The following is a 72089-nucleotide window of genomic DNA, read 5'->3' on the forward strand; positions in this document are numbered from 1 at the left end:
CTGGCCAGTTTCTTCCAGTCATCATCCAACACTGTAGCCAGTACATTGCAGTATTCATTGAAACTATTAATCCTGAATATGTTGACTTAAATAAGTTAATTTATTGATTTAATATATATTTGTTCATTTAAAATATGTCTACGCCACCTTTCTCCTGAGCATCTTAGGACCCAAGGCTGGTAACAACAATGTGAAGACAATTTTATAAAACAAACAGACTTTGTCATCCTGATGGCTGATCTGCAATGGGAGATGGACAGAGGGAGTACAACTTTGTTGATTCTCATGGATGTCTCAGTGGCTTTGATTATGGTATCCTCCTGGACTGCCTATCTGGGTTGGGATTGGGAGGCACCATTTTGCACTTGTTCCAGTCCTACCTGGAGGGTGCTGAGGGATTGTTGCTCAGCACCTTGACCTTTTGCCTATGGAGTCCCAAAAGACTTCATCTCATCCTTTGTTTTTCAACATCTACATGATACTGCTGAGTGAGATTTGGTCTGAGTTATCATCAATATACAGATGACATTTGGCTCTATATCACACTTCCAGCCAGTCTCAGGGACGCTGTAGAAACCCTGAACTGGTGTCTGGAGGCAGTTTTGAAGTGGATTCAGGCTAAAAAGTTGAAGCTTAACCCTGACAAGACAGAAGTGCTACTGGTAAGTGGGAAATCTCACCTATGACTTAAGGTATCACCCATTCTGGATGAGGTTGCTCTAGTCTGGATGAGGTTGCTCTAGTCTGGGGATACTAAGGTTAATACATATCATTATATGTATTAAACTAATTCCTTAGGGGAGGCAAGAGTGTGATTGTGTAGAAATCACACCATCAATATGAGCACTGCTTGCATTTTAGGGTAACCTAGGCTACTCAGAATTCTTTTTAAAAATAGAAATCTTCAGCTTAATCACACTTAAATTCTTTAAGAGGAATAAATAATTTCATTCCTGTGTGCCATTTGTTATGATTGCTAGCCAGTTTGCCAGATCTTCTCAAGATCATAAAAGAAAATAACTGGATTGCTCTCCCAAGTCTTCAGCAATGCATTCAAGAAATACATAAAGAATGTGTTAACCCTTCACAATTCAGGGACATATACTTTCTTAAACATGACCTATATTATTTTACAGCTTTGCTTCTCTTATGTTTCATCTCAAGTTGTTGTTTCAAATCTAGATATAATGTACGGACAATTCACTCAGGTATTCATGGTCCGCTTATTTCAGTTGGGTGCTCAGGGCAGATATTCCTAGTGGACTTGTAAAAGTAGAAAAAACAAAAGACCTATATTTGCTAAAGGATATTAAAACCATCTGCTAGTTCATCATCTATGCATTTACATAGCTGAGTTTAATTGAAGTTCAGAGCCTAAAATTAGAGACAGGTTAGACTTATATGTTTAATAAAAACATTATATTGCCCTAAATCTGATGGTAAGTGGTATGCAAAGTAATACTTAACTAATTAGAGGAGAATATTGAGTCGCGGAGCTTCAGGACTGCTGATGTCCACTGAGAATTGCGGCTTTCAAGGCTGCAAAGACAAGTTGAACACCAGTCCCTAGTTTCAGCACCATGGACAGAGATTTGCATACTCCCCCCCCCCTTTAAAAACATAAGCCATATAATACATTTTGTTTTTATCTACTTTACAATAACTAAAACACTGGCGAGCCCAGCTGGCCAGATTTTGTCAGATCTCATAAGCTAAGCAGGGTCAGTCCTGGACAGCATTTGGAAGACAGATCACCAAGGAATATTTGCTAGATTTGAGTCCAGATCAACAAGAGTTTCAATGTATAAGTTTTTGGGAAATCAAAGTTCCCTTTCGTCAGACATAGTAGAAGCATACCAGGGTCATGATGTGGAGGCAGACTATTTGAAACCACCTCTAAACACAAACAAAAGAAACTCACATTATGCAGTCTTGTTTCAAGCTCTCTAAAACTCATCCTCAGATGCTAAAAGAGGTCTGTGTGAGAGAGAAACAGATCTTTTATGCATCAAAGAGAACTTATTTTGCATTTCCTCGATGTTTCTGCTATTAAAATGCAGGCCTGCAGGGTTCCAGCTGAAAATTATGTTCAGCACCCTTTCAGCTTTGGATATGAACCATGCATCATGCATTCTTAGGGATTTAGTAAGCCATCTTTCTTTGGGTACTTGTTTGAGAATGCCAAATGGGAGTGGGAAGGGTCACACATTTGCTGTGGATTGCTGCCTATGTCGTAGAGCTTGAGTAAGTAACAGTATATATAACTCTCTCTCTCTTTTTTGCTTTGAACATCTATGCTTGAAGACAGCTTCTACAGACCTGCAAAAAAAATCCAGTACTTTGAACATTCCTGATTTTTAGTTAAGGTATTGTGTCACCTGTGCCCTATTTTTTTAAAGATTCCATTTCATACTGATTTTTTTTCCAGGAAAGCAAATAAAATAAAGTTTGGAAAAAGTACTACTGCTAAAGTAATATAAATACATGATGGCTCAGAAGATACCAGTTTACTTTCATTCCCTGTAAGAGGAGACAAGCTGATACGGTCCACAAACTTGACACATCTGGCGTATAGAGGTCATTGAACAATAGGCTCAGAATAAAGCACAGGAGAACAGCTGCAGCTGAAGAAAGAAGTCAAATGACTCCCCCAAGAATGCTTACATGCTGTTTCTTCCAGGTACTGGATCTATCTCAAGGAAGCTTCAAATGCTAAATTGTAGCTGTAGGCATCATTGTGGCTGACTATTGTATGAGTGAAATGCTACAATTCATCCAACTGAGTGACTTTAGTCTGTTCTCTGTGGGGATTTCTTGCTCTCTCAAAGGACCACCCTTTGGCAAAAATGACTCATCTCCTTCACAATGAGAAAGCTCCAAGCTTGCCCACTGTTTACTGTCAGTAGGACTCAACTTGAAATCTCCAGAGAGGGACCAATATGGCACATTACTCCACTTTCCACCTTCTAAAATAGGGATGTTGTTTGTTAATAAAACAGAAACAGGGCTAAAAAAATAAGAGCACTAGATAAACAGCAGACCAACTTGTTGTAATTACCAGACAATCACCATGAAACTCCCCAGCAACACTTGCCTGAAAGAAGCAAGCTGGTAGATAAGAATTCAATTAAAGGATGAGTTCAGTGCTATGGTGTAATGAAGGGATGACAAGATGGACATTGTTGGCTCACTTTCCTGGGAATATAGATAAGAAAATACTCTTGGCCTTTTGCTAGGGCTAAAATTCAAAGGTTTTCTCTATTAACAGGAACAGCAAACAGAATCACTGTTTGCTGGGTCATTACATGGTTCAGTATGCAGACTTTAAAACACAGTCCTTATTACAGCCCCATCCCACATGAAAGAGAGCCTGTTTGGTAGCGAAAAAGGAACTCTTCCACATCAATGTAGCAGTTGGTTGGATCCAACTCATGGCTCTCCCTTCCTCCATTTTATCCTCACAACCAGATTGTGAGGTAGGTTAGGCTAAGCAGGTATGTTTGGTCCAAGGGAACCCACTAGGTTTCATGGCAAATGGGAATATGAACCTTGGTAGCCTAGATCAACACTCTAATCACTACTGCACAGTGATTTCCTGGAAGTGTTTACCATGAACAGATTTCCATGCAGAGGCAGAAGATCCTATTGAAAGATGCATACATTCCTTATTTTTAGCAGTCTGAGTTGCGCAAATGGTTTGCCTCTCAGTCCAAAGATCGCTGAATTCTCTCTTTCCTCTCCGTGAGCATGACTCACCTCCTTTCCCCTCGGTGGCTGATAATCTGCTAGGCAAATTAAGTGCTAATGCTCTTGTAGATCTCTGGATTTATCATATACTTGTCAGTATTTGAGAAGCCATAGGGACAGCTGCTTCAAAATTGTTTCACTCATTTAGCAAAAGCAAAACCTAGAATGCATTTCATTGCAAAAGTGGGGTGGGGAGGGAAAGATTTAAGTTGGGCAGATGTCTCATAATGCTATAAATTATTGCTACAAAACTGATGCAGATACCCATGGTTGACTTTTAGATGACAAGGTACTGCTTGGATGAGCAATGCTACTTTATGTCTCTGCAAGTGAACCTTGTCCATTTGGCATGTAAATTTGATCAGCTGCTGCTTCTGTCATGAAGTGTTATCTAATAGATTAATGCTCATTGTGAAATACATGGCATAATTAAAAGGACTATTTTCCTTGACACTGCCATGTTTGATTGCTGACTTCTGACCGGCACACCCCACCATGCTTGCCCTGATTTCTCTTCCCTTTGACTGCATTACCAAGTTTGACCTGCCTTCAGCTTGTGATAATGTTCAAGTCCTTCCATGACTTGGATTCAGAGCTCTGCAGAAATAGATACTCCAGTCCAGACCTCAGCAACCTTTGCCCTTTCCATTAGAAACTGGTTTCCCTAACAGTTATGTGGGTATGTCCCCACAAAAACATGACCCAGAGGGATGAGTAAAAGGATAGAAATTTCTGGTGAACAAAAGCAGTCATTTAGATGATGCAGATCTGGACTTACTTACAGGTGGATTTCCAATTTATTGATTACTTTAGGACTTTTAGGACTTTAATAGTAGCCCTTTTGGATCATGCCTGGAAATCAAGATGTAGCCCATGTAGCCTTCTGAAAGCCACATTCCTAAAAGCTTACATCTTGTACCTCTTGCATCTTTTGAATAATCTTCAAAGGCTGAAAAAAAGAGTGCATTGCAGGTGGTTTAATCTACATGAGATCAGAACTTGGATAAAAGCAGCCAAATCCTGCATATACAGGAAATGCTACACTGGTAAACATAATGAAACTGAGCAAAATCTGAGCAGTGGCATGTGGGTTAACTCTTTAATTCCTAGTTAGCAATGCTATCATCCAAAAATACCTCAATCTTGTCTGGACTATTGGACCTCATTCAGCTCTTCCCTGCCTCCGGATGGTTTAAAGTATTCTCTGTCTCAACAAAGCCAGCTGAAAAGGAGAACTGGATCCTGGTGTAATTAGTTTATTGGTAATTTTATTGCTCACATCTGATGGGAAGTGGTAGGTCCCTGCTTTGTGTGTAAAAGAACATCTTGGGACACATCCACTGTGTTTATTTGTACTGTAATTTTTTTTCTTATGATGAGTTGCCTTGGAGGACTATTGTCAGGAAGCAGGGTGTAAATACTTTACAAATCAGCATAACCCATCTAAAGGCTCAATGCCCTGAGACATTGTGCAGTATTTCTACTCTAATTATTTTCATTGACTTTTACCCCAGAGGATCGGTGTATCCCAGACCCCTTCTGTGTCAGCCTGTATAATTAAATGACTGCTCTGTCCAGATTTATCAACAAGAACTTTGCAGTGGCTTGACATTGCTGGTGGAAGAGACTATAACTGATTGGACAGCAGCCTTCAGATCCAGCCATCCACAATAGAACTAGCTCAAGCCAGTTTTGTTTTAACATTGACTGAGGTGTGCCAGGCCCATTACCTGCTTCAAGGAGTGGTGAGAATGACTAACCTTCCTGAATTCATAACTGGATATGGCAATGAAAACAGTGAAGCATATAAAGGATTCTTGCTAGTGGCTCTGTTTTCAGTACCTGCTGATCTCCATCTGCATTGACCTGGAGCCCAGAGAACAAATAGTGACGTACTCTTTTGTTGCCACTGCTGTTACCATATTTGTTTTCATAGCCTATGTGCTCATCCCAATCCATTTACATCTGGTTTTGGGGGTTTTCCTGCAGTTGCTGTTCAAGTAGCCTGAGACAACAGTTGTCCATGTTTGCCAAGCTAGTCTGGGGTTTCTGTGTTTGTAATTTTGCTGTTTTTGTTTTAAAAATGGCACATTTGGTAACAGAACTGGATGACTTTTAGCATGCTGTGCTTCTATTTCAGTGCAGAGTTTTGTGTAAAATTCTTGTGATGGAGGTGAAACTGCACATCTACTGCAAAGGCACAATACCAGGGATTGGCTGGTACAACAGCAAATCAAATGGCTGCTGGTACAGATAAGTGCAGGATCAGAATTTGATTGCCTATTCAAAATACCTCATCTGAAGCTCTCTCCAGACAGACCATTGGTCAATCTATTTTAGCACTGTGTGTAATCTTACTGGCAGCGGTTCTTCAAAGCCTTGGAGTCCTGCAGATTATATGAGTCTTTTCAAGCTTTAGCTAATTTGCTCATTGTTGACTAGTCTGGTTAGCATGGGCTCTGTGCTGTTTTCAGACAGAGAGGATCTTTTCCACTTCTGGGACTCAAATGGAGATGCTAGGGATTAAGCCTGGGACATTTTGCATACAAATTATGTATTTCACCACTGAACTGTGGCTCCTTTTCCAGCTACCCTCTACTTTTCCATAAATAGAAATGTCAATGGAAAAAGTATATACCAGGGTGAAAACAAAATGATAAGGAGGACCAGCGTGGTAATGCATTCTATTAGCACCAAAGTATTATTTTCCAGTTTAGAATACTCCAAACCCCCTTCCATCTTGAGACTTTTAAAATATATATAGCAAATCACTTGAAGTGTCTTGCCCTTGAAATCCATATTAGCATCTCTTTTCCTGCTCTGGTTGTTTATAATATAGTACAAAAGAAAGAACTGGGGGGCAAAAGCAATTTATGATGTTTTATTTGCCATTGTTATTTACCACCTGTGTCAAAATATTGGTTTGACAGCTCATTTGGGGCTGCACTTTGGAGACAAAGGCCATGTCTTACAAATTCTGCTGCTGGAATTTACCAAGGGAGCCTGCCTCCAGGATGTATAAACACTTTGCTACAAAGTGTGCTCAGCTCCACTTGATTTTAGCCAAAAGGCCAATAAGCAAAAGATGGCTATGCTCAAGTGAGCAAACCCTTCAGAAAGTGTCACCCTACAAAATGTGTAAGACTGTGTTGCTGTGTATTCTTGGTGGTGGCTCCCATGCTGTGGAACAGCCTGCCTGGGGAAGCCGGGGAAGCCCCCATGCTTCACTTATTCCACAGAAATATACAGAACAGAACCATAGTACAGTGGAATGATATTCCTTTACAAGGAATAGGTTTGTAATTTATTGCAATTTATTGTTTTTATTTCATTCCATTTACTGAACAGTCTTCTACTTTTGTTGCCCACTTTCTGTATTATGGTATGTCATGCCTTAAAACAGTTTGTTTACATTGCTGTCCAGTTCTGTAATTCTAGTTCTACTATAATGTTAATTGGAGGTCTCTGCTGTCTGACTGTTTTACATTCTGTAATTGGCCTTGTGCCTCAGCAAAATGAGAGGCCATAAATGCAGTAAATAAAATTTCAAGTGCCATTTTTCATTTAAAAAATAAGCAACAGGGTAATCCAATTCTATTAAACCTTCTGTTTATTTTCTCCAGAACTGCGCACACAGTTGGGGCTACTATGGATCCTATTTCAGGGCATGTATATATCTAAGGATCCTGCCACATGTACCTGAATCCTAGGGGGTCTTTTGTTTATTGTAGATACAGTTCCAGGCTCTGGCTTACTATTCATTGGAGAAAGGGAGTTTTCAGTGAAACATGTAAGCTCTAGCAAGGAACAGGGGGAGGTGGGGGGAAGCTAGGGAAGCCAGAGGACAGTAAAGGCAGCTGGCAGAGGACATGTGTGTCTATGGAGGAGCAATGAGGCAGGAAGAGAAGGAAGAATATGGAAGAGAAGTTTAAAAGATGGAAAGGTAAAATGGGATGCTAGAATGAGAACATACAATGCCTGTTCTCAATGAAAGGATCCTATTGTTTCAAGTCAGCAATGGAAGGTTGGGGCAGAACCAACTACAAAACAGTGGGGCTTTAGAAGCCAACTTTCCATATGCCTCCTCCCAGCCTCCAAGAAAGCAGAAGAGTCAGGGAGGTTTCAGCTTGCTCATGGGGTACCTGCAAATTAATGTTATTGGCTAAGACTACAGTCCATTTTTAAATTTTATTACCAATAACACTATTATAAAATAATGTTCATTTGACAGCCAGATGGCACAGAGTCTAGTACTGCAACTACCTTTACCTAGGGTTAAAAGCACTCCAACAAATTAGGTCTTCAAAAAAAGACAGAACAGCAGTATGGAAAATATTGGAAGCTAATGAACTGACCATTGCATCAGATTAAATGTCCACTGCAAAACCAGCCTGTGATTAGCCCAAGGTCAATGGGATTTGGAACTCACTCTCTTCCCTCTTAGTCTGACACTCTATCCACTTCATCAACAGACCATTACAAAACATGCACATAAACATTAGATTTTGAACCCACCCTTTCTCCCAGGAGCACAAAGCAGTGTGAAGGTTTGGTTAGGTAGTTCAGCATCTTGAATGTTTAATATAATCTTCCTGTTACAACCCAAACCTAAACTTTTTGTAACAGAGCTCTATAACATCTCAGCTGAGAAAAACTAGATTTTGAAAAATGCATAATTCTCTACTGAGTAGTAAATTATAAAATAAATATTTCTCCACATAACACAGGGAAAGCATGCTAACCTTATAAATATTGTAATGGCTACAAGCACCACATTTAATCCAATACAAATGAACAGGGGAAAAAAATAAAATTAAGGATGCTGAAGACAAAGAAGTCCAACATGTTCTGGCATGTTCTCTCCCTGATACAGACTTGAAAGTGGTTCACACTATTGTGGAAAACAGGGACCTGTGCAAATGAAAACACAGCAGTCTGTCTTCTCAAACGTAGGGAGGACCAAAAGGTTAGCAGAGCAAGGCCACAATGAAGCTGCTAAACATTTCATCAGTCAAAGAAAAAAAAGCTCTTATAAACACCAGTACCCAGTTTTTAAAGAGGGGATTCATATGAGGATCAAAAGTGACCAATAAAGCAGTCTGGACTCCAGAGTTTGACAAGCACACAGCTTTGAAATCTGGCTGCAAACACTGCTATGGGGCTTTTCCAGACTTTGGTTTCAGTTTGCTTACTTTCAAGCTTCTTTGCCATCTCCTTTTTTGGCCAGCTACTAATTCTCCTTGTGTGCTTGGTGCCTGGGAAATGGCAGAGATGGAGAAAGGCCATGGTTCAGCAGCATAGCACATATTTTGTTTGCAGTATGTACAAGTTCATTTCCTATCATTCCCAATTATCTAGCTCATATAGTAAAAGTTGGTAACATCCTTGCTGTGCCTGAGACCCTGGAAAGTTTCAGTCAAAGTAGCCAGCACTGAGTTAAATGAACAGATGGGATATAAGACAGTTTCATATAGGCATTTGAGATTGCTGTGATGTTACTAGGTTGGCTCTTATAACACTGTTCCACTAAGCTTTTCGTCAACAGGGAAAGACTTCCTACAATAAGAATGGCTTCCTCCAATAAAGAAAAGTATTTATTTGTTGATGAAAGACTTGGTGGAATAGTATAATTTATTTAGTTAGATTTTTATCCCACCCTTCCAACCAAGCTAACCCATTGGCTTTAAACTGGAACTTTCAGGGTTGTCCCATAATGAGAAAAAACATGCATAACTAGGAACATCACAGAGATAACCTCTTACATATCTGTGTGAATTAGAAACTCCTATTATTCATTACTAAGGGGACTGTCTGTAGATAGAGTGGAATACTCTATATAGCCCAGAGTAAAAAAAAAATTAAACATTCAACATTTCAGTTCAAGTCCCCCCCCCCCATCATTATGAGACTTGTAGTTTGTTTGTTTTTTAAATAACTTGCTAGTGAGAGGGTTGGTTATGTTCAACAGTAAACTAGTTGAACCTATATGAGCCCTTTAAAAGGTGGGAGCTCCATGTAGAGTTGGGAGGACAAAAAATAAACCAGAACTGTGCCTAAGTAGAGAATTGTTTGTGTTTTTAAAAGGGCAGGATAACCTTCTAAAAGTTGTTTGGCTACTACTGTTTCAGAGCTCTCCATCTTGTCTGCTTAAACATAGCTGAAAAAATTCAGCACCTGAATTTTTTCAAGGATTACTTTAAAAGGGGACAAAAGTGAGGGCTATGCTTTTTGGCTTGGCATAACATTTACTTTGCCCTGGTGTAGAGATAGCCAATCGGATTTAGAAATCTGATGCTATTTAGCACCAATGCACTTACTTTCAGTGCATGAGGTCTAGTTAGCTGGCAACACTGTGCTTAGAGAAACTGGTCTTTTAAAATGGTAGGCTAAGGAACTATGGCCAACAAGAGTGGGTCCTTTTGCTCCCAAGCACTACTTTCACTCACCAAAGCAAACAGACAAAAATTTAGGGCAGCCCTTCTTCAAAATCATTTAAATTGTATGTGTTATGCAAATTAATGTCATGGAATTTAGAAAAATCTTCCATAAGTAGCAAAATTGCACTTCAATTCTTAGAAATTGATTATAAAATCACTGTGAAAGACTATCCAGTCATAAAGAGCAAAAGTCTAGTAGCATCTTAAGGACTAACAAAATTTGGGGCAGTGTATGAGCTTCACAGTGAGGCTTTGGTACCTGAAAGTAGCAGTGACTCACAAAAGCTCAATCCCTGCCACAAATTGTGTTAGTCTTTAAGGTGCTACTGGACTCTTACTCTTTTGTACTACTGCACACGGACTAACACAGCTACCTTCATATCTTGATCTATCTGGTCATATTTTATCCTTGGGGAGTTTAATTTTAAGGGGGGAATTGCCCTGAATTGTTTTAGTACAAACAACATTTATATCAGGAGCCCAATAAGAGCATAGATTTGCAAACTGACAAACTTCAGCATTCCTCTATGACCTCAGTTGATCTGAAGCTTGAAATGCACAGTTCAGAAGTCCCAAAAGTCTTGATGTTTATGTACATTTCCAAGAGAAAAATTCAAAGTACAGGACTTTTAGCACTACATATACTGTGCACTATACACAGTACAGAAAATTGGTGGACTTTGTGTAACAGTCGGTATAATCTGATGGAAACTGGAACCAGAACCCCCACTGCTTCATTTATAGGCTGCCTTTCTTACAGGGAATCAAGGCTGACTGAATACTTAGATTTGTAATCTATCAGCAAGCAAATTATGAACAATGATAACATTTGGGTCTAAGAGAAAAGATTCCTAGTAAAACAGAATGATATAGTGGGACAGGAAGTGAATAACTGGAGGCAATATTCTTGAAAAGGGTTCAGTGGGCACAAACTGCACTGACAAAGATGAGGAACAAAATGCTGGCCAAAAGATGCAGCTGATGTGGTATTCCAATCACTTGCACCAACCAAGCCACCTAATTTTCTGCTCATCTGGCTTCAGTAGTTCATGGACCATCTGTACATTTTAGCTCTTCATGTGAACCATGCAAAATAAAAATGTAAGATATATATTAAGAGCCAGTTTGGTGTAGTGGTTAAGTGTGTGGACTCTTATCTGGGAGAACCGGGTTTAATTCCCCACTCCTCCACTTCACCCTGCTAGCATGGCCTTGGGTTAGCCATAGCTCTGGCAGAGGTTGTCCTTGAAAGGGCAGCTGCTGTGAGAGCCTTCTCAGCCTCATCCACTTCACAGGGTGTCTGTTGTGGGGGAGGAAGGGAGATTGTGAGCCGCTCTGAGACTCTTCGGAGTGAAGGGCGGGACATAAATCCAATATCCTCTTCTTCTTCTTAATTACTCTGAAGAGACCAGACAATTACTAACCTGAAATCCTCTTGCATTTCAGTTTATTATATGCCCCCCACAAAAAATGTTACTTGTAACAAGTCAATAATGGCACGTTTTTCATTTCTGGAAGATCACAAATACAGGCGTGAACACTGAGGTATGTCAGGTATTTTTCTACGATATTATAGGTTTGTTTAGTGAATTCAAAGGTATCAGCCAAGAAATTCTGGTCATAGAACCAATTCTCATTGGCATACTATCACTTATAAGAGAACAGGAAAGTACACAGTTGGATACTATTATCCTCAACAGAGCTACTTTTAGTTTACCAAGGCTTAGTTCTAAAACTCCTCCATGTGCATCCCCAAAAGTGGACCATAAAAATAAGTTGCCTATGAGCATGTGCAAGTACCTTTCCATATGCATTCAGGGTTAGAGAGGAAAGATAACTAAGGCAGAAAGTAATACCAGAAACATTTTTAAAGATAGTCATAATTTCTACCTGTGCTGTAGTTTTGCACAGTTTATGAATTCTTATGAATGCAACACAACTGTATCATTCCAGCAAGCAAAGGTCTGTTCAGAAATCCACAGAGGGCAAGCATACTAAGGAATCTGGATTCTTGAAGAGATTGTTTGGGGAGTAGAAGAATTAGCCAAGAGCCTCTAATTCAAATATCCCTCCAATGACACAGTAGCCTTAGGGAGCCTGAGCACCCTGACCATGATAAAGGAAATCTAAATATTATTTGCAAACTTTGCAAGCAAGCATTTCACTGATACAGTTGGTAGCTTACAGTGCATCCCTTAGGGGCAGTTAAAGCTTTCTTCCATAAGTTTTGGGCAACCCTTTGATAAGATGCCATTTAGCTGAAAACCAATGACCCTTCTGAGCTGATGCTTTGTGTGATATTAAAGTAGTCCATTCAGCTCACACGAACTAGAAAAGGAAATAATGGCTCTGAATGAGCAGACACTTTTAATTCAGTAAAACTTAAATTAGTCTGTCTATTCCTGAGTATTAATGATTAAACATGACTAGAATTTTAAAGTGAAATTCATACCAACAAAATGAGATAGTAATTAATCAAAAGTGTGCAATGTAACCATTGCTCAGCAGACTGTGCAGCTTCTAGCCGGGCTTATCTTGAGCTCCTTTATTAAGGAAAGAAACGTGTTCAGACTTCATCTTCTGGCCTCAATTACTTCCCCACCTCTGAAGGAGCCTTGCTTTCCTAGCAGTTACCCTCATTATCAGCACAAATAGCAGCCTTTCTTCCTTTATAGCAATGCCTGCAAGATCACCAAGCTAGATAGCCCCAAGAACTTTACTATGAATAGATTCATAATTAATATTTAGCACACTTTTAAGGCTTTCCACACAAATGCACCTGAAACTGCCTTATTCTGAATCAGACCACAGATCAATTAAGGGGAGGGTTTGTGGCTTAGTGGGTAGAGTATCTGCTTGAAACAGAGAAGGTACAGTTTCATTCCCTGACAGGATCAGACTGGAAGGTGATTTGAAGGACTAGCTGAGATGCTGGAGACCTGTCACTGGTCTGAGTAGACAATACTGACCTTGATGGACCAAGGGACTGATTCAGTATAAGGCAGCTTCCTGTGTCTTCAACATACACATCTATTTAAATAAGAAAGTCAATATTGTCTATGTAAAACTGCAGCAGTTCTCCAGGGTCTCAGGCTGAGGTTTTTGATCTCACCTACCACCTAATCCTTTCAGCTTACAGACACTGTGGACTGAACCTAGGATCTTTCTGCATGCCAAGCAGATGGCAGTTCTGTCCCCAGTTATAATCCTGTTGGCCCCATTGCATTCCACACTACCCCACAGAAAAGAGGGTTGCGTTTACCTGTAACTGTTGTTCATTGTTGTTCATTTAACAACTCTCCATAACCACACCTATTCTTGTATCTTTGCTCCTCCCAATTATCCCACACCCACTCCCTGCCCTGACCTACCACATGCTCTTACCAGCCTACCATGTTTAGAGTCTCCTTTTCCAACACTTGTCAGTTTAGAGCAGTGGCATATTTACTGAGCCACTGACATCCATACAAATCAACTAGCAAGACTCTGCTGTGTCTCCGCTGACTTCTGAAGTCAGATGTATGACAGCCAGTATGATGTGATGCTTAAGAGCAGCAGACTCTAACCTGGAGAAGTGGGTTTGATTTCCCACTCCTCCATATGAACGCTGTTGGATGATCTCGTGCCAGTCACAGTTCTCTCGGAACTCTCTCAGCCCCACTTACCTCATAAGGTGCCTTTTGTGGGGAAAGGAAGAGAAAGCGATTGTTAGTCACTTTGAGGCCCCATAGGGTAGAGAAAAGCAGGGTTTTAAAATAAACTCTCCTTCTAGGGACAATGGTTTTCTCATCATGGCCACTAGGCTATCTCCCACCATTCCCTTGGCCTCAAGAGTCTTAGGTACCAGATAAGGAGATTTATGTTTCCTTGTCTCACCACCACCATACTTTTTCTCCCCATTTAGATTTTGTGGACTTGTTTCAAGAGGACTTATTGCTTTTCAAAACCCTAATGCAGGTTATAACTGGACTTTTAAAATTAGGCATGTGTTGGATACCACTTCAAGAAAAAGGGATGAAACATAGGATATACTGGCACAGCCAGGATATCCAGAAAAGTTTTTCCCTCCAAGTGTCTGTGGGCATTGTGGTTTGGCTTCTGCTTGCATGGCTCTTTAGCAGTTCCAAGACAAGGAAATGCCTGTCCAGCTGAATTAAAGTCTATTAGCTAGGGATACCCTGGGAAGTGTTTTGTCTCAGGTGCCATCCATTGCTATGTCTCTGGCTAATTTAGTGTTCCAGCCATTCAGAATTTGCAGCTCACAAAGATATACAGAGCCACCAATATGTTTTAAAACGAGGAAGATGTTTATTAAAAGTGCTTTTAGTTCGGGTTAAAACTACAGTCCTGAGTCCTTGCAATGAGGTATGTCTATAGGCTAAAATGGATTCTAAAAATAGATTCCGGCAACATATCGACACATGACCTGCAGTGCCCTACAAAAACCAGATGATCAACTCTATTGATCAGAGTCAAGTGCTTCAGTTTCAGTGCAGTCCCCAATGGTATTCCACAATTCACTGCAGGGGTAAGACAGCTGGTGGCTCCAGGAGGGATACTTGCATGTACCTGCCATAAAGAGAAGTTGAGAAACTTTAGATTATAGAATTAAAGAACTTTCTTGTTGGTAAGAGCCTCAGCTACTGTGAAACTCAAGAGCTTCAGATCAGTGGACTGGACCTTGAATGCGCTGGAAAAAAATAAATCCAATAAAATAAAATAAATCCAATAAAAATAAATAAATCCAATAAAATAAAATAAATAAAAGCTTTTGAGAACTCGTGCTCATGGCTGTTATGTAACGATTCCTAGACGATACAAGAGCAAGATGCAGATTTCAGCATCCCAATGCTTCTTCATTTAAAAATGGAAATACCAGGGAGGGACCAACCTCCAGCACACAAATATGCCCCCTTCAATTGTAGGCAATCCCACATGAGATCTCCAAAACTCTGGAAGGGGGGAGTCAGGCTCTGAACAGGGTTTTTTATTGTCACATATAAAATCCTGTTCTATAGCCTTATCCTTCAACATGAAAAGAGGAACTTCAGCAAAACAGTTTTTCACATACTGCATTATTCAGGTTCCCTTGATGTACAGACTGCTACAAAAACAACCTTAAAAAGGTACATACAATCTGGTCCATACTCAGCTAGGGCTGCCAACAGCCTGCCCTCTAAAAAGAGGAGTGATCAGTGGAAACGGGCACCTACTTTTTTCATGACATAGAGGTAAATATCACCTGGTATACAACATCCCATTAAGCCAGGATGCTTTTTCTTTAATGTCAGTTGAATTTTCATACAACTGCAGAGTCTGACTACCACAGCTTTATTGCTGTCCCAGTCCCCCAATAGTAGCCAATCCTCCTCCCTGAGGCCACCCTTAAAAAATGGTACCCAACACGAGTACCATGCTCTCTGAATTCCTAGCTTTCATTTAAAATGTTTGTCTCTAGCCTCTTCAACTGTGAAGATATGTTTTTCTGTTACAATGAAAGGGGCTACAGACTAATGAAAGCTGGAAATTCAAAGAACCTGGTATACATGTTGGTGTAAACATATTGGTACATTTATACATTATATTGGTATCTAGTGCTGATTATTTAAAGAAAAAAAGGTAGGAAAAGGAGATGAACACTGCTGGGACAGGGTCAGGGGAAATGGCTGCCATGCGGATGAGAAAAAAACCTGAATGTTCATGTCCACACAGCAGCCATCCAGGCTTTACTGTGATCTTTTCCAAAACTTCAGAGCAAAGCAGGTCTGAAAAGACTGAAGAAAATCCAGGGGAACCCCAAGAATATGAATGAACCACAATGATGTAGGAAAGCAGGAAAGAACCCCACTTTCCTAAAGCACTGAACCCAAGGCAGATAACCTGTATGAAAATAGTTTTAGTTTTTATTGTAAACAACACAGAGCCCCAGAGGACACACAACACAAGGAGAAGACACTCACTTTGTCATCTTGTATTTTTCTCTTATCGCTTGCTGTGGCTGATGAGAAGCATCAAGGCAGGCTTTGTGCAGATCACTTAGACAAGGCACTATCTCACTTAACGAATATCCGGTGAAAACAGCAAGAGTTTCTGGCTGATTGGAAGAAGAAAATAGTTACAGTCACAGCTGTTGATTCAGGCAGACCTAATGCGCCAAGTACCCTGTTCATCCATTAAACCACGAGGAGCCTTCACCAACTTCTGACAGTAGCCTGGTTTCAACAACCCTTTTCCTTTTAGTACCTCCAGCTGCAGAACTGCTGGTGCTAAGAGAGCTGTTGAGAATTGCTTGTTCCCACCAAGACACTGTTATCACCATTCTGACACGTAGGAGGTTTATTGGATGTGTCATTGAACTTTTTAGTCTGAGCGAATCCTGCTGCAATATCAACAGAGCTCAAACTGGAACAAACGTTTATTAAGGTCAATTAAACTACACTAACAGAAAATGGTTTTAACAAAATAAGTGACCCTGTTAGAGCTTAATTATGTACTGACAGCTCTTGAGCACTGAATAGAAAAGTGTTGATGGCACTTTGAAGACTAAGATTATTTAACACTAAATGATCACTGTGCTTATCTTGAACAGCTGCTAAACAAAAAAGCCTGATTTTACCAATCGCTATCTTTTGATCCCAGTTTTCAGTTTCTCTACATTTCTGCATCAGATACCACCCACACAACATTTCATCCATCTGATAGAATGCACTCAAGCCCATGATAGTTCATGCCAAAGTTAAGGTGGCATTTTTTTTTCCATTTTGCTATAACAGCCACTTGAAGCTGATTCATACACGCTTAAAGCTGCTTTATAGTAAGTCAAACTCTTGGCCTATCAAAGTCAGTATTATTTACCCTGCCAATGTCTCTTCAAGGTCTCAGAGTCTTTCCTATCACCTACTACATAACCCTTTATCTGGAGATACCAGGGAATGAACCTCAGACAGCTTCTGCATGAAAAGCAGATACTCTACTCCCTATCCACGAGTGTATTCATGAGAGAACCCAATTTTTGTAAACAAGAGACACTTTAACTGTGTTGACTAACTCTGAAGTCTGTTGCTAGGCAAGCCAATTCCCCTCATATATTTTGTGCTGTTCTTGGAGACCTTACACCCAAGTTAAGCTAGTAAAGTGAAAATTTTAGTATGCCAGAGGCAGACTTACCCAGAAATGCCTGTTCACAGTATAATTTGCTAGACAGTAAGCAGCTGCTGCCATTTGTGAGGGAAGATACTTCAGGAATGGATCAGCTTCAAGTAGGCTCAATTCTGCTACATACTAAGAGAAGAGAGGAGTACACTTCTTTAACCACAAGGAAAGCATTCCGCTGATTACTTCACTGAGGCAGAGAGATTCAAATAGCACAGTAGTCAATATCTGTAAACCTCCTCTGGATTACACCCAAAAGTGCTCAACCTTTCTCTTTAGACTTATTAAGCAACAATTCAGTCAGCTAAATTGCTGTTTTGAAGCTGATTATAATCTTCAGCAAGTAACTTAGTCCAATCCACTCTTCCCACATTATGGAGAGAGAGCAAGAGCAGAGCAGATCCAGACAAATTTTCTTGCTAATGAGAAAAAAATACCTGCCTATTCCCTCTTCCTGTTGCACACCCCTGATCTGCTTGTCATGCTTTTCCTGCAGGCCACCCATCTCCTAATGAGTTGCATTTTGGGCAGATCAGGGGGCCACAACAGGGTGAAGAGGAAGCAGAAACATTGTTTTGCTGGTGAAAGCCCTTTGCGTGAGCAGAAAATTTAGTTTGGAATCTGGATTCAACCAAGTTCTTCCTGCCAACTTTAACCTTTCTAACTAAAACCTATTTGACATTTTTATTCCCCCAGGCTTCAAGAACAATGGCATCCAGCTTGAGACCTAACCTTAGTAGTATGGTAGGACCTGCTGACATCGAGAGGGGAGGTTGTAATTATAACCTAAAAAGTGGTGAAGGACTCTGCACTACAAATGTAAGCAGCATATTGTAAGATCAATTGTCTCTCTGAGAAAAAGACAGATTGTGATGGAGATTTTTTGTTGGGAGAGGTGTCTGTGCACCTTCCCTCTCCCAGAATCCTCCCCAGTGGTGAATGACCTCACTTTATTGTCTTGCTGTTCCTCTCTGCATGTGTACATAGGAGGAACAACACCTTCATTTGTTATTGATGCTATATAGCTGTTTGTGACCAAATAGGTGAGGCTCCAGCACACAATTAAAGGTCCTGACACATGGGCTGAAGGCAACAGATAGGGGGCATATAGTATTGGTTCCTCCTAGTTTGTCATGAAGAAAATAATTTTTATTTATTTAATTTATTTGATTTGATTTGTATCCCACTCTCCTCGCTAAAGCAGGCTCAGGGCAGCTCACAGCATAAAACCTCACAGAATTAAAACAATACATATTATAAAATAGTACATTCTATAAAATTATATATTTAGAGATTAAAACAACGTATCATTTAGTGCTCAGATCTAGATATTATCTTGTTAGATTTTACAGTACGACGGTATTCCATCTATGATGTAGGCTCCGTATCAATTAAAGGCCAGCTGGAAGAGGATAGTTTTGCAGGCCCTGTGGAACTGACTAAGATTCCACAAGGCCCGCATTTCCTCTGGGAGTTGGTTCCACCAGTGGGGGGCAGCGATTGAAAAGGCCCTTTCCCTGGTGACCTTCAATTTGGCCTCCTTCAGCCCAGGGATTACCAGTAGATTTTGTGTACCAGATCGAAGCACCCTCTTGGGAGTATATGGGAAGAGACGGTCCCTAAGGTAGGCAGGTCCTTGGCCATATAGGGCTTTAAAGGTAATAATCAGCACCTTGTAACGAATCCGGTACACTATTGGCAGCCAGTGCTGTTCCCACAGCCCCAGCTGTATGTGCTCCCACTTAGGGAGCCCCAATAACATATGAACATATGAAGCTGCCTTATACTGAATCAGACCCTTGGTCCATCAAAGTCAGTATTGTCTACTCAGACTGACAGTGGCTCTCCAGCTGTCCATCAGTAGATAGAGCTGGGTGTCATCAGCATATTGGTGACAACCCAACCCATACCTCCGAGCAATCTGGGCAAGGGGGCACATGTAGATGTTAAACAAAATCAGGGAGAGCACCATCCCCTGTGGCACCCCACATTTAAGCGGGTGCCTCCAGGACAGTTCTCCCCCAATCGCCACCCTTTGTCCCCAACCATCAAGGAAAGGGGAAAGTCATTGCAAGGCCAACCTCTGAATCCCCGCATCGGTGAGGCGGTGGGTCAGTAGCCAATGGTCAACCATATCGAATGCAGCCGATAGGTCTAACGGCATCAGCACTGCTGAGCCGCCTTGATCCAGATGCCACCAGAGATCATCCACCAGGGCGATCAGCACTGTCTCCGTCCCATGACCTGGGCGGAAACCAGACTGGTGGGTGTCTAAAACGGAAGCGTCATCCAGAAAACTCTGTAACTGTAATTGTACTGCCCTCTCAATAATTTTACCCAAAAAGGGTAAATTTGAGACTGGCCGGTAATTTGCCAATTTGGCCGGGTCTGATGTAACTTTTTTCAGGAGGGGACAGACCACAGCCTCTTTTAGAGGCATTGGAAAAAGCCCCTACGAGAGGAATCTATTTACAATGTCCGTATAGGACATCTAAGCTCCCTCTGGCAAGTTTTAATTAGCCAGAAGGGGCAGGGGTCCAGATCACAAGCTGATGGTCCTATAGTAGAGAGAATTCTGCCGACTTCCTCCAGGATGAATATGCCGAAGCAATCCAGAACTGGTCGAGAAGACAGGCACAGGGCCTCGAGTTCACATACTGTCTCCAATGTGGCAGGGAGGTCATGATGGAGTGACGAGATTATATCTGCAAAAAATTCCGCATGAAAGTATTGTTTGGGTTCTACCCGCTTTTAGATTGAAACATTACTACAGTTTTTATTGACTACTGTTGCCTACTATTTTCAGAATCTCACGGTATATAATTTAAAAATAAATGGATAGATACATTTATGGGACAGAAGTCTGTTATGTAGTCCTATGGTCCCAGAGCTGCACTTTAGTTCTGGCTAAAAACCATTTAGACCAGGGCTCCCCAACATGGTACCCAGCAAGTGATTTTTAAGAAGTGGGTGGGCCTGGGTAAGGCTTTTGCCCAGCAAGGATTTTGATTGGCTGTGCAGATATTTTTAAATGTTGCTCTGACAGCAACTGTCACCTCAGCACAAGAATCTACACTGTTACTGACATGACATTAACCTGTGGCAATCATTTTGTGGCTGGCTTTGCCTCCTGAGGCAGTCATTTTGTTGCTACATGCTGTGTGAGAATTTCAAATGTGCCTGTAGGCTCAAAAAAAGGTAGGGGGACCCCTGATTTAGACAGATGTGAGATGCCTCAAAGACATGTTGGAGTATCAAGTATGTTATACCCTTTGGAAAACCTACTTTCTGTGTGATAGTCCTCACACTGTACTCAAGTGGATGCATCCACAACAGAACAGCTACTATGGTTGGTGCAAATTATTTGTTTTCTTGAAGAACATTTAGATGTTTGGAGAAAGTAGCCTACCCTTGCAAAATTCTCAGTCTTCAGACAGACACCATGTCTCTGTAAATACTGAAGAAGAAACTGGTTGATGGTTGGGACTGTCAAGTCAAAGGCCAAGACTTTGAGAAGCAAGTGTTCCATTCTCAATAGCTGTTTTTTGGTGTAGGTATCATCTGTTATATATACAAATTCTTCTACCTCTGGTGGATAAATTTCTTCATATTTCCTTGGGGAAAGAGTATAGAAAAATTTAAAAGCCAGCACCTACATTAAACACCACAGCAACTGATACCACCGTTCATGGAGATTCAATGAACAGCTCTACTTAGCAGAACTTACAACCTACTAACCACCAGTATTTTGATAGAGCTATCGGGTAGAACTGGTACTGTAGCACTGGCTTAGACAAAGAATGCATTTTACTCTTTAAGCAGGAGATCCAAATTAAGTAAGACCACATGGAGACCTCCAAGGGAGAGGGGAAAATATCACTTTGGCTTCCATTTTCTCCCTAACACTCTCTAGGACCACCCAACCATACAGGAAAACTAGGCAGCTACCAAGGGCAGCAGATTAAAGAGATTTTTTCCCTCTATCAAAATATTAATGTTACATCTTATCAATGCAAGTATCAAATATAGCACTTCTAATTTTTATTTATAGTTAATGTTGGGTTGTGATAGTCCTATTCACTAGTCAGGTGCTTCCTTTCCTTCCACTCTGGCCACTGCTTTCCACCACCAAACTCTCCGCCAATGCCTACTCCCCCCCGCACACTTTTCACATTGGCATTTGTGGCACTTGTTCCTATAGAGAGGACAAATTACCCCATAGATAGTTTTAATATTTTCTGCAAACCTGAACACTAGCCAGGTTTGCAGAAACATAGGTCCTGGATAAATCACTCCCCTTGTAGATTTTTTTTTAATCCACTCATTGCTGTTAGATACATACAAAAGAGCTAAGGAATTCAGAAGGAACAAGTCTGGGCCAATATATAATTGCAACATTGACACATCTGTTCATCTTTTAAAGCCCACCCCCCCATATTACAGCAACCTCAGAATTTCAGCAATATATTACACTTCCACAAATTAGGTGAAATATTTCACATGCTCTGCAATTTTTACTTTGCAGGAAACTTTACATCAGGGGTGTTGAACTCATTTGTTATGAGGGCTGGATCTGACATAAATGAGACCTCATCGGGCCGGGCCATGTGTGTACCTATTTAAGATTAGGTAGCAGAAATACAAACTTTATAAAGGATACAGACAAACACAATAAAATAAAATAAAACATGCTTAAAACATTAGCACTCGATCTTAAAGGGGCTCTCTTTGTATTTCTCCCACAAGATTCAGGGAACTGGGCAAAGGAAACTCTGTCTCTTTCCTTCCTTCCTCAGCAACCAGGAGGGGGAGGAGCCTCAGCTCACAGAAGGACCAGAGGCTTGGCTCAGTAGCTCCTGCTGTGTGATTGAGAGAGCCTGGCAAAGCAAGCTCTGCTTCCTCCCCTTCTTCCCCAAGGGAGGAGCCTCAGCCAATGGAGAAAACAGAGACTTTGCTCTGTAGCTCCTGTGTGATTGAGCAAGCCTGGCAAAGCAAGCTGTGATGCAGAAGGGAGCAAGAGAGAGGGAGAAGGAAGCAGATGACAGCCAGTTGCTGGGGGCCTGATAAGAGCCCTCCAGGGACCTGATTTGACCCCCGGGCCGCAAGTTTGACACCCCTGCTTTACATATTCAGTTCCTGCTCACTTTACATGGAACTTTTTATCAGTGTTTCAGATAGCTGTTTCACAGCTGACCAAGCTGTGTCTTTATCTAAGCCTGAAAAAAAAACCTCTTCTAAGGAAGGAAAAGGAAAGGAAAGGTCCCTTGTGCAAGCACCAGTTGTTTCCGACTCTGGAGTGACGTTGCTTTCACAACATTTTCACGGCAGACTTTTTATGGGGTGGTTTGCCCTTGCCCAGTCATCTACACTTTCCCCCCAGCAAGCTGGGTACTCATTTTACCGACTTCAGAAGGATGGAAGGCTGAGTCAACCTCGAGACGGCTACCTGAAAACCCAGCTTCCACCAGGGATCAAACTCAGGTCGTGAGCAGAGCTTAGGACTGCAGTACTGCAGCTTTTAACACTCTGCGCCGCGGGGCTCTTACAAGGAAACTATGTGCCAAATGCAAAACAGTTTCCAAAGCTCCCCAAAGAAGGTGTGTTTAATCAGCAACTTGGCCAGCTACACATAAAGCATGAGGAGCATTATCAGGGCATCCAGACCAAGGAAAGCTGTATTCATTCTGTGTGCACCATCAGCTTACAAAGAAATATAGACCCAGTTATTTCATAAGACTGCTTTGGGACAATCCTATCATGGGTCCCAATTCAACATCTTCAGTCTGCATGTATACTGTGGACCAGAAAACAAGGATAAGGACAGAGAAACAGGTCCCCCTTATGTGACATAGTATTCCAGGAAAGGGGAGGGGTAGCCCAGGCTGGAAGCCTATTACTGTAAGGTCTATTTATCAAATTTCAAAAATAAAACAGAAACCCCTTTTTTGTTTTTTACATTTCACAAGGATGGACCCGGGGAGGAAGGTACATGTTACAACATGGTACCAGGCCCCAGAATATGAGGCTTGGGCCCAAACTGGATTTATTCTTTTTGGCTCATGAGTATTCAAAATGGATAGATGCATACCTACACTGAGTGGCCCAAAGCTGCCATCGTCCATCAAAGGTTTGATCATTCAGGCATGGCTACTTACGCAGCTAGGAGAATTGCAGCTGTTCCTACAAGCTGCAGTTTTCCTCGAAGGACAGACATGCAAGAGAGAAAACGGTCCAAGTAGTTTACAGCAAGGTACAGGGTTTCTGTGTGAAGCTTGTACTCTTCTCCAACTTCCACCAGCCAGTCCACCAAAATCGTGCGCATGCAGGTGGTGATATCTGGCTGCTTCCTCATGTAGCAAGGCTTTGGCCTGTATCGAACCTGCTTGGAATATAATTTAGCCTCCAAGTAAGTGTATAAACCAAATCTGGCAGTTTCCTTTATTGAACACTTGAACTTTTGGCATTATGCAATGCAAGCTTGGTGTTTGACTGGCACTTTGTAGAACCTACAATCCTATTTAGATTGGCTTGCCTTGCACAAAGAGCAATTGTAAATTGCTCAGCATCTTCTTGAAGAATTTAAAAAATCCCTGACTATGGCAACTTTATTTTGGGCACAGCTCTATTTACTACCAGGGGCGGGGTTGGGGATACACTGGTACACTTCCAAAATATGCAAACATTTCAAAATAAGAATTGCAAAATGATCTTAACTGGAAAGACATATTATTAAGTATGACGTTAAAGCTAGCATCAAAGGTCTGTATTTTCAGTAAGAACCCCCCAAAATGCAGCTAACACTTGACAAATATCTCTCTGGCAAGCTGCAGTACCGATAAGGACCATGGATCATAACAAGCAGCTGAATACAAATCAGGGACTCTGTTGCAGTAGTATAAACACCACACTGGCATTTTATAAGCAAGTCACATAAGGCCCTTGTCGCTCACTCTGCTGCTTAAGAAATGCCTTTGCGCAGGATTGTATTTGGTTCTGGTTACTGCATTTGACAAGCAGGGAAGCTGAGAAGAATTCAAAAAGCAAGAACAGAAGTCTGTAGAACAGTGGTGGAACAAAGAAAGAAACTTTTCTAGGCTGAAGAAGAAAAAGTGAAGGGGACTTGGTTTAAAGTTTTCCTTTCAGCAAAGGGGTATCAGGTTCTACACAGGACACTGTGGAATTTCAAAGAGCATTTATATATATAGTTGTACAGGAAATTATGCATATAATTATTTCCTAAAACAAACACTGCCAAAAAAAAGAGTTAGAAATTGAACTTAAGGACCTGTTTCTCATCTGCTTTATGCACAAGACAGTGTAAAGTTTACAGAGCACTAAGTCAGCTGCCTGGAGAATCTTTTCATCACTGAAGTCTGGTTCAACAAGCATTTTGTTAAGTGGCAGATTCAACCGCAATGAAGAACTGTCAGAAGACACTCATAACACTTTGTCCTGGATACCATTGCTAACTACCTACCTGCCTATGTACATGCTTCTTGAAAAAAGGCAGAAGTTAGGAGCTCTGCTGCTTTACTTTCTACATTGACACTGGAAGTCTGTTGTGCAATATCAAAGGAAAAATTACCACTGATTCTCTTTTGATAAACAATGGATTTTCCCAGAGGGAAATTTTTGTGCTGTAGCCTGTGTTCAATATCGGAGTACAAAGTTATCCCAGCTAAGTTTTATTAGCAGCTTTGCTCAAGTTGTTCATTTGGTTTTCAGCAGCATGGTTATATATCTATTTCTAAGGGAAAAGAGCACAATTGTAATTGGTTTCTAAGTGTGCATACAGGGTGCAAACATACCCCACAAGACATAATAGCGAGTGTATTTGACTGTAGGACATGTAGTGGTTGGTATACAGTGTGTCTTGTGACCCACACTGGATTCTTCTGTCAAATGTAATTCAATTTGATTCAGGATTCTTTGTAAGCATCACAAAACCAGTTTGGGGCAACCAGGTACACCCCTCCCAAAGCAAGACCAAAAATATCCTCCCCCTACATATCTGTGAAAATTAATGTCAACCTTATGCCCATTATCTAAGACTTCACTGGAAGAAAGATACTAAGTCCTTTATCAACACAAACGTTGAACAAGGTATGCATGAGGATGACCCACCTAAGCCCTTCCAACCTGTAAAGAATGTGCCTATTTCTACTCTTCAAATCCAGAAAAGTGCTGATGAAGGCTAAACAAGGTTCAGAGTAATTGAGAATAAAGGGAAAGGAATGACTGGACACAACAAGGCTATCAGAAGAATGTAAAGGCATCCCTAAAAGCAGATCTAGCAACAACAACAAAAACCTAATGTTCATAGCATAAACTTGCATGAATTGAAGCCCATTTCAGATGCCATGAGTCATCCACATACAGAGACCAAAAAGGTCAGGCAGTGTTAGAGACAGCAAAGAGGCCATCCTGTACTCAAACACAACACAACACCCAATCAGCATGTGTGATGAACAGGCATAACAAGATCAGTAGAGCAAATCAACGCTTAAAATAGTTCAACATCATCTCCCGCTAGGCTCTCCCAGTGTGACCCTTCTAGCGAGGCAAAGAAGAAAGCATATTAAGGGAAATGTGCAGACCCCAACATGGGTCATGCAGAGTAAAACCAAAAATCAGATTGCCTTGTTAAACAAAAATATATTCCTGCATAGCACTGAGCATATTATGCATACAAGTTGTTTACCACTTTACTGGCTCAAAAGTAAAATCCAAGAACACAATCCATATAATATCTTTTGTTAGCATTATCTCAGTTGCACAGTATACAAGCTTTCAAGTTCATCAGAACTCTTCATCAGGCCAGATTTAGAATTGGTGGGGGGGAGGAAACAGATTTTCCCCTCCCCAGATGATAAAATGATCTTGTAATTCCAGCATATGTCTTCTGACAGGCAAAACCAATCAGGTTTCATGTGGCTGAAGGCCAGGGGCCAACAAGTCACTCTCAGTATCCCCAATTTCCTTCTTAACGAGTGAGAATCCAAACCTATGCACTACACATCGCTGTTATTCACAGGTCAACATTCTAACAAGCTTGTTCAAAGTACCACTCACTTCAGCCTCTCTCAGGTAGCAATGAATGTCTTCTGCGTATTCTACAATGCCCATGATATCCAGTTTGTGACCACGGGGATCTTCACATTGTGACTGCAGTGATGTATCGACCAACATCGGAGACACTAAGTCACAAGCATATTTGGGGGAAACTAATTAAAGAAAGAATGTAAACAAACTATCCATTTCAATTTATTCTTTCATCATCAGTAGCAGAAAATGCTGTCAAGCTGCAACTGACCTGCGGTAACCCTGTCGGGTTTTCAAGACAAGGGACTTTCAGAGGTGGTTTGCCATTGCCTGCCTCTGTGCTGAAACTCTGAATTTCCTTGATGGTCTCCCATCCGAAGACTAACTAGGGCCAGCTTTGCTTAGCTTCCAAGATTCCAGGTCAGGTCATTAACCCTTATATTTCTATGAATAACAAACACCACATACCTATTACAAGTTAAAAACTTCAACTGAGGGGCTGTACCTGTACTCAAGTCCAACAGCAGGTGAAAGCTGGGTTTCACTGTGGTGGTGTCAACTTCACATATGCTTGGTTCCACCTCTTCTATACCCACACTGTTGTAGGTACTTTCCTGTTCTAATTCATCTACATAAACAGTAAAGCCCTGCTTCGAGGACACACAAGTGGGCAACATATTCTTTCCAGGGATGACATTTTCCAGTCCAGAGAAACATCTCACTGCAGTAGTTCCCTAAAAAGAAAGAAAGAAAAGAACCAAAACAGGAACATGGTTTCCAGTAAACAAAATTAGCATCAAGCATTTGAGAATGCAAAAACAGTGCCCTAGATTCCAGGTGGCAAATTCTAGGAACCACTGCCCAGGATTTTTCCAACCTTGCCTTCAAATTCCATTAAAAATATTTGTCTACTTTGTACAGAAGGCTCTGAGCAAATGGTAGGTAAAGCAATTTTTAATTACTACAGTTCAGAATCAGATACTTCCATCTGTAGAATTTAAAGCAAACATTTCTTCCTATTACAATCTTGATGACTCTCTTATTAGGTGGCCAATAGCCGTGAAAATAAAGGAAAATGTTCAAGGTCTTTTCTAGATCAAACAGTCCTATGTCCAACAGAAATTGTTTCAGTATTCCAATGCACTTGTACTGAACTTGCAAGAATATAGGGAAAGGCAGACAGGCAGAGTTACTGTGTGTCAGTTTATTACCTGCTATTAAGAATGTAGAAGATTCAGCATTGTAGTAGCTTATGCATATGGTGAGTGACTAACACAGGAAGGTGTAGTTACCTGCAATTGCTGTAAGATATATGCAAGATCTTGCTTTTGCTTAAGTAAGAGAAACAGGAGAATAAGAAGTAGGTTTAGTTGGATCCAGCCCAAAGGACTTCTGCCCATGAAGTGAGACTTTCTCATCTCTACATTACTGCTGCTGCAGCCTAAAACACTCTCTGAAATTGTTGCTCCTGGAGGACTTCCACCCATGGAGCATTCAGCTGGATCCAAGTCACATCCTTCAGGGGGAAAAACCCCTACCAATGCCATCTCTGAAGACCCTCCCCTCAACTCTGACAACATCTCCTTTAACCTCATGCTAGGAAGGACCATGGGACATACCATTAAAAAGTTTCCATATTCAGTTTCTGCCCACAGAGAAATTGGAAGTAACAGGGCTGGGGGATTCTGCTCAGAGTCTTATTAGACAGAATGCATAGTACTAAAACATGTGAACCAGTACAAAGAAGTGCCTTAAAGCCATTATATTTGACATATTTGTATCTAGGATAGAATCAATGTTCCTTCTAAACTGAGTTAGTGTGAGCTAGCTCACAGTTTCTTTGCCTCCAGCTCACACAATTTTGTCTTAGCTCAGGAAAAATGGCCCCAGAGCAAACAAATTTATGCAGTAGCTCATAACTTTAATGTCAGTAGTTCACAAAGTAGAATTTTTGCTCACAAGCCTCCACAGCTTAGAGGAAGTATTGGATAGAATTGAAGTCTCACCCTTCACTGGAAAAATTTAAATTACCAGTAGTATTTAATTACTGCTTTTCTGTATATGATGCAAAGTGATATCTCTGAAGCTTATACCTGTCTAGTTCAGGCTGGAATATAAATTTGTCTATCTGCTAATGCTTAGATGCCTTACAAAGAGAATGTCATCCTCACCCTCCTGCCAAAGTTCTTTCCTTATTAGAATGTAAGATGAGCTTCTGCATTCTCAGGTAAGCATTCAAGCCAAGTTTTTCAGTTTTATCCCCTTACTTTCAATGCACCGCTGTGAACTGTACGACCAGCTCACCTGATCAATACCTGCTCACTTGAATAATCTTCTCTCTCTTTGGGTCAATTATTTTGATTCTTTCTTGCAAACATGATGTGACTGATCATCCAGCTCTAAAACTCAAACAATCTTGCTTGGGCTTTGAAATGGCAGGGAGGAGGAAAGAGACAGAATTTCCAAGTATCACCCAGCTATGGCTGGTGCAGGGAAATGTAATTGCCCAGGGGTGCATGCATACACACCAGGAAAGATCTTCTGGAAACAGATGAACTGTTTCTATCCTGAGAAGTGTCAAATATCAAGCTGAGCATTCACCTGATCCAAGAGGAATTCACTCAGCAGTAATAATCAGTGTTGTAACTCACTGGTCAACCAAACAGCCATTCAAATTCTACTTATAAACAAATTCTGCATTCAGCCTTCAGCTTGATATCTGACCTTAAGGCATTTTAAAAGGCATCCTGATAAAGAAGCACCATATTAGGATGTTAAGAAAGAAAGTGAATAGAGTGTTCCAAGGTGAAGGCTGCAGATGAATTTCAAGACATAAACCCATCCAGACATCCATTGTATGAAGTATTCAAAAGCAGTAATGTTAAATCCTAGTTAGTATTCAAAGTGAGGCCTGCACAAACAGGGTCCAAAAGATTAACAAATTGGTTTTAAAGCTGCTGCCATCACCAGAACCAGCTCACATCAGTATGCAGCATCCCATCAGGTACTATTCAGTAGGCAGAATAAACATGTAAATCCAGGTGGTATTGAGTATGTAAACATTAGAATACTTTTAGCTGCATACCCGACCTCCTAGCACATCTGCAGTAGCATACCTAGGTTACAGTAGAGAAGTACAGAAGCCTTAGCTCTGATTCAAACATGTGGCCACTGAAAACACAGAGAATGATTTTATAACATTTCTTGGTACCTGGCAGGTTTGTTTTTAAGAAGCTGAAGATTAAGAAATAGAACCTTTTCAGCAGTTGACCCTTGGCAGTTAAAGGAGGCATACATTGCCACCAGCTTCTACATTCCATAGCTCATGGCATGGCCATGTCCATCAATAATAATAATAATAATAGATTTTATTTGTATCCCGCCCTCCCCGCCTAGGCGGCTCAGGGCGGCTAACAACATTCCATACATTAGCATAAATAGGTAAAACTTTAAATTTAACAATTAAAAATTTAAACATATAAAAACCAGTTAATTGAGTTAAAATACATAATTTAAGTTACATTAAATGTATCTGGCAGCAATAAAACTGTCCCACAATGGTCCCACAAATCTTTATGCACAAGGACTACATCAGTATTATGGAAATGACTACCAAACATCAGCTCCTAGTGCTCTTGTACCTGTTAAAATGAACCTGTTTATCAGCAACTGAGGACTCTGAGTTTATGGGCCATAGCACCCAGGCTGTTATTAAGCATCAGCCAAAAATGCACACAACACCATGTGTGCATTTTTGATATACATGAAGTTCAGGTGCTCTTGCTCAAGAAAAAAATGCTTAGTAATGTAAGTAACTTTCAACAGGTCTATTATGAACACTCTGGAATTCCTTGGGCAGTGGTGGTAGGGCAATTAGTTGTTCCCTTGAATCTAAATAAAAACAGTCTGCCTTTTCCTTTATTAATAAACTCCTTTAACCAAAGGTTTTGAGCAGAATCAATAAAACTATACAATAAAACTAAACACTGGATAATTTAGATACGTTTTACCAAGAATAATTTAACTCCAAATCCATCCAGCTATACAAAAAAGCTGGCAACAGAAGTAATTTATTAATGGATCAATATCTGTTAATAAAAAGGAGACCACCCCAGGTTGAACAAAAAACTGATATTTGTTCAGGACAGCCATAACCCGGAAGCCTTGAAATAAAACCCACCGGTCACAATATAAAATAAGATGATCTATGGTTTCAACTGCACCTGAAGCACAAGAGCAGAAACAATCTACAAATGGGAGATTTAGCAGATCACCCCCTCTGTTCTGCAGTCTGCAAGGCATTCAATTTGCCTACCATAAAGGTGTGGTGATGGTGGATGGAAATGTTCTTAAAGCCATGCCATTCCACAAGCACCTGGTGCGCATCCTGCTCCAGGGACAGCTGTCCAGTAATAGCAATGGGTATGAGCAGGGGGTTTTTTGAGCAGGAACACACAGGAATACAGTTCCGGCTGGGTTGGTGTCAGGGGGTGTGGTCCAATATGTAAATGAGTTCCTGTTGGTCTTCTACAAAAAGCCCCGCGTGAAGCAATGGTGACATCAGGGGGTGTGGCCTAATATGCAAATGAGCTCCTGCTGGGCTTTTTCTACAAAAAAAGCCCTGGGTACGAGAAATTCAAAACATTTCCATTTCATTGTAACTTGCTCTATTTCAAGTAGAAACTGGTTGTACTTTTAGGATTCTGAGTTTTTCTTCAAGATAAGTTTTATTGACACAAACCCTTTTACTGCGTTATTTGGTTAACAATCCTGAAAACAGAAACAGAGATACCTAAATGTTTCATGAAAGTTATTTAAAGTATTAGAGACTGTGGTCTATTCTACTGTATATAGCTTGCTGGAACTAGGATCCTACCATGGAATTTATGCATTATTCAGTGTTTCATGTTAATACTTAAGCTTCACTTCTGTTTTTAAACTTCTGTTTGGTTCTACACCTCTACTTTCTATTGCATTGTTCATTGAATGTCCCATCTAGTTGACTGTATTGACTCACTGCATTGTAATCCGCTTTGAGTCCAAGTGAGAAACAACAGAACATATGAAACTGTCTTATGGTCAGGAATGTCTTGACTAAATAGCAAAGTTTTGGGCTTTCCCAGCCCTGATACCAGGAATGAAACCAGAGGCCTTGTGCCAGCAAGGTATGTACTCTGGGGTATCACCTGCTTAGACAACAGTCTGCAAGGAAGCCCATTTCTGCAAGGAAGCCCATTTCCCTCCCCCCCAAATTTACCTGGCTGCAGGATCTCAGACACTGCCCATTTTCAGCCAGCACTCCAAGAACAGCCCTCTGAGGGGGATTTTGACTGGCATGAGACTCCATAACAACTGGAAGGGTCTCCCGCCCCCCAGCTTGCGCCTTCTCATCCCTCTTGTTGCTGCGCCGCATTTCTTCCAAGTCAGTAGCTGATAATGGGGGGGGGGGGGGGAGAAGACATGCATGTAAATGATTTCAGAAATTTTCCACAAATTCACTTTCCAAAATCAATAGATCTCCTGCCTTTCATTGCACACTTTGAAAAGGTACTACAAGTCAGTGCACAAAGGGAACTTGTTTATTCATCTATGGAAAAAATAGCTTCAGAAAGATGCATTATTTAATGTGTGGGTCAACAGCATTATGTATTTATTTAGAGCTTTCAGTGTTCAAAGCACTTGTCATGAATCAGCTGCGATAATCCTATAACAGTCCTGCAAAGTAGGCCAAGATTGCTTCCCCTGTATTTTAGATGGGCACACTGAAGAGAAAATAAAGTCGTTTGCTTAAGGCTTCCCAGTAAATTTGTGGACTGGGCCTTACGTCACATCAGCACCTCCAACAGCCCAATCCATGGCAAATGCTCAAGGTACATAACATACTGGTCATGAGATCAGGGCCAACCCTCGACTGTCAGGCACCCTAGGCAAGGCTAACTTCTGGCACCTGCCTCTGCACTGATAACATCACTGAGTCACATGGAGGGGCACCCAACTTGGCACCCCCAGAAGGCCAGCACCCTAGGCAATCACCTATTTTGCCTTGTGGCAGGGGCAGCCCTGCATGAGATATCATAGAACTAGAATCTTCCAAAAGCCAATCAAAATAAAGCATCTTTGCCCCAAACCACTTTCAGCTTACTAAGACCAACAAGATACAATGCAAGATCACACCCAGAAAGCATAATTTGCTGAACTCAGCAGATCTTGCTGCAGAAGATTTAAGAACTTAAAAGTTGCTTCCATGCAAACCTGTTTAAATCACCAGAAATATTTTGGAATAAGTGATCCAGAGAACAAAACCAGAGAAGTGAATAAGCCTTTTTGAGTCATAAAGGAAAGATGGAATATAAATATTTCAATAGAAATCAAGAAGAATCTTGAAAGCAAATGGTTTAACAATGCCATCCTAGACATACTTACACCCTTCTAACCCCAATGACTTTAGTGGGCTTGAAAATTGGCAACTCTGTTTAGAACAGCCCTGTAACTGGGCCTAATAAACTAGACCCCAGGCCAGAACATGCAATTGCCATGAAATCACAAGCAGTGTTCCCTTTGAGCTGAGTTAGCGTGAGCTAGCTCACACGTTTTTGTCTTAGCTCAGGAAGGATGACTGCAGAGCGCCCTAATTTACGCAGCAGCTCCCAACTTTAATGCCAGCAGGTCACAAAGCAGAATTTTTGCTCACAGGACCCTGCAGCTTAGAGGGAACATTGGTCCCAAGACTCCTCTCTGGTTTTGCTGGTCCCTTCGACTTGGCCAGGGGCAGGCAAACGCAAGAGACTCCTGCGGCAATGCAAGCCGGTGGAAGCAGCTGCCCAAACTGTTCAGGATCACGAGAAAAGCGTAAATCTCATAGCCAGGAGGAGCCCCAGGAGAGCTCCCAACGGCGAGGTTGGGACGAGGCTGCACCAGCAACCCTGGGTAGCCTACGGCGCAGCCCAGCCTAATGACAAATGGCGGAGGCAACTGCTAATCGCTCCAATGGGACGACTCGGGAGTCGGGACGGCTGTGGCTTGCACCGGTTGAGCCCCAGGAGGCTTCTGCCACCGGTAAAGCCCAGCCTTCGCTCCTAAAGAGCCAGCGTCGCACAGTCCGAGCGCAATCGCCCCAGAGCTAACTCCAGGCTCCCGCAGAGCCCCGCTCTACCCTTCGCAGCCCGCGGAGAGGCTCCTGCCGTGTTCCCCGGAAGAGCTGGGGGTTCTTTTCTGGCGCCTCCGCCTTCCCCCGCCACCAGCAGGGCAGCCGCTCCGCCGGGACTCCGAGCCGCCGCGCCGCGCTCCAGCTCAGCCTATATCACCCCCGTCCAATCAGCGCTGGCGCCTCCGTCGCGCCGCCCCCGCAGCTCCGCGGCTTGCGCCCGGAGGACTTTCAAGCCGCCCGCGACTGTTGAGACTGACCAGTTGGAGCTTGCGGGCGGCTTCCTCCCGCATGCGGCGGGCAGCTCCCGTGGCAACCGCGGCTGACGTGCTGCGCTCCCGAAGGCGGAACGCCAGGAAGCTCCGGGCCGTGCTCGGGGCTGGCGCGGCGGGAGGACTCCATCTGCCCACCCTGGCCCCGCTTGTCCACTCCGCCACCGCCGGAGCTGCCTGCAGCGAAGTCCCCTGGCCTGGGGGCTCTAGTGTGCTTCCCCCTGCCGTGAATTTCAGTGTGGTTCCTGCCCCTTCAGGCTTAGCCAGGCGTGGATTCTCTCCGGCTCATGTCTCCACCAAGGTTCCCTCCTCGTCCCCCCCTCCGCCCACCTTCTTGCGCCAGACGCTGAAGCTTCCCCAGCCAGCTGAGGCTCGCGATCCACAACTGAGGAATCCTGCCCAGCCCCTTAAGGGGAAGTGCCTTTTGCTCAACGTGGCAACGGCTTCTGCCACCTTCGCTGGGATAATGAAGGCCCGGCAGGGTCTGTAGCGGCCTCTGGGTTTGCAAAGCTCTGCGCGTCGCCCGGCTTGGGCAGTAACAGATCCGTCTGGAACTGGAAGCTTTTATTCGGGGTTTCTGGTGGGGATGGGGACGCAGGGGTAGGGAACGTTGGCTCTCCAGATGTTTTTTGCTTACAACTCCCATCAGCCCCAGCCAGTATGGCCAATGGCTGGGGCTGATGGGAGTTGTAGGCAAAAAACATCTGGAGAGCCAACGTTCCCTACCCCTGATTCTGGAAATGGAATTAATGGGAAAGAAGTTCTTGTTGTAAGGATGGCCTGGCCTATGCAATGGAGAAGTGAGTATTTTTGGTTTGGGAGGACAGCTCACACTGCATGTGCACAAAATAAAGTCGTTTTAACAACAAAGAGCACTTTTGGAAAACAACTGAAAGCGTGAATGCACACAGGTGCACATAAGTTGATTTTAAATTTCAAAATCCCTAGATATTTGTTTTCCAAAATCTTTTGGAATCAGGAAAATTGTAGGCTAACCTCTTCCTCCCTGCCTTTGCTGGAAAAAAAGATAAGGAATCTGAGTTCATGGTGATCTTGCATGTCCGCGGCTCACTTCTTCTAGAGTAGACTCATAGGATTTAGTAGGGTTCTTACAATTAACTATAAACTTACAATTAACTATATCCAGCTATTCATGAATGAAACATTTAAAAATATATGTGGGACACCAAGGACTTGTTTTCTTATGAATGATACATACCACCTAGGGATGTTAGAATGTTGCAGAAAAAATATTGCCTGCAAGGACCAAACAGCATTTACTTTTATTGATCTATACCCTGCGTATCAGAGACCTTGTCTGGTGGTCATTTCCCTAGAAAGCGCTTTCCTAGGTGCACCTTCTTTGAGGGGGAGATGCCCCATAAATTCAATCCTCACAAAACTTGGAAAGTCATCTGGAGATATCCTGTGAGTTTGGTGTCTCTTGCATGCTGGGTGGATTGTTCTACTGAGTCATGAACTGATCGAGTTCATTAGGCCCCTGAAAGTTTGTACACAGGACACGCCACGAACCAAACCGCATTTTCCAGATTTATGCTCATCCACAGTTGCTTGCTTCAGAGTATATGTGTGCATGCAACAGAAAGAGAAAGATGCTAGAGGAAACAACACACATCTGGGTGGCATCTCCCCTCATAAGGAAATGAAGGGTATAACTGCTGTTCTGCCTTTTGGGTATTCTGAATCCTAGGTAAGAAGAGAAAAATGCTAACACTATACAAACACATACACATTGAAAAACCTTGGATCTCAGGTAAATACATCCTATATGCAAGGAGTTCTTTGCTTTAGCATATTTTGAGTCATGACTTCTGCTTTGGACCATGCTTTTTGCAGACTCCCTGAGACTGGACTTATTAGCCTCTATGAGTTTGTTGGCATTAAGGAAAAGTTCAGTTAGTCTCAGTTTATTTGTTGTTGGGTTTGTATGTTGCTACAAGCCATATGCAAATTAAATGTCAGGAAATCAACACAACACAGAAGAAGTGCTCAACTTTGCTGGACTATGCACTGTAGTGTACTATAAAGACAGAGGTGTACATAAAACTTCATAGTTATTCAGGTCACTGCTTCGCACATCACAGTCTCCATGGTAATCGTTCACGAGTTCCTTAATAACTGAATTTCTGTGTTATTTTAGATGAAGTCGCTGATAATGTTGTACATTAAATGTAGATCAGCATGTTAGTACAGTTTTCTGGGCACTGTTCCAAAATCCAGACAAAACCCTGGCATTTATAGCCATCTTAACCTAGGAGTTTCTAACAGGTGCTCAAAAGTGGAAGGTAGCAGAACTAGCTTTTCGTCTGGGCTTGGGAATCATATTGCACTGTGCTATATTGAACTGCAGCCTTGTCTTTGTGACCATTTTACTTCCCTCTAATGCCTCAGAATGAAAGTGTCCCATGTTGCATTAAGAGACCAGGCCTGGCTAAACAGTTGGCCACTTCTATTGAAAGTTAATGATTTAGCAAAGGTGGGCAGGCTTGGACTTGCATCCCTGGGTCAGGAGTCAATGGGCAACTTGATAACATGCATGCAATGAGTTGGAATATATTAGTTCAATCCTGTTGGACGACTGAGAATTCATTTAATTTTGTTCTGTAAATTAGTTCTATTTATTAGAGGGTTTGAAGAGACCTGTTTAATGACACATAATTACAGTGGCTGGCAAATATGTTTACTTGAGATCATTTATTTCTGCTGCCACTGCTGTTCTACCACTGTTATATTGTTCCTACAACTCTCTATAATTATCAGCTATAAATTTAATATGGATGATCTGTGCTCTTTTATTTGCTGAATATTTATTGCATTTTGTTTTCCTTATCGTCTTCTGGGTTGTGAATTGCCTGGAGAAACCTTTCTGAGTTAAAAAAAAATATATTTTAACAAAGTGAGCCAGTGTGGTGTGTCAGACTAGGATCTGGAAGGCCCAGGTTCAAATTACGACTCTGCTGTGGAGGCTTCCTGGGTGACCTTGGTCCAGCCTAACCTACCTCACAGGATTGTTGTGAGTTTAAAGCAGAGGACAGGAGAATGCTGTAAGCTACTCTCAGGCCCCCATTAGGGAGAAAGGCAAAGTAGAAATAAAATAGATAAAAACAAGTCATAAAAATGATATAAGCTTTCATGCCTGCTAAAATCATTGGATTTTATAGCCATTTCCTCTTGTTCAGTGTGACTGAGTATAAGAAGGGTTTAAAGTACACTTGTGGAACAGAGATGTTTCCCTGAATCAGGACCTAAATGTGTAGCATATGCAGCTGCTGGTATTAATCTCTGTTCAGAAGCTGACAGTTGAGCTCTCTCTCAGAGGGATTCGTGTTTCAACTTGAGAGCCCTATGGAAACTGACTCTTGGGCTTCATTTCTCAGGTTACAAGTCGCCAGCCAGCATTTCTCTCTTGGCAAGCAGCATCTTGACATTTCAAAGCAATCACTACTTTTTACAATCAACATAATCTCTTTGGAAATTGGCTTGGCGGGAGCAATTTTATCAGTGACTATGAATATTATGGAGGGGGGAATAAATCTGTTGATGTACAAGACAAAAAACAGGTAAGAGAACTGCTGATCAAGGTCCTAATAAATAATAATATTTGAGGGCCATTGTCATGCTTAATTTACAGGCAAGAGATGTATAGAGTTGGTTTGCCATTGCCTATCTTTGCATAACAACCCTGGACTTCATGGTGATCTCCCATCCAAGTACTGATCTGGGCCCACCTTGCTTAGCTTCTAAGCTCTCACAAGCTCAGGCTGCTCTGAGCTACTCGAGATGCTTTCTGTCCTAACACAGTACATAATGCAAAACCACACTGAGTATAAAGCAACCGCATTAAAGCAGAGGCAACAGATAACCAAGAGAAGACCTCAGGACTAAAAGAACTGAACCATCAAAGCTCAAGAAGGCAGGATAAATTTTGCCCATCACATAAAAGATTGCATGACAGGGCATGATGAGCATCCTTGGATATGAGAAGGGGCTTTGGTCCACTTGAGCAAAATGCTATGCAATGAAAAGACCTTAAGTCTCAGCAAGTTAAAAGAGCTCCAGGAGCAGGTGTTGGAGAAAAGACCATTCTGTGCCTAAGACTTGGAGAATTGCTATAAGAAAAACTGACCCCACTATAGTAGATGGACCAGTGCTGTGACTCTGTATAAGCCGTGTAGCGGTTAAGAGTGGTGGACTCTTTGATTCCCCACTCCTCCTCATGAAGTCAGCTAGGCGACTTGAGGTCAGTCTCTCAGCCCTACCTACCTGATAGGGTGTTTGTTGAGGGGAGAGGGAGGGAAGACAACTGTAAGTTGCTCTGAGACCCCTTTGGGTAGTGAAGGGCAGGATATAAAACCAACTTTTCTTCAGGTGCTGAGATTGGAAATGGGCGCAATAGCTTGGTGTCTAAAACTGGCATGATTTGCAGATATGAGCTGGTAATGTCTGCTTCCATGCTGTGGACAGCTTTGTCAGCTGATTTCTTTACCAATCCTTATTGTAATCCAAAATTTGCTGGTGTGGCAACAGACTGAGTCTCTAATCTAGCCTCTGACACTTGAAGTCTCTTTCCAAACCACATGATGCAGTTGCAATGGACTTTTATTGGGTCCCCAGTAAACCTGCCCTTTTGGTAGGAACTATCATATACAGAACCGAATCCCATAATGCAATTTTGTATTCTATGAAGAAATCCCTTCTTTTGTTTATCAAAAGACAAAAATAAATGACTTTAAAACCATGTGGTTGAAATCCACAAACTGTGTCATTGATTAAAAGCCACCACTGTCATCAATCTAATAGAGGGCAAAATAGCAACAACTGGCATGAAAACAGCCGTTCATATTGTCTCAAAGACTCGTAGTATTTTAGCACCAGCTGATCTGCAAGAGGGGCCCACCACCACTTGGGACCATCTGTGATTTTTCAAGGGAAGAAAGCCACCCCTCAGCGCTCAGGAGGAATGGAATCGAATTGCCAGAACAGCCTTTCTATACATTTCTTTAAGATATCCTATTACTGGAAATAATTTATCCATCCTGTCTTCCTAATGCATCAAAGCCTGATAATTAGTCTTATTTTTAGAACTCTTGCAAGAGGAAGTATGTGCTTTCCATGCAAATGGAATGCCCAGCAAGAAAATAAATTCCCTGTGAATGGAAGAATTGCTTCCTGGCTCAGGATAAAATTAAACTGAGATTTTACACACCCGCAGTGGCCAACAGTTAGTGATGCTTCCATTGACTAACCTGGCATTCAGCAACAGGATCTCAAGGCCAAGGGGCCCATACTCAGTTCAACCAGGTTTCTGATAGTAGCTGGGAAGCAGACTTAAAGGAGGAGTGCTTGGGCCCTCACAGCATTTTAAAATAGCTTTTAAATGGCTGTGTCATCTATGGGTCAGACCCACTGATGCCATCACATCTAGTTTGGCCCTAAGATCTTCAAACAACAACCTGGGGATATTCATTGCATACTGGATATTAAGTAACATTTCTCGCTGCTGAATCATGTTTGCAACGTTTCCAAAGGCCATTTTAGATCTGTATTAAAATCTAGTATCACTTTTGTTAAGCAGAACTGGAATTCTCTCTTCACATCAGCTTTTAAACATTTTTAAAACCATGTGGTTGAAACCCACAAATTATGTCATTGATTAAAAGCCACCACTGTTGTCAATCTAATCAAGGCCTGAAATGAATTAGGAAGCAGATTCTCCAGTAAAATAATGCTGGCTTTGATTTGCTTTCAAAAAATTAAAATGTCTTTTCCCCACATTTGATTTTCTTGAATTAATGCCACTGATGGATTAAATTGGATTAAGGGACAGAGGATAAAGCAAATCACAGAAAAATTTAATTCAGCATATTGATAGTATCAACTCAAATTTTAATTTAGTTCTCAATTCAAGTCATATTTCAAAAGCAAAGTCCAAAAGGTCTTTTAAATTAAAGACACATCATAAAGAGACACATGTAGGCTGTTGAATGCATGTAGAATCTCATTTCCACTCCACTCTTTTTCTCTTTGGTCAGTTGTGAAAATCTCCTGCCCTCCCTGCTTACCTTTTCCAGTTGTGGAGACAGATGGCTTTAGGCTGTCTTTCTCTACCTTCCTCTTCCTCCTCCTTCTGCTCTTCAGTTCTGCCATCTCCTTCAACTAACTTCCAAAAGCTATAAAGCTTGCTCTCTAATCCAGGGACTAACTTGTCCCTCTGTTGGATATTTAACTATCTGGAGGTATGTGGCAAAGAAAGGAACCGTCAGAGCTTCTGAAGAGCTTCCATTTGTTGAGCAAGCAAGCCAAGCCTTGTAGTATCCATGTGAACTAGACAATTATTACTGTTTGCCACTACCTTTCCAGCAAGCATTGTGACATTCAAGAGAGACCAGGAACAAACAAAGAAAAATGCTCTTTGCAAGATAAAATTCCAATTAAATTATTTCCCTGGATTACTTACAATACGGGTGTTACAAACTTTTTCTATTGGTTATTAACCACCTTGCCAAGAGCATATTATAATATTAATCAAAAAAGTTTGGATGATTTCTATAGCACCAGGGGAAAACCTTTGTAAACAAGTAAGGCTAGAAAACTCATTTTTATAAATGTTGATGTGAATTGATAATAAAACATGAGACTTCCCAAGTCTGTGTTACTGGTTCAAGTCTCATGCACCTCATTCAGTAGTGGATAAATACTGTCACTCTGCCCATGTGTCCCTGGATGGCCAGTGTGCCATTTGCCAGAGTTGGAGCCCAGTGGCAATCTCTTTCCCATTGAGGCAAAGTAAAAAAGATTTCAGAACATTACGAAGTGGACAGATCTTAGACATGTCTTTCCTGGAGGCCACGTTCTAAACAGAAGGCACAAGAATTTAACAGGCAACTTCCAGATATTGAGCATAAGCCAGCCTCCCCACCCCCACACTTTCAAACCTCTCCTGATCTCAGCTGAAGCATGCGCTTTTAATTTTCTCATTAAATCAAGGAGACATAAATATGCTTAATTTGGCTTGGTTGTGCATATAACATGCCCTTTTATACCATTCATGATATGTCTATTCCCTTTCAAGTCTTTGCTTTTATGGTGTTAGGAAACGTTTGTCATCAAACCTTCAGGCTGGTATCAGAAAAAGTATGCAAGACAGGATTGAATTCTGAGGCAGAGAATTCTGCAGGAGCTACAAATTGAAGATGAAAATATACTGACTTCATACATAGATAAAACAATATCTGTGTTTCCCACAAAGTGTCAGTAGCTATGGGGAACTAGTATTGATTACAGCATCTAACTATTATCCATTGGTGATAATATGCAAGTAAAAATCAACACCCCTAGTTTGGCCCATCCAACCAGTGTGTGAAATTCAGCCTTCCTTTACTGGTATGAATGTCTCCTTACAAAATATTGTCTCTCCTGTTTTTTTCTTCCCTTTTCCTTTTGACTGTCTTCTCTTCTTCCCTTCATCGTCTGGAGTATTGCTTTCTCAGCCTCACTGTCTTAAGTGTCCCTAAACCCCTTCACCTTTTTCAAACACCTGTCCTCCTCCTTTCTTAGGCCCATGCTACTCTTATTTTAACCCTTGAGTCAGATAGCTCGCCAACTTTTTTGAGCCTGCAGGCACATTTGGAATTCTGACACAACATGGTGGATGCAGCAACAAAAAGCTGCTCACAAAATGGCTGCCACAGTAGGTGCAACCAGACACAAAGTGATTGCCACAGCTTAACTTCAGTCACACAGTGCAGATCCTTGTGTTGTGGTAGCAGCTGCTGCCAAAGCAACATTTTGAAAAAACCATACAGTAACCAAATTTCCAACAGTCAATCAGATGCCTTGCTGGGCAACAGCCCTACCAGGCCTTGCCCACTCCTTTAAATCCCTTGGTGGGCACCAGAAAAGGTATTGGTGAGTACGATGGTGCCCACGAGCACCATGTTGGGGACCCCTGCTGTACTCTATGAGCAGTTCAGTAATGTCACTCCTGTCAAAATTGGCTCAGCCAGCAGTAAACATTTTTGCCCTGCATTGCTATGACATTCAAGCAGTTCAACCAGTCACTTCCAGAGCCTTCACCAGCAGCACCAGTAGAACCTTTAGTACATTACAATGTAGATCATGGAGGTAGATCCAGGTGGGCAGCCATGTTGGACTGAATCAATAGAACAAAATTGGAGTCCAGTAGCACCTTTGAGACCAACAGCGGTTTATTCAGAATGTAAGCTTTCGTGTGTAAGCATCATCTGATGAAGTGTGCATGCACACAAAAGCCTATATTCGGGGTGGGGGCGGACTTTGTTGGTCTTAAAGGTGCTGCTGCAGTTTTATTCTAATGTAGATCATGGATTTTACATTTTTAAAAAATTCTGTTTTGGTGCTTTAAATTATATCTGCTAGTTTTGTTTGGTGAAAGCAAACAATAAAAAGTGATTTGACATAGGTAAATCAATCTTCTTTCTGTTAAAGTTCTTGACAGATTTGAATGTCCAGTATAGGCCATTCTAAACCTTTCCAAATTTCTATGAAGATGAGCCCTTAATAGGTTTCTTTCCACAGTTTTTATTTCAGTGACTGTTGTATTGAGCTAACCAATCCACACTGAAGCAAGCTGAATTATCTCTCTCCCAGTGTCCTCCTCTCTCCTTCAGGCAAAATGTATTGAGGAGATAAGAATCAATTTATCAGACACTATCCAGACAACTCATTGTCCCACAACACATACATTATTTCAAGCCATTTTTGTTGTATAACAAACAGGAGAGGCATTAAGTATAATGAAAAATGCTATTTTTTTCTGCTAGATTTTTTTTTATTAGATGCTGGTGAATATGATATTCCTTATTGATTTGTATTAGACTAGCAGAAAAATTTCTGAAATTGATGCTAAAATTTCCACCATAGATCTGAATGAGAGGGGTTCAAACATATTTCTAGTCCATTGTTTTACTAGTACAAAAAAGGGAAAGGCACAAATCCTGGGCTACCTAACAATTTAAACTTCAGAACCAGTTCAAATGTTGCTGTCTTCATTTTTTTTCAGATATGACCAGCATTCCACATGCAAGCAGTAATGCTTTGTACAGGGATCCCCAACCTTGCTGAGTTACTCGGCACGTCTAGGAAAGGTGCCACCAAAATGTCTTCTGAGGCGTGGGGACAGGTCTATCTTAAAATGGCTGCCATGGGGGATCATCTTTATACTTTGGGGATAGGGATGCCAAGTTGGGGTAGGGATTCCCCTGCTCTGAGTTTCTGCTTCAATCAGTAATGGTAAGGAAATTTTGATTTTTTTAAAAAAAACCCATAAAATTAAAAAACCTCACAAGCAATGATATCACTTCTGGAAAATATCAGGATGTGACAGTGGTAGCTGTATGAATAGAGAGCCAGTTTGGTGTTGTGGTTAAGAGTGGCGGACTCAAATCTGGAGAATTGGGTTCAATTCCTCACTCCTCCACATGAAGCCAGCTGGGTGACCTTGAGCCAGTCATAATTCTCTCAGAGCTCTCTCAATCCCTAAAAACCAGTCTAGCTCACTTCTAGCATAATGTTAAGAACTAGAACTTACGGCTGCTAGACAATCTTTGGATCTCCTGGCTATTCGACACACAATGCCATATGTTAATTATTATTTATATTAGCTCTGGGCATTTCTGGAAACTCTGTAGTAAAGCATAAATTTTCAGGCAATTCCTAGAGCTACCACCTTAGCTTCCAGGTATTCCCTGGAAATGATGTCATCACCCTTGGCACTGCCCCCCACAGGAAAAGAGATACAAATTTGTTTCGATTTCAAACAAATGAGGAGTGATTAATTCCAGTACATCCAAGGAGAGATTTTTAAGCCTGAAAGCACAAGAAAGTCTATGCCTATGAACAAGCTAAAGGTACATAGCTGTGATGTGCCTGTCCAGGCCAAGATTAGCTCAATTCTTTGCTAGTAAGTTGCTAGGGAGCAACCTAAGGTGCTCTAGTTTTTGTTCCATTCAAGGCATTTGGAATTTCATCCCCAAGAAATGGGAGCCAGGAAACACATCAGCAGGCACAATGGTACCCATGGAGATCTCTGATCAATAAGCTTCTTATTATCTGTCCACCAGAATACATGCAGCATTCAGAAATCATCTGCAGGCTCCTGGGAACAGCTTTTTCAGTAGCACTTGTGTTGAGACAGTAATATTCAAACCTTGCTTTTGAAAGCAATTATTAAACTTATGGATCATGCTAGATAAGATCAAAGCGTGGGGAAATGTACCATGCTAATGGGAGTGCAGAGAACTCTTGAGAATTTTTGGGTTTTATTGGCTAATGGTTATGATCATATACAGGTTACAAAATATTCTGTTTGTTCAGGTGTGTTTGCAGTAAAGGAATCCTTCAGCTTCAGGGGGACCAATACATACAGTCTGCCGATATTTTCTGAAATTGGGAATGAGGACTTTTAATATGCTACCATTAGCTAGAATTACCAGGAAGAATTCTAAACTGGATGAGCTAGCATTTCCTATTTCATTCCTTGTGACATTTCTTTATCTTTTTGTCAATGGCTTTGGTTTTTATGTTTTTTGCTGTTCACTGTGTAGATTTATTTTGATTGTTTATGCATATACTACATATTTATGGATAGTTTGTACAGTGCACAATATTGAAAACTATACATTTATGGGAAAAATTTGGTGCAAAACAGAGCAAAAAATAAAACAGAGTTTCAATTAAACCAGGGAGAAGTAAATAAAGATGGGGATTTAAGGGTTGAGACACCTCCCCCTGATCAAGGAATTCAAAATTGTCTCTATTCTAAATCCACTCTTTAGGCTGAAACGGCAAAGAAGAAAATTAATGAGGGTTAGATGGCTCAGAACCAAAGAAGAAGAGTGTGAGGCAGAAGTCTCCTGCAAGTTTGATGTCTCTGCCTTGCACAGGATCTGTTCTGTACATTCCTGAATGTCCTGAACATGCACCTGTCATGGGGTACCTTCTTTGGAAGGCTGGAACTTGAACCCCATAAATCCAATTCTCACCAAACTTGAAGAGCAGGTTAAAGAGTCAACCGGAGAGTCCCTGTGAGTTGAGTGTCTGTAGTACACCAGGGTGTGTTCTTCCATGTCATGAACCTCAGAAACCAAACCAGTTTCTTTGGCGCAAAAAGTTTGTGATGGTTTATGGCTCACAAATTGGGCATGCCACAGACCATGAATCAAAATGAACCACATTTCCCTGGTTCATGTGCATCCCTAACTGTTGCCCTATGGTTTAACTAAATCATTATCTGCATTGTTCATAAAAAGTCCCAGACAACAGATTAAAGTAGCTCTATGTTTCATGTATAATTTTCATACTGTCCAGTTTGTAAGGCCACTTCTCCTGGATTAGGAACTTGTGCAAATTTGTGGTGCAGAGAAAAGAACATAAGAGAAGCCATGTTAGATCAGGCCAATGGCCCATCGAGTCCAACACTGTGTCACACAGTGGCCAAAGAAATTATATATACACACACACACACTGTGGCTAATAGCCACTGATGGACCTCTGCTCCATATTTTTATCTAACCCCGTCTTGAAGCTGTCTATGCTTGTAGCCACCACCACCTCCTGTGGCAGTGAACTCCACATGTTAATCACCCTTTGGGTGAAGAAGTACTTCCTTTTATCCGTTTTAACCTGTCTGCTCAGCAATTTCATTGAATGCGCACGAGTTCTTGTATTGTGAGAAAGGGAGAAAAGTACTTCTTTCTCTACTTTCTCCATCCCATGCATTATCTTGTAAACCTCTATCATGTCACCCCGCAGTCAACGTTTCTCCAAGCTAAAGAGCCCCAAGCGTTTCAACCTTTCTTCATAGGAAAAGTGTTCCAAACCTTTAATCATTCGAGTTGCCCTTTTCTGGACTTTTTCCAATGCTATAATATTCTTTTTGAAGAATCAAGTATTTTTGGTGACCCATCCAAATTCACAAAGCATGCCCCCTCCCCACCCAAAACATTTATTATATATGTAAATGTATGCTCCAGCACATTCTACAAAACCTTATTATTAGAGAGGTTGCTTCTGGCACACAGAAAACTGAGTACTTAGAGGTATTAATGTATTTGGCTAACCAAGGACATGGCATAATTACAAAAATGTGCAAAGTGTGCTGGGAATACAGTGTAGGGCCTTTATTGCTTCTTCCATTCAAAATATGGTGTACAAACTATGTTTGGGCATGGGGAGAGATTAATTGCAAATGCAAAGTGCAATATTGAGCACAAAAACCAAAGAAGGCTTCAAAAGTATCTCACAGTCTATTGTTTTCTGAGTTCATTTCATATCACATTACAACTTTGCTTTTATTTCACATCCAGCCTACCCTAAATGTGCTACGAATGGTGGAGGGTAGACCTTGGTAAAGCACTGGTATTCCTTAGGAGTAGGGTTGCCAATCCTCTGTTTGGGGCAGAGGATCCCCCAGTTTGGAGACCCTCTCCCTGCTTCAGGGTCATCAGAAAGTGGGGGGGGGAGAGGAAAATGTCTGCTGTGCACTCCATTATACTCTATGGAGACAGATTCTCATGGGGTATAATAGAGAATTCATCTGAGGCATCTGGAGCTGTTTTTTTTTTTAGGTAGAGGCACCAAATTTTCAGCATTGCATCCAGTGCTTCTCCTCAAACCCCACCCCCATGTTTCAAAAAGATTGGACCAGGGGGCTTAATTCTATGAGCCACAAAAGAAGGTGCCCCCAACCTTCATGATTTCCAGTGAAGGGAAGACATTTAAAAGGAGTGTGGTCCCTTTAAATGTGATGCCCAGAACTCCCTTCGGAGTTCAATCAGCTTGTCACACCCTTGCTCCAGGCTGCACCCCCAAAGTCTCCTGACCTACCCCCCCCCCCTGAGTCCCCAGACCTGGCAACCCTACTTTTTATAAACTCAGAGTTGATGATGAGGAACATGGTGGTTCAAATAACTGTGCAGCTAGTTCCATGCTCTCATGTAGGCACTGAGCAGTGCTCCCTCTAAGCTGAGCTAGCGTGAGCGAGCGCATAGATTTTTAGCCTCCAGCTCACACATTTTTGTCTTAGCTCAGAAAGGATGACCCCAGAGCACAATAATTTATGCAGTAGCTCACAACTTTAATGCCAGTAGCTCACAAAGTAGAATTTTTGCTCACAAGACTCCATGGCTTAGAGGGAACATTGGCACTGAGCTTGTGTTTCTTGAACAAACCTCCCCCAAGTCAGGTGCCCTGTGAAAAATAGCTTTTGAAATGAATAAGTATGAAAACAAGCTGAGATGTAGCATACAAAGGACAGTTGTCCACTGAAAATTCAGAAGGCTTGAAGATCTCATGTATTACAGACACCTAGATAAAAATTAATTGTAATGCATGAAAAAGTTAACCTCAGAAAAGCATAGAATATCAGTTTTCATGTTCTGGAGGGGCTGGTTCCACCATGAAATTTTGCTCCTGTTTGGCACACAAATTGGAGTGTGGTTCTAGTTTGGTTTTTGTTTTGGAGCATATACATGCCAGGGGGATATAGCAAATATACAGGTTTTCCATGGCAGTCAAATCAACCTTGGAGACAGAAAATTTGAAAGCCGCTGATTTACAATGGCTGTGATAAGAACAGAAGAAAGGAAAGAAGAGTATTTGGGAGGTAATCTTGTTCTATCAATGCTAACTCACACTAAATTTGTGTATACAAGTATCTGCATTGCCAGGGCTTTTTTTTGCAGAAAAAGCCTAGCAGGAACTTATTTACATATTAGGCCACACCCCTTGATGCCAAGCCAGCCAGAGCTGTGTTCCTGTGCATTCCTGCTCAAAAAAAGCTCTGTGCATTGCAATGAATACTAAAATGATATGTTGGAATGCATTTCTCTGATCTGGTAACAGAGGTGATATAACACTGCACTACAAATCTCTCCACCTGAAAGAAAAAAATGCTATTACTTACCTCCATGCTTGAGAGGAGACTGATGGAGCATAACAACAAGGTCTCTGCCAATCACTTTTAGCACTCCACAATTAAGAATGCTACATTTACACATCTATCTCAAATTTTGACATATTTATTTGTTCCACTGTTCCCCCCCAATTAAATCCAAACTATGGTAACCTTATAAATTTAGCTTGTTAATCCTGTTTGCATCTGTTGAAACATCTTCATTATGTTGTATACTAATTTGCTGTTTAACCTCTGCCTTATATGCATGGACTGGTAAATTCCATTTCATTGTATTCGAGGAAGTGTGCATGCACACAAAAGCTCATACCTTGAATAAAACTTTTTTGATCTTAAAGGTGTCACTGGACTCAAACGTTCTGCTGCTGCTTCAGACCAACATGGTTACCCACCTGGAATTATCTAGGACAACCTGTGAAACATTGAAACAGACAGATATTTTGTTGATTTGAGCCCAATAGCACCTTAAAGCCCAGCAATATTTCCAGGGTATAAGCTTTCGAGAGTCAAAAACCCCTCCCTCAGAGACCATTTTGTTGTTTTGTTGTTGTCACATTAGCTTGCTTGTAATTTGCTGCCAATGCTAACTAGGCACCTTTACTGATGCGAGCATTTTGAATCATGTGTGTTGTGTATTCTTGATGGACATTGAGCTTTGATCTGTCTACAGTGAAATAATAGAAAAATTTGAAACAGGAGCTCCTTTCTGCAGACTCTGAAGATCAAAAAAGGCCTGACAGCCGAGAAATTTTGCAGCTATTGATTTTAATCAACATCCAATGCTCTGGACTTTGAACAGCACTTCTCTGTTATGGATTCTGACACAAACTCCAGACATTTCAAACCTAATTTTGTAGCCACTGAAAGCAGCAGGTGTTTTCCCCACTGAATTCAGCTCTCATTGAATTAAGCCCTCAAGATGAATGGGTGAAAGTTTCCCACTCCAAACAAGTTTTCTGTGATTCTCAGCCACTAAAAGGCAGGGCTAGGTGGTTGTTTTCCAGTGATGGGCTAATGGTAAATAGACTTTTAGAAATATCCCATACAACCAGCTTACATGTGCACTATATAGGGTTGCCAAGTCTTACCTGGCTCTGGGCTAGCCTGAGCTATGCAGGTCAGGACACAGTGGCTATATTCACACATGCTTGGGAAATGCAGCAATCAAATGCATTTTCCTGTGTGGACAAGCATATGCAGCTCTGAATGACTGCTATAGATAGGGTGGCCAGACCGTCCCGGTCTCCCGGGACTTTCCCGGTTCTGGCCCCCAATTCCCGGCTCCCGGGCTGGGTATACTGGGACCATTAAGAGGTCCCGGTTTAGCCAGCCAGAGAGCCGGGGGCCGCGCGCCCGGGCGGGGAAGGCGGCGAGTGAGGGAGGGAGCGACCCTGCGCGTGCGCAGATCGCCCTGCGCATGCGCAGGGACGCTCCCTCCCTCACTCGCCGCCTTCCCCGCCCACGCACGGGGCCGGGCGGTGGTGGCGGAGGCCCGGGAGGGCGTCGGAAAGGCCCGCGGGGGTCGCTGGAGGCCCTCCAGCGACCCCCGCGGGCCTTTCCGAGGCTTCCCGGGGCTGGAAACCCCCACCCCCCGTCCTCCTCCGCCCGGGAGGGCGTCGGAAAGGCCCGCGGGGGTCGCTGGAGGCCCTCCAGCGACCCCCGCGGGCCTTTCCGAGGCTTCCCGGGGCTGGAAACCCCCACCCCGTGTCCTCCTCCCCCCGGGAGGGCGTCGGAAAGGCCCGCGGGGGTCGCTGGAGGCCCTCCAGCGACCCCCGCGGGCCTTTCCGAGGCTTCCCGGGGCTGGAAACCCCCACCCCCCGTCCTCCTCCCCCCGGGAGGGCGTCGGAAAGGCCCGCGGGGGTCGCTGGAGGCCCTCCAGCGACCCCCGCGGGCCTTTCCGAGGCTTCCCGGGGCTGGAAACCCCCAACCCCCGTCCTCCTTCCCCCGGGAGGGCGTCGGAAAGGCCCGCGGGGGTCGCTGGACACATCATCAAAGTTTATCAATTGGTCCAATTTAAAGTTCCCCTATTGGTCCAAGCCTTCCATTAAAAAATTTCTTCCCTGTGTTTAGGTCTGGGTTGGCCCATAATGTTAATTTAGCATGTGAAAACGAATCAAACTGATATTGTAGTGACATTATGCACAATTATGCACAATTATTCCCTGTGGCATCGGTCCCATCGTTGTAGGGCCCAGGGGGCCGGCGCAGCGGCCTGCTGAAGCAGCCTGTCGGTCACTTCCGGGTTCCTGTCCTGCATCTCAACCTGTGTTATTAGTGACAGGCTGCTTCGGCGGGCCGCTGCGCCGGCCCCCTGGGTCCCACAACGATGAGACCGATGCCACAGGGACGGGCTCGAAACACTCTATAACCCCTCAAAAGAACAGCAGTCTAGCTCGCTTCCCCCGAGCCCTGCCGCCATAAGCCTCAAGGGGGCTCATTTTGCGGCTTCTCCCGGCGGGAGGGTGGCACCCGCACGGGACACATATCAAATGAAAGAGGGGGCGCAGGGCTATCAGAAACAGCCGGCGGAGGGAGTCGGGAGACCACCCCACTGGGGGATCCACACCCCGAAAGTGATGAAGGTGGCGCAGATAGAGCCAACAGAGCAAACAGGACAAAATAAATAGGCTGCATTATGCAGCACAGTTGAGAAAGTGCCTTATCCCATATACTGATGAAGTATATACAGGATTTGAGAACAAAATTGTTTCCGGCGGTGATATTTGGGGGATTTTTGGGGACGTCACAGGAAGTGCTGTGAAGTCACTTCCTGTTTCCGGCAGTGGCATTTGGGGGAAATGATGTCATTTGGGGGAAGTGATGTCAGAGGAAGTGATGTCACTTCCCGTTTCCGGCAGGTGACGCGGGGAAATGATGTCACAGGAAGTGGTGTCACTTCCTGCTTCCGGCGGTGGCATGACATCACCGGAAGTGACGTCACCGGAAGTGACGTCACTTCCTGTTTCCGGCGGCGCGCGCGCACACCCCTACCTTCCCCCCCCCCCCAGGTGTCCCTGGCTGGCCTTCAGACATTATGGTCACCCTAGCTATAGAGCAAAGATCGCACAATATCCAGCACAGCATGGATGTAATCAGTCACTGTGAGCTTCACTTCCAGTAGTGTGGAACTGCTGCTCATACAAATTCTACTTATTGATTATTTCTATGCCACTTTTAAAGAAAAAAATTCCAGCTTGAAACAAGCCAGGGTGCATTATTTGGCTCATTAGGGAACCTGCGTGTACACTGTGGGTTTTCCCAACTGGCCAACAATCTTTCCCACAGGGAACCATTACAGGTTGGGGAAATGATGAAGTGGCCTATGCCACTGGAAATTCTAGGGCCAATTTCCATGTTATGTGTAACATGGAAATTGGCCCTAGAATTTCCAGTGGCATAGGAATGGGTTCTTGGCCAGGCTGGGGGGCAGTTACTACAGAAATCCCATCTTGTCTCCAGTTCCTGAAGTCACTCTGCTACTACTAGTGACAGTAAAGAGACATGACCCCTTTGCCATTAGCTCCTCCCACTCAACATATTTCTCATTCTTAGCTCGTAGCACTACTTGATGTCAGACGATATTCTGAATTCTTACATAACAATCTGTGTCTCTTCCTGAAAATCCTTTGGTGGCAGCATTCTTTAATTTTGTTTCACTTGTTAAACAAAATGTGTTAAAAGAATCTAGTAAAGTGGGGTGTTTTCCCATCAAGCTTCCTTATTTGAGCTGAAGGACCATCAGGATACTAGACAATAAAGGTGATTAAAGTTTAATAATAGTGTCAAGTGAAATAACTTGATTTTCTCTCACAATTTTGTGCTTGTCAGGTGCCTGAATTATAATAGGCAGCAAATCCTCTTTTGACTAACAGTATAAATGCCCAGCATCCTGCTTTATGCTCTGCCTGGAAAATTATGCTTTTCTTTTTGCACTTATCATGTGGAGTTATTATCAAAGAGAAGACAAGATGCACAAATTTCACAGTAATGAGTGAAGCAGAAGGAAGAGAGACTATATAATAGTACAATTTAAAAATGTGTGCTTGTGTCATTTTTGGTTCTTGTCATCTTGTCTCCATGGTGGTTAATGTCACTTGATTTTTCTAGGTTTCCAGTTTGGATTGCAGAACTAACTACAGGCCTAAAGTTGCCAACTGCCAGTTGTGGCCTGGAGTTTCTCTTGGATTACAAGTGGTCTCCAGGCTGCAGAGACCAGTTCTCTGGTGAATTCTATGGAATCACATCTCTTCCCCAGATTCTGTCCTTCCCAGCACTGCCCCCAAAGCTCCAGGAATTCCCAAGCTGGAGTTGGCAAACCCAGAAAGAAATCTTTAGTGTCAGCTAATTCAACCACTCAGTTTTTTCCAGGAGAAAATATTCAGTTAGCACAGATTCTATGAGGGGAGGGTTTTGCTCAGACGCAAGGCTGGAGTGCTCAGAAAACCATTTTCTCAAGTGAGAGAAATACACATCAGCTGAGGTTTTTCCTGAGTAGTCACTTTATGTCCATCTTCCTCTATTACAAGCCAACACCTGCAAATCTGCACTGGATTTTTTTTTTTGGGGGGGGGGGACAAATCAACAGGAATATGTTAATTTCTCTCACTTGTGAAATTGGATATTTAACTTCAAGTGCTCCAGAAATGAAAGAGGAAATTTAAAAAAAAATCAAGCATTTTCAAATCCAAAAGGTACCCATTACTTCTGCACAACCACTGGCCCAAACTGAAAATTATATTAAACATTCAGTGGAACCAGAATTGTTCCATGTAACTGCAGTTGGAGGACCAGCAAATAGTGACTCCTGGAGAGCAGAAGGAATTCTGAAGATCACTCTCCATGCAGGAAATACCATACACAGGGAAGTGTAATGCAAGTATGTTTTTAATTTTTTGAGCAGCCAATATAGGCAGCACTCACTATGGTGTATGCATTCCATGTGGTATTGTAAGTTACAATATGTTAATTTTCATATATGTAGAGTGCAACTCTTAGAGTAGGTAGAACCCACAACAAATCTGTCAACAACACAGTGTCATGCATATATCACACTGACAGAAACAAAGAATATCTCTGCAACAGTAAATAAAAGTTGAACTCTGTCAGTAAAGTTAGGCTACCTTTATTACCCTGAGCAACATGATGAATGTCACTGGTGCATGACCTTCTAGAAATAAAGGACAGAAGAACTGGGGAGAATATGCTCCCATAGCTACATTGCACAGCTAGGGGACTGACTTGCTCATGCATGGAATGAGCATGGAAGCAATCAAGGCAGTGGGCTCCTGATTGTCTATCAAAAGACCACTGGCTTCACAGCATTAACAGCATTGAAATCATTGTCCTTATACTGAAATAACTCAGCAAAGGATTATAACAGTACAATCCTAAGCAGGTCTATTTAACAGGATTTTCTCCCAAGAAAATATTCTTAATATTTATCCTGTTTGTCTGTTAGTCTCCTTCAAGTGCTATCTCTTATTTTCTGCATTTGGCAACAGAATTCTGCCCTCATATCTGATCATTAGGCATGGAGAAGAGAAATCAGGTATGAGCTCTTACCCACTGAGGGTTATGTGAGTACTGTTTCAGTCATGCTTCTCTTTAATGCCAAGTGAATCAATTTGCTAATGGTGAAAAATAGGTGTCTAGGGTTGGCAGCTTCTAAACTTGGTCCTCTATCTATCCCTTTAATATTAGTCTGGTCACAAGCAATGATCAGGTGATTTAACTCCAGACCATGAAAACTTCAACTGCCCCTTTCCACTCATTAAACCCCCGTTAAAGGGGCAAAACGTTTTGCACCTGCCCACTTGACAAACATGTGACCCAAACTTTACCAGCTCATTATGGAAGGAATCCAAAGCTACATCTGCTTGCAGGTCATGTTTCCAATTGGCCATGGGGAAAAAAAAGATTCTGACCTTTTAACAGAAGTTTACTATGAGGAAATGGGTAATTGAAGATTTTTGGGGCATGAAACTGAGTAACATCACACATGATAAATGCTGATATTAGAAGTGCAGCCAGAGCGAACAGTTTAAAAATTGGCAACCCCACTTGCAGGGTGGGAAAATTGTGAAACACCCCCCTCCCCAGTGAAGTCTTTTTGTGGATGAATTCATGTTGCTTTGGAATAAGTACTGGTTGAAGGTCATCTTGCTTGCTACCAGCTACATATCTGGCCTGTACAACATTTGCAAATCAAAGAAAGAAACCAGGATACATGTTCAGTGTTCCCTCCTCCAAAAGGAAAGAGAGCTGTAGGAAGCTGCTCAAGGAAAACAGGGAACATGAAACTCAGTCTAACCTGTTTTTTACACACAGTGGGAAGACCCAAAGGAAGTAACATCACACATGTTTTAATGGATTCATGTGGGTAACTGTATCAGCCTGAAGCAACAGAACAAAGCTTGAGGAAGAAGAAGATGATGATATTGGATTTATATCCCGCCCTCCACTCCGAAGAGTCTCAGAGCCGCTCACAATCTCCTTTATCTTCCTCCCCCACAACAGACACCCTGTGAGGTGGGTGGGGCTGAGAGGACTCTCACAGCAGCTGCCCTTTCAAGGACAACCTCTGCCAGAGCTATGGCTGACCCAAGGCCATGCTAGCAGGTGCAAGTGGAGGAGTGGGGAATCAAACCCGGTTCTCCCAGATAAGAGTCCACACACTTAACCACTACACCAAACTGGCTCTCTAATAGCAACTTAACGATCAACAAAATTTAATTCTGGGTACACTCCTCTGGGTTTTTGGGCAGCATCTGTAACCAGCTCTTCACAATGGCCTCTAAGTTTTACACAGGTTTGCTAGGTCCCCCCAGCCACTGGTGGGGAATGAGGGGGGGAGGGAAACTCCTAGGACAGGGGTGGCCAACGGTAGCTCTCCAGATGTTTTTTGCCTACAACTCCCATCAGCCCCAGCTATTGGCCATGCTGGCTGGGGCTGATGGAAGTTGTAGGCAAAAAACATCTGGAGAGTTACCATTGGCCACCCCTGTCCTAGAGATTTGGGGATGGAGCCTGGGGAAGCCAGGGACTTCAGTGAGATACAATGCTACAGACTCTCCTCCAAAGCTTACATTTTCTCCAGGGGATGAGCTGTATTTCTGGGGGATCCCCAGGTCCCACCTGGAGGCTGGCATCCCTATCACATAAACATTCCGGTAATATTCCTGAACTGACATTTCCCTGATTCAAAAGATTTTCTTAGGAGCACAAAACAAGGATAAATTAAGCTGTAGAACAGAAGGGCACAAGTGCCAGCAAAGTCCTTTTTCAGTTTATTCTCCCCCCTTCACTTGTGCTTGGCAGAAGATGTGCACATTTATACAAAGGTACAATTAGGGCTGTGTGAGAAGTGAAAGATTTCAGGCAAGCATCCATTTACAGAAACACCTTAGTATACTAAGATCAAGCTCGTGTGGTTTCTTCTCATCCTGTTTCTTCAAAAATAACACTGTTGAGTGCAGGACATAGTACAATATATTCAGTGTTTCTGCAAATGAAAAAAACACCTCACAAAGTCACACCCTCATAATAGAAGCCAATTTTCTTTTTGGCGGTAAAACATACTTTTCACCAGCTGAGGCTGGCTGCTACCCCTAGAATGGGTTTGTTTTTCTCCTGAAACATAAGGCTTGATTCATTTTCTCCAATCAGCTGGAATTTTTGGTTAAATTGGCCTTATGGCTAACCATTTGTCCCAGGCTAGTAGCAATGCAATTGTTTATCAGGCTCCATAGTGCTCCAGCATATCCTTCAGTAGTCTTTCGAGGTGGGAGAAAGAGATCATTCACTTCTGAAAATCAGAAACTCCGTAGTGGGAGCCCTTCATAGGCATGGCCAGCAGGGATCTTTCGCTTGCTTCTTTCTGCCTGGAAACTGGTAGGAAAAGGAGCACAGCAACAGAAACCTTTTCTGGACATGCCTTCTGTTGTGCAAAATTTACATATCCAGTCATAGGAGAGCTGAATTCCCATTACAATAAAATTATTTTATAACTTTTTATCTTAGCCTTTCCCTCAGAAATTAAGGCTGGCAAGCTTGGTTGATCTCCTCCCAATTTATCTTCTAACAATCCTGAAAAAGTGGATTATACTGAGCTATACAGACAGGCTGAGGAGGTACTTTAGGCAACGTCTTCCCCATTATTCATGCAGTGAAAAGTCCTTGTGGATCCAATTACTCCTTCCATTAAGTCTTCTTTCAACAGAGAAAGACTTCCTATACGAAGAAAAGTCCATCTTTGTTGAAGGATATCTTCCTGCTGGAGGAAAATTTGGCAAAAAAGGAATCATAGGATCCAATTTAAGGTTGGGGGTTTCCCCACTTAGAACTTAATTCCCAGGTGTATGCAAGTCAATACTGTATTGGGATCATGGGTAAATTCCTTTGAAATGTGGCGCTGGAGGAGAGTTTTATCAATCCGCTAATTGCTTCTCTCCTTTTCCGTGGTCAGCTTTCTCCAGAAACCTCTTTAGAAATTCTTCTCATCATTTGAAGGAAAAACACCTCAGCTTCTTCTCTGGCTCTTCTCTTGGAGTTCTCCCCCTCCTTCTCCTGGCAGTTAACATACACACATCATGGTAAACAGCCAGAGGGGACTTGTGTCTTTTCCCCTGCACCATTTTCCCAATCTGAAAAAGGTACCTGGAGTTGCTATGTGGAGAAACTTGCATGTAGCTGTTAATAATATAAGTTTTCTTACGGGTGCAAATAGCAGTTCCCTGGGGCTGTTTCATGTCAGGAAAACTGATGCATGCTATGATGCTGAGCTGACTGGTGTCTTCTCATGTGAGCTTGGAAATCTGATCAATTTTTTTGTTGTGGCTGTTTGAAGATTGTATTGTATACAGGAGCAATAAGCACTGTACTTCTTTTCTAACACAGAGAAAACCCAGGGGACACAACTAGGCTTCAAGAGAAACTATAACAATTCTTAAAGAGTTTTGTTTTCAGTCCTTGCAGGTCCAGAATTTTCTGGCCTGGTATGAGCAATTTATGTACACAGGCAGGGGCTGATGGGGAAGTGAAACCAGCCCTGGAACCAGCCAAGCTTAGTGATCCCTGTTGTACCAGCAGCAAGCACTGCAGGGCCACTCAGCTTGGTGGGGCTGGCAATGGCCATTACCTCAGGTGCTGCATCATCACCCAAACTGGAAGTGGTACAGGAAGAGACAATTGGTGAGCTGATAACAATTGCCACTGTTGATGAGGGTTCTGGGCCAAGCAGCCCCTGAGGCTCAGACAGAGTTGCTGGGGCTTGGCTGTTCTTGCGTCTGACCACCAGCTGCCTCCTACGGCAGTGGCCCACCAGGAAATGTCCCCACCAGTTAAACAGCCAAGTCCACCCCTGATGTATACCCACCACCAATGGCAAGGAAGCCATTTTCTTCCTATTCTCGCACAACAACCTGCTTGCGCTGAGGCAGTATGAGGACATGTGGACTTTGTAATGTGTGAGTTATTCTTGCATCTCAAACTGTGTCACTAATGACTCTGAAAACCACAGCATGTTCAGCCACGTGAAATTGCTCTTCAGAAATGCTCAGTGCTTCCAATACCTTCATATCATAATGACTTTTCTTGACAAAATAACTGGGACAGAACCATGATAAGAACTCAAAAAATCTCTCCACCCCCCCCCCCCCCATGTCATCTGATTACTCTCTTAGGCCAAGCAGGTTCAATAGTGTGCAGGCTTCAACTTTTGTATTTGCACTGTAGCCTGATTTTAAAATGTTGTCTTCCTTTCCTTTGACAGCAAAGAGCTCCATATAATTTTCAGAGGAGGGCAATAGGAATGTGCTCCTCTGGATAGTCAGACCTGGTCATGTGAATTCATTTGACTGGCTGCCCTTTGCAGTCATCCTGGCAAAAAAGGATTTGGTGTCTTACTCTGGAAACAGTGGGTATACACCAGGGGGTGGGGGGTGGCCAAACTTGCTTAACCTAAGAGCTACATAGAATAAACATCAGATGTTTGAGAGCTGCAAGTCATGAATGTCAGATTTTTGAGAGCTGAGAGGGAGGAAAACAAATCGATTGGGGGGGGGGGTGCACTTTCAATGCCTTCTCCAAGCTGCCAGCTGGCTTGGCAAAGTGATTTAAAGAGATAAATGCCTTCTCCAAGCTGGCCGACAGGAAGGTGGGGGCTTTGAGAGTCACACAATATGCATGAAAGAGCCACATGTGGCTCATGAGTCACAGTTTGGCCACCTGTTATACACCTTCTAAGTACAATTCTGTACTAGCAAAGGATGATTCAATACAAAGGTTGCCATTCCTACTGCTTAAGTTGGACATATTCACAAACCTTCAAACAGATCAATGGGCTTGAAAGTGACTAATGTACACATGAACAGCTTGCTATCTAAAGCAAATAGACTGTCACTGATTCACAACATTAACAGTTATGTTGTAAAAGTCATTCATGAGAAAATGGTTACCCAAAGGATTTTTCTACTTTCCTTTGTTAGCCTTTGTTTGCTTACTAAATAAGCCATTTGTATGCAGCTGACAGCTAGAAAAATGTCCCAATCCAAAGCTAATAAATAAAACTCCTTATCATTCCTTTACAGAATCCATTCTAAGCACACAGGCTGTATTTGTTCAGATTTAATTGTGAATAGCAGAGGTCACTTAGATCATATAGATTTGAACCGAAAACCAAAAGAGCCAGGCCAAGATGACTGGCTATTGATTTAACATGCTATATGCTTAACTAAACAGTGTTTTCTGCTCTGCCACAGCTATCCACGGAAATTGTGCTGAAATTGCTTACAATCTCTTATTTGCAATCCATTTCAGTCAAAGTAATTGGATTTGAGCTGATTTGGTCTCATTTAACTTGAATGAGGACAAATCAACTTAAAAATCCAAGTACTTTGGCTTAACTGGGTTCTGACTTTGAGCTGCCAGTTTTTGTTTTTCTTTTTGGCTCAGTGGGAATAGCAATTCTTCCCTGACTCAATCAATGAGACACCACAAGACAATCCGATAGAAAATGACTACAATAATCAAAGTAATAAAAGCACAGGAGGCAGCTATTGGCTTAATGAAAGTGAGGCTATAGCTAATTAAGGAAGAAAATAAGGCTAGCATTATTTGAATGATAGGAAGAAAGAGGAATCTGCCACACACTTGCTCATTTTGCAGGTTGGCTTCTGCCCCACTATCACTATACTACTGGAGTGAGATAACATGAAAATTGTATAGAGGTATGCACAAAAGCCATATGATGGCCATGATTTTTATAATGTGCCAATGTAAGGAGCAACTACCATAACTGGCTCAAAGTGGTTGCCACTCTACTTTTTGTTTAGGTGATGTGAACTTTAGCTCTCTTTGGCTTCAAACAAAAGTATAACTGATTACTCATACTTCAGCAATACATTTTAGGCAACACTCTTGTGGTATTTGCCCATATAGACCCCGTTTTCTCACTCTTTAACCTCACTAAATTCTGAGCTACATGGTCAAAAAAAGGGACATGAAATTGTACCACTTCAGAATGAGGAGAAGGGGGGATTTGCATGATTTAATGCTTCACTGCATCCAACTCCACCCCCCTTGGAAGAAACCAAAACTTTGAAGATGACCCTGAATGTAAGATGACCCTGCCTTTAAAAAAGTGGCATACAAAAAAATTACTGGACATAAGTGTAACTTGTATGCAACTGTGATAAAGCCTGTCCTCCTTCTTGATGGTATTCTTGGCCTAGTCTTGCATATTGTGGGTCAGAGAGAGAAAAATCATACAGCTATGAGGAATAAGGACAAAGGAAGCAACAGATGTACGGAATCAGGGTAGATTTTGGTAATTTTAATTGTTGTTCGGAAGAAAGAGGCAGAAACTAATAAATGGACTTAATAATGCTACAACTTTATTGAAAGAACAACAGTATAATAGGCTTTGACCATTGTGGCAGATGTTTAACTTTCCTATTGATATACCCTGGGAGACTAGCATCGACAGGACACCTTCTCATTCTGTCCCTAATGGTAATATCTCCCCCCCGACCCTGTCTATGCTACTAGTGCTCTGCTCTGTCCCCAAGAACAGCCTTCCTCCCCCAGACTTTGCCACATCAATGAGGAGGGATCTTCCTATAACCAGGATATGTGCTTTTTAAGCTTTAACTCCTCTGCTGTTTCCTCGCATTATTATGCTGTGAGTTCCACCCTTCCAGGTGAGTGAGAAACATATTTCAATTTGTTCCTGTGTCCCCCTGGTAGGAATCCCCCTGGGCCAGACCCAAGAATGGACTCTTCATGACAAAAATGAACCAGAGACCATTGTAGGGGATGATCAGGAAGTTCAGGGCACACCCAACACCATTGGACCCCCTCCAGACCCAGAGCCCCTGGATTTTGAGGCCTCTGTCGAAAGATCTGCCCTTGAATTGCTCAGCACCAGACAGTGCTTTCAACACACCAAATTCCAATGAAGCCAGACTGCTGTCTTGTGGGGCCATCTCCTGGTCTCTCACTCTCTCAGGTTCCCTCCAAGCAGGTGGGAGCAGCAGAGAACACAAACCCATAAGGAAACAGTTTGGAGTTGAAGAGGAGGCAAGCTGGCAGCCCATGTTCCAACTACTGATCACTGCCTGAGAACATAAAACGCTTGGCCTTGCCAGAATTTTGCAGATATGGAACAGTGTAATTCTAATGGCCAATACTCTGTATATGCAAAGTGAAGGATGAGCTATGCTGCTCCTTCCATTTGTACCCATGGATGGATCCTGAACAACATGTTAAAACCAAGATTAGGTTTTGAAATAAACCTGGAATTAACTAGAATAAGGTGAGCACAGAAAGACTTACTCAGCTTGGCTTGCTCCAGAGTTGTTTTAACTTCCCAGTCTGCCCATGCAGTCCAGACAGTTTCATAGGCATGCAGACTATGCTTGCATACATCACTATTAAGATCACATGACTTCCGGCTTTGATGCAACATAATCAAGGGGGAATCACAGCTCTTGCAACCCCCCTCGAATTGCACAGATTGAGGGGGTCCGGTACCTGGATACCCAAAGTTGACTCCAGAAGGGGGGCCTCTGAGCATTGGGAGTGACAAAAGCCAGGGTTTTCAACGGCAGCTGAGCCCTGAGATTATTTGTCTATCCTGAAGCCTTGCCGCTGCAATCGCCATTTTGATTGGCACCAGCTGTGACTACCGGCAACTGTACAATTGGATGTTAAAGCATTTTGCTACTACAATCAGCAAAAATATACTACTAAGATCACACATAGGCCCCAAGAAAACAGCCAAAATGAGCTGCATTTTCATTACAAACTACTTTTTGTGATACATAACTGCATTATTACTCCAGCATGACAACAGAGGACTCATTTTGCACACAAAATACAAAGCTGATGCTTTTGCAAACAACTCTCCCAGATGCTCTGGCATATATTTCATATTTTCATGACATGAGCACCTCAGCACAAAAGAACTTGCATGGAATGGCTTTGATGTTCCATGTGCTGCTGCTTAGTATGTGTAACAGGCTGTGAAATGCTGGTGTAATTTATATCATAATGGTAGCTATTGTTTCCCATACAACAATTGCATACATCCTGGGAATCTGAATTCTTCCTTGCAACCAGCCCAGGGAAGCCATAAACACTCTCTACGCAGCCGTTTAAACATCTCACAAACATGTCAAGCTGTAGTTTAAACAGAGAAAATTAATCTTCCTCTCTTAAGTGTCACAGCAAAAGAAAATGGGACCACTTAGACATTATTTATCTCAGCCACAGCATCAGTAAATAATAAGCCAACTCAATTTTAAGGATCAGAAACCTGAGGGTGATCTCAAATAACCAGCTGAACTAACTCCTCCAAAAATTTAATGAAAATCCTTGCCACTGAAGAAGTGGCATGTTAAGGTTTCTGGATCTCAATCTGTAGCTACCTTTAAATGTTCTGAATCAATGGGACTGGGTTGCAGAAGCAGAGAAATTCTCAGTGGGATGGACATAATGGGGAAGTTACTAGGTATTATTTTTTTGCCTTGCCTAATTAGTGGCCCAAACAGCCCTGCTTAACCTGAGCTCATCAAAGCTAGGAACTAAGCAATGTTGGCCACAGTCAGTACTTGGACAGCAATGACAAACCACCTCTGCTCATCTCTTGCCCTGAACCCCCCCCCCCCCCGAGGTGGAACTTCATGTCAGTTGCAACTTGGCAGCATGTTCTTCTTTCTTCCCACTTGGGACCCAAAGTAGGTTACAAAAACAAAGCAACATTACAAAAGTTGGCTATGGCAGAGCCTGGGACGTGCAACAGCTGCTTCAGAGCCCAGGAGATGCAGTGGGCCAGGCAACGGTGGTGGTGCTAAAGACGCCTGAGAGCAGCAGCAGGCCTGGTGGTGGTGAAGCAGACTGGGAAACATGGAAGCCCCAGTGACAGCTGCAGGAGAATGAAGGAGCCCCAGCAGTACCAGCAAGGGCTGCAAGAGAGGGCCAAGAGGCACAGCAGGCTGGGCAAGATAGTGGGAAACTTGCAGAAAAATCTGGAAAAAAATAAAATAAATAGGGGGTTAAAAAGAAAACCATAAAAGGAGAACATGTAGCTTTAAGAAATGGATTCCCTCAGTGGCCACTGCTAGATAACCACAGCATTCCAGGCTAGGTTTCTGGGAGTAAAAGGCAGGGTGAGGGGTGTGAGAAAAAGACCCCTAATTTCAGAACATTGTAGTCACCCATTTGGTTGCCAGGGTGCCTGGAGACTCAACTCACACATATCTGCCAGGAGAACGTGGGTTTTGTCTACCAGAATATAGGGACTTATGTGAGTACAAACAGCCACAATGTTGCAGCAGCACTCCTTGTCTCCGGAAGAGTGCTAACCAGGAGAACAGATGGGCTTCCAGTAGCTCCATGCGATCACCATCTCGGCTGTTGCAGCGGAAGAAGGTGCACCGCCAGGAACTGTCCAGGCAAGTGATTTCTAGCCTTGACCATAGAATCCATCTTGGAAGGCTAACATCACCAGCAGCTATCTTCCTGCAGTGCCAGACTCCATTACAGCAAAGTGAGAGGCTCACGTATTCAACAGATGTCACCTATGCATAAGGCTATCAAGCTTATCTTAGGCATGGATCCTGCCAGACTGCCTAAGCTTTTGTCCAATGGAACCCAAGACAAAGACTGGTGCCAGTAGAGGGATGAAGAAGAGGAAGAACATCTTCACCTAGAGCCAAGTGTCTTTGTAGAGACTGGGTGTAACCTTAGGTAGTAATTTGGCCATCTATTGTCACCTTTTTAGATAAGTTTGATAGTTTTAATCACCCCCACCCCAATAATTTCTCCCATTCTTTCCCTTAATGGTCATCCTGGAGCCTCCCCCTTTGGCCCATTGTTACCTGGAAGTCCAATCAGGAAACCAGGGCCAAGTCTGCTCATTGGCCAAGTATGGGCATCCGATCAGGTGCCCCCAATAAACTGGCTATTGGCTACCGCATAAGTCCAGCCCTTATGGTCATTGCGGAACCTCCCCTTTTCTGAGGTCATGTACCAGCTGACCACCTATCATCCACCCCTGTACCTCCCATCTCCTAAGGGCTCAAGGTAGTCCTTATAACCTGTGACCCAGCTCCCCACAGGTGTGCATCTAGCAGTACCCCATTCCTGCTGTTTAGATGCATCCCCGATTCCTGATCAGTTGAGGGTCCCTTTCCCCTAGTCCTCGTTTGTTGCCATTGGAGCCTTCCTTGAAGACTACGATCGGTAATTATCACCCTATTTGTCCATCCTCTATGCATTTCTCTCTTTTTTTATTAGGACTGTATGTGTGTTGTATGTATTCATTACCTTGTATGTGTGTTCTATATTTTTCTACAATAAAATTTTAATTGTTTTACTTAATTAGTGTCCTTGGTAAATTTAAGCAATAATTTCTGGAAGTGGAATCCTGTATACATAGATTCTAGATCCTTTTTAAGCCATAGGTGCTCACTTGTCAATTCTCCAATCTCGTTTTGAGGGCATTTTGGCTTACAGGGGGTAAGGTCCTTTCCAGGGCTGTTTTGGCCTTTGAGGGAGGACTTATTGGGGCCAGCCCTGTTAGCAACCAATGGGCAGGGGCGCGCTGTGGTTTTTGCCACCCCAGGCATCTGCCCCACCCACGCCCCCGTCCCTGCCCTTTAAAAGGGGGGGAGGGAGGTGGAGCTGTTTCTGCCACCAGGCAAAAACAGCTACTTTGCCTCCCCCTCCAATTTAAAGACCCCTGTCGATCAGCTGATCAGCGAGGGTCTTTAAATGGTGGGGAAGGGGTCTGGCTGTGCAGTCTCTTTCCTCCACCTGAGTGTTGGGTGAAGGAAAGAGCTGGCGTGAGGCCTCATCCTCACTCTCAAGCTGCCTTTCTTGCAGGGGAGGCAGCCCGGAAGCGAGGCTGAGCCACCTCTTTCCTCTGCCCGAGTGTCTGGCAGGGGAAGGAGCCGGTGCATGGCCTCATCCTTGCTCTCGGGCTTCCTTTCCTGCAGGGAAAGCAGGACTTATTGGGGCCAGCTCTGACATGGGGGGAAGCGCCGCCTGTAGGCTATGTGGCACCCTAGGCAGCCACCTACATGGCCTATTCCCATACGCCTGGTCTGCCAATGGGTGACAATACCACCTGACCTGCATAACTCACTTAGGCTTGGTTGCTTAGTATTCAGAGTAGGGGCTGGGAGACCCAGGTTTGAATACCTATCTTGCTGTAGAAACTCACTGGATAATTTTTGGCCAGTCATACTTTCAGCCTAACCTAACTCTCAGTGTTGAGGGTAAAAAAGAGAGGAGATTAATATAAACTGCTTTGGTTTCCACTGTGGAAAAAAGCAGGCTATAAATGAATAAATAATATAACCATAGACTGGGAGCAGATAAAACGAAGGTTGGTGAAACTGTCTGACCCTGCCTTCCTAATCAACAATTGAGAACCTGTTCTAGAAATATGTTTTTAAAAACTGTTCCTACAATCCTTAATGCTCTTACAAGGGAACAAGTCCATTGAATGACATCTACTTCTGAATAACATATTTAAGATTGTGCTGTATATCCTGCAAATAAAAATATTTAAGGAGCACTGTTTAACCAGGAGAAAAGGCTGCAGCTTCCGCAATGAAAACAGACAGTGGTTTAGAACAGGGGTGGCCAACGGGAGCTCTCCAGATGTTTTTTTGCCTACAACTCCCATCAGCCCCAGCCATTGGTCATGCTGGCTGGGGCTGATGGGAGTTGTAGGCAAAAAACATCTGGAGAGCTCCCATTGGCCACCCCTGGTTTAGAAGAAAACACTGCCGATTTCAGTAAAGCTGCTAGGGGGAAAAAAGACATATTTGGATTTGTCTACATGGGGGTAAAGTGTAGATGACTGGGAAAGACAATGGCATACCATCCCAAAGTCTGCCATGAAAACACTGTGATGCAATGTCACCCCTGAGTCAGAAACAACTTGTGCTTGCACAGGGGTCTACCTTTACCTTTTTATACTTCTGATTCTGATGTGGTTTTTGGTGGTTGCAAATTTTGGCATCATAGAAGTGGAATGGTCCGCAGATGAAGAACAGCCCAGATTAAGATTTTGCACTGCACTTATTTTTAAACTGGAGAGCCAGTTTGGTGTAGTGGTTAAGTGTGCGGACTCTTATCTGGGAGAACCGGGTTTGATTCCCCACTCCTCCACTTGCACCTGCTAGCATGGCCTTGGGTCAGCCATAGCTCTGGCAGAGGTTGTCCTTGAAAGGGCAGCTGCTGTGAGAGCCCTCTCCAGCCCCACCCACCTCACAGCGTGTCTGTTGTGGGGGAGGAAGGTAAAGGAGATTGTGAGCCGCTCTTTGGAGTGGAGGGCGGGATATAAATCCAATATCTTCTTATCTTCTTCTTCTTCTTTTATCTTGCACTTTTAAAAAAAGTCCCTTGATATTATTCATAGTAGGATAAACCTTCATAGATGCGCTAGTTTGCCCTCTGTGAAGATCTAAAGAGATGGGGGGGGTGCATTCAGGATTATCAACAGTCGGGAGAAAAGAAAAGTACTGTCTCTTTAACATATGGCATTATTTCCATATGGTGTTATTTACTTCCCTGTCATGAAAAGCTTCACCTGCCCAATTTGACACATTAAACCTCTACCAGAGAAACATTTTTTCCCTCCAGACTGTTGGCAACTCTAATACTGGCACATGGTTTGATTGCACAGTTTATTCATTCTTTGCAAATTGAGTTAGCAAACTGATAGAAACAAAGGATAGGCCATCCCAAAACTATTAGCTCTGTACATGTTTCTGCAAGTTCCAAAACACTGTATGGTAATGTTTTGCTAATGTAGAACGTGGCAACATAACCACTATTTTCCATAGTCATATATATGACTTTCCCCCAGCTTAGGTAAATTTCAGTGAGCAAGCATCTGTTATAAAATGATGGGTCTGTAGTGTTGCGGGTGACTTAAACTGCACCAGACTGCATTTCCTAAGCAAACTGGCTAGCCACATCTGTTGTCCTTGCTCAGAAACAAGGAAAAGGCTGCCATCTAGCTTCAAAATACTGTTCAATCTCTCAAGAGATAAAAACTACATTAGAAAAATACACATTTCGGCGAACACTGTTTTGAGACAAATATGGATCTGGGAACCCAGCTCCCTGTTTCTGCTCTGTAAAGTGGCAGGGACACCATTTACAGGGCAAAAGTGGTGCTGGGTACTCAACCCTTTGGTGTTTGCTTGCAGGGTTGCCAACAAGCCTGGAGAAAAATGTCCTACTCATTATGTGCACATGGCCTACTGAAGCTTTCCATGGCACAAAGATAAATAACCATTTAAGCCTCTAAAAGGACATGGCATTTCCCCCCTCCAGTTTGGCAACCCTAAGCTTGAGAACCTGTTCCAGAAATAACTCTACAATCTGTCCAACCCTGGCTTCCTAATCCTTACTCATGCCCCTCAGTGCTTTTTCCAGTGCTTTCCCATTTATGTCCTCCCAGGAGTGCACATGCAAATATGAAGATCAAGACGGGTAGCTGTGTTAGTCTGCCTGTAGCAGTAGAAAAGAGTGAGTGTCCAGTAGCAACTGAAAGGCTTAACAAAGTCTGTGGTAGGGTATAAGCTTTCATGAGTCACTGCTCACTTCGTCAGATCATTCTTTTCTAGGGATATTAGACCCCCTACTGCTAAATCTCCAAGGGAAACAAATGTCCTTGTAATTTCATCATCTTGCTGTAGGCCAGGTCGCAAATGATTATGTAATTTGCCTGTTGTTCCCAGGTGAACACAGAAAATGGTCTGCGTAAGCCTTTCCCACTCTTGTAATCCAAAACTTTTATTATGTTGTAGCATTAGTCATCTACTGACTCACAACACCTTTTTCCTTGTTGTATTCATCACTGCTACTCCTTTATGTTTGGGCAAGGTTTTTGTCCCACATGACAAGCCGTGATTGAACTAGTGCAGCATTTCCCTGGAAATTCTACTCTTTGGTTATATCTCTATTTATATTCTAAACAAAATTTTGGGACAACAACAAAGGTTGCTAGCTTCAGATCTTGGAATTATTCCTGTACCTTTCATGTAAAACAAATACAGGAGGGTTACCAACCTCAAGGTGAGGCCTGGAGTTCTTCTGGAATTACAACTAATCTCCCAAACTAATCTCCCATCAAAACAATTTGGAAAGTCCAGTTTATGTAGAATGCCAGCTATTATCAAGAGATAGAAGGAGCACTAATTATTCACATCCTGCAAACACTTTACTGCTACTGGGTCAGTTTAAGGTATTAGTTATCATGGTCATGGTCCCTCAAAACTGCAAGATTGCTTCTCCCTCTTGGTTCCACCACTACAGCATTGCTCATCAGCACAGGTTCTTCTGCAAGTGCTACACTGCAAATGAGGAAAATCAACAACTGCCCATACAGTGCCTTTTCTGTTGTGGCCCCCTGACTGAAGAGGTCAAGAAGGCTCCCACTCTCCTGGCTTTCTGCAAACTATAAGAAAATAATTATTCAAGAGGGCTTTTCTGCACATGTAATTAGGGTTGCATTGTACAAAACAACTGCTGTAGTTATTAAGGACTGTGGGCTAGACGTGACTCTGTGCAGCTTGCTAAGCCTTGGATCCTGCTATGGAAATCTGCACCATTTAATGTGTCATGCTGATACTTCCACTTTGCTTCAGGTCTGTTTTTAGATTTCTGGTTGGCTCTACAACCCTAATCCTATTGCACTGTTTATTAAATGCCCCATCTGTTGACTGATTTGACTCACTCTGTGTAAATCACCTTGAGTCCAAGTGAAAAAGGTAGACTATAAATAACATAAAACAAACAAATCCCCTTGAGGAACTGGCAGCTTTTGAGGGCCGATTCTGTGGCATCACATCCCCACTAAAGTCATCTCCTCCCCAAACTCTTCCCTCTGGAAATCTCCAGGAATTTCCCATGCCAGAATTGACAATCCAAGTCCAGTGATACCTTACAGAACAAACTTAGTTAGAGGCACCTTTAAAGAGCAGTGCGGAATGTTATAAGCAGCTGGTTCAAAGGAGAATTTGTTGAAAATGAAATTCCAGTGGCACCTGATCCTCACACCACATAGTCTGAGGTAAAAGCGACTCAGCACTGGATGCTGCACTATGCAATAATTGGTTCCTGAGTGGGAAGGAAAAGCTAGAATGTGATTGATTCAAACAGTTCAATGTCCACCTAGACTAATATGTGATTCTCATTTTGACATGACATGTCAGCGCTTGCAGGTGATGCTAGGCTTGCCAATAGGTCTAGAGGAAAGATGTCTTGTCCTCTGAACAGAATTGTAATTAGTGAAATTGGCAGCTGAAGCTCTTCATGCTGAGGAGGTAAATAAAACCACCTGGTAAATAACATTTATTAAGCCTCTGTTAAACAGACTGGACATTTTTTCATCAGCTGGCAACCTGAATCCTGAGCCAAATCTTCTTCCTCTGCAGGGTTAGCAGGATTGTTGTCCTAAGCAGGTCTACTCAGCCTATGGGGCTTACTTCCAGGATAGTGATTTCAGGACTGTAAACTAATGGTCTTGAGAGCTTGAGCAAGCCAGTTTCATCATCCTATTTTTGGTTTATTCTGTCTTTTTATTAAGCATTCAAGTGCCCACAGCAGTCTTTGCCAGATCCACACGTATGTGTTTTCTTCTTTTTTTGATTTTCCAATTGACATTTCTGTATACCCATATGCATAAACAACTAACTTGCTGCTGTGTGACTCACTTTCACTGCCCTATAGTCAACACTTGCTATTAGGAGTGAACATAAGAACATAAGAGAAGCCATGTTGGATCAGGCCAATGGCCCATCCAGTCCAACACTCTGTGTCACACAGTGGCAAAAATTTTTATATACACACACACACTGTGGCTAATAGCCACTGATGGACCTCTGCTCCATAGTTGTTCAGGCAGTCCTACAAAGAGGGTTGCCAGCCGCCAATAGAAAAATGTCCTGTCCCTTTAAACAGATGTTCTTTAGGAGGTGATGTTATTCCCTCCCTGCCAGGAAAAGCTTCAGCTGCCCAATCCCACATATTAAACCTCTATTAAAGAGAAAGGATATTTTTCTCCTGGCCTGTTGGCACCTCCTACAAGCACCACCTACAAGCATGGCGCCAAGGCCAATTGTTACCTTTCCCTGCACTGGTATACAAATATTTACTGAAAACGAACCAGTACCAAGCCTAAGAACACCCTCTTGGGGTGAGGGCCATTAAAAATGGGTCTTACACCCACATGGACCTACTTTGAATTGCTTCTATGGCTTGTGAGACTTTACCTTCATAAATTGATGCTTATCCCCTTCTTAAAAGCTATCTAAGTTAGTGGCCAGCACTACATTCAGCAGCTGTGTACTCCATAAATTCCATTTTCATATTTTTAGAATTGATGTTACAAAATTTATACCCCACATTCCTGCCCACATAAGTAGGTTTTTACCAGCAATGCAGGGAAGCGGGGGGTGGGGGGGGGAGATGTCCTGTTCCTTAAGATGGGTTGCCTGGTCTGTTTTGGAAAATACCTGGAAGATTTTGGGGTGGATCTGGGAGAGGGTGGGGTTTGGGGAGGGGCTTCAGCATGGTACAATGCCATAGAGTTCACTCTTCAAAGCAGCCATTTTCTCCATGGGAGCTGATTTCTTCCAGCTGGAAGTCAGTTGGCAACCCTATGAGGCTTCACAGGTGTTATTTATCTCTGAGTTAATGCTAGTTATCTCTGCTCCAGGAACAGCTTCCGCTGATCATTTCCACACAGAAACCTACCATTAAAAGGGTAGGCTACTGTTCTCTAGGCTTCTTGGTAAGCTCAAGAGCCACCAAGGCAGCTAACAAATTAAAACATGCATAATAAAAGAACATATTAACAAAAACATTAAAACCAACCAAAAACACAGTAAAACAATTAAAACGGGAGCCTGAAATATATACAAAAACATAAAAACAACAAATCAAACCTATGCCCATAATTACTCATTGGGGTGAAGAAGCTGCTCCCGAATGCCAGAAATCAACGAAGGAACCGCGTCATCTCCCTACTTTCTGTGACAGTCCCCATAGCTTTCCCTTTAAATAATCTGAGATTATTGGCTATGGACCTACGATTCATTTGGCCGTGATTCATTCATCCTTCCAACAATTCGACTTTGCAGGCCACTGAACTTGGGAAAAACAGCCACCTGCAGCTTCCACACAAACAAGTATTGCCCGGAGTTCGTGCAAGAGAAAGCCCAACCCCGTTCACATTAGATCGGACCCGAAGCACAACACGTCCGCCCTCCCTCCTGGTCGCTTCTCCTTTAAGAGGCAACCGCGGCTGAAGAAGCGCCCGACGCCAAGTAGCCGGAGCCGAGAGATTGGAGCGCCCCCTGGCGACAGAACCGGCCCAGGAAAGCCCAGAAGCTTCCAGTGGGAAGAAGCGACACAGCGAGAGGCGGGCGGCTGCCACGTCATGTGACGTAGCGTGGGCCTCAGCAACAACTGCAGGACCAGCGGCGGTGGTGGCAGCAGCAGCCGCAGCAGCCGGGGGGTCTTGGCTCCGCTTCGCAGAGGTTGCGAGGTCTGTGGTGTTTGGTTTCTGTGAGTGAAGCAGGTCGGGAGGAAGAGGAAGGCGAACTTCTAGAAAGAGGGTCGGGGGCCTCCAGCAGTCTGGGAAACTTCTTTGTGGCCTTTCCGCACTTTTAATCTTCCCCGTCCCCTGGGAGAATCTGAAAATGCACTCTGTGTACGCTCAGAAGCACCTTCTTCGCCGCCACTACGGGTGGTGAAGCGATGTTAAAAGCAGCTTCAGGGGTTGGTGAAACCAGGCTTCAGTTCAGCGACATACTGGGAATGTTTCTCTTCGGTGGGTGAGCAAACAATACAGTAGCCAAATTGTGGGAAGAGGGCTGGTGCGCAATTCACCTGTTCAGTGGTAGTTGCTGGGAACTGGATGCGCTGCTCATTAGTTATAAATCTCTTACAACCCGAACTTTTGCAGCTTTTCTCAGGAGTAAGCCAGTTTGTACATACTCCGGGTATGCTGGTTTGCAGCCTTGTGTTCCCATTCGTACTGTGTTTCCACTAACGTGAGTCCCATTACGTTTAGCAAAACTTGCTCCCAAATCAGCATGCATAAAGCTACAACTTTGATAGCCTTTTTGGTGACGCCCCCAAGGAAAGCTGTTGCTCATCTCCTTATCAGATAAGATACCGTTTAGCTGTTTTTTTTCTAGGAGATTTTCCATCAGTCGATAGCGTGTGGGTGGTGGTGGTGGAAGACTTCAGGTTCCACTATTACTGTCTGGGTGCATCTCTGCCTACCCAGCTAGATAAGAGGATGAACTTTAGAGCCCTAGAACTAGCCAGAATCTGCCATAAGCTCATGACTCGGCTCCTCTCTCACGTGCCTTGTTGCCTTTTTTCCCCGTTTTGCTGCTAGCTCTGTTGTATGTTGATTACTGTTAAGAGCCAGTCTAGAGCCTGGGTGCACAGAGAGCTCTCTGTCCTGGAACATCACGAGTTTACAATGGCATGGCAGTGTTCCCATCCCCGAACCATTTTTATAGATTTGAAAGCTAGCATTCCTCATGGCTTTCACTGACCTATTTATTGAATGCTACTGTAGGTGACTTCCTAAGCTCCTCTGATGTTGGTTGGTCACTACCCTTTTTATTGAGGGGTATAACTGCTTTGAAAATAAGGTTGCATTTTAGGTGCACTTGCAAACAAACCGCTTGTGTCCTGTTAAACTAGATGGAACTTGCTTCTAAGTGAAATTTGCTTAGGATTCTGCTTCACAGCTGAATGCTTATATTACAATGTGTGTCTCC

General features: G+C 42.8%; 2 protein-coding genes across 10 annotated transcripts in view; one reads left to right on the plus strand and one right to left on the minus strand.

Moving 5' to 3' along the window:
* Positions 1 to 14468: 14468 nt before the first annotated feature.
* CCNA1 (cyclin A1) lies at positions 14469 to 34350 on the minus strand. Of its 5 annotated transcripts, none has more exons than XM_060234679.1 (9): positions 34125 to 34350; positions 31636 to 31808; positions 26884 to 27112; positions 26409 to 26533; positions 23492 to 23715; positions 20746 to 20950; positions 17352 to 17465; positions 16145 to 16278; positions 14469 to 14753 (listed from the first exon to the last, which is right to left on the minus strand). In XM_060234679.1, the coding sequence occupies exons 2-9, from the start codon at positions 31789 to 31791 to the stop codon at positions 14702 to 14704; spliced, it is 1239 nt and encodes a 412-aa protein (XP_060090662.1). In that variant the 5' UTR covers positions 31792 to 31808; positions 34125 to 34350; the 3' UTR covers positions 14469 to 14701. The 5 variants fall into 5 exon arrangements, with proteins under 5 accessions (XP_060090662.1, XP_060090660.1, XP_060090663.1 ...); XM_060234677.1 differs by having other exon boundaries at positions 23492 to 23718; XM_060234680.1 differs by lacking the exon at positions 34125 to 34350 and adding an exon at positions 33532 to 33728.
* A 36200-nt stretch (positions 34351 to 70550) lies between these two features.
* The window catches only part of SPART (spartin), an 18016-nt gene continuing 16477 nt past the window's right edge, over positions 70551 to 72089 (plus strand). The window contains exon 1 of one of the 5 annotated variants that reach the window (XM_060234681.1): positions 70551 to 70837. The gene's annotated coding sequence lies outside the window, so the exon portion shown is untranslated. Of the gene's footprint in view, positions 71123 to 72089 lie in introns of all 5 variants that reach the window. The other 4 variants (XM_060234683.1, XM_060234684.1, XM_060234682.1 and 1 more) reach the window with 4 other exon arrangements.

This window comes from Heteronotia binoei, chromosome 3, assembly GCF_032191835.1.
Source record: "Heteronotia binoei isolate CCM8104 ecotype False Entrance Well chromosome 3, APGP_CSIRO_Hbin_v1, whole genome shotgun sequence".
Taxonomy (NCBI): Eukaryota; Metazoa; Chordata; class Lepidosauria; order Squamata; family Gekkonidae; genus Heteronotia; species Heteronotia binoei.

Coding starts and splice junctions, on each gene's coding strand:
- CCNA1 (XM_060234677.1), bottom strand. CDS start 31,791: ATGCGGCGCAGCAACAAGAGGGATGAGAAGGCGCAAGCTGGGGGGCGG. Junction 27,113..31,635: donor GTCTGAGATCCTGCAGCCAG/GTAAATTTGGGG, acceptor CTTTCTTTTTAG/GGAACTACTGCAGTGAGATG. Junction 17,466..20,745: donor AGACTGAGAATTTTGCAAGG/GTAGGCTACTTT, acceptor CTCTTCTCTTAG/TATGTAGCAGAATTGAGCCT.